We start from the raw sequence: 72,089 nt of genomic DNA, 5'->3' as shown, positions 1-72,089 counted from the left end.
CAAGAAAAGCTTTCACGCTATGTTCTTCGTGCCCGTTAAAGAACTGTTTTATTTTCCAAAAGTCTAGCTAGACAAAAGATTTATTTATAACATTTATTTCAACTTACAAGTCCGGGGTCCTAAACAAGGGTCGGTACGAGAAATTTATAAAATTGTATAAAATTATTTAGACGGGCGTACCTGCGAGTGCGAAGTAGTATTCGTTTGAGTACATGTGAAATATCAGAAAATGACGTGTTAGGTTTAGAAATAAACACAAAACGGGGCTTTATTCAAAATATTTGTTTGAGAGACATCCTGGAAATATTTAAAATCATTTTCGTACCTCGGGATTATTTGAAAGCGGGTAGAGGGTTCCAAAATTAGAAAAAATAATTTTGGATTTTAAAAAGTGGAACCAAAAATGCCCTAGGATCGGGGTTATAGGATTTGGGTTCAGTTTGAGCCTACCTAGGCTTGAAGTGCTCGGTCCAGGTCGAGGAGGATTCGGAGCACAAGGTTATGGGACGGAAGATCATTGTTTCTTTAGTGTGAGGACCGGTCATGGCTTTGGGAGGCTCGGTCCTAAGTCTTAGATGACCGGTATTAGGGTTTAAGATTATCGGTCATAGGCTAGAATCGTCGGTCCTAGTGTTTTAGAAAACGTGGTACTAAGTTTTAGAAAACTCGGTCCTAGGCTGAAGGACATTTGTCCTAGGTCTCGGACCTGACTCAAGAACATCGTTCCTCGGTCTTGGTCCTACGCAAAATTCTATCGGTCCTCGGTCTCGGTCAGGACTAGAGGTGCTCGGCCCTAGCTCTCGGTTTTTTCTTAAGAACACCGGTCCTATAGGACCGATGTGTTCTTGAATTGGTCAAAAATTACAGGAGCTATAACTTTTGATTCAGATCATTCATGATCTGTAAGATATAGTTAGTTCATATGATCACGAAGAATAAAACCCTAACATAAATTACGATTTATGAATCTCTATAGAGATCAGTTTTAAAAAACAAATTTTAGGTCAAATTTAGGATCATTTAAATTAGGCCATAACAAGGACTACTTTTTTTTCCCATTAGATTTGAAATGATGAATATAATTGAACACAACCAAACAAAAATTTCATTCAAGTATTAAAACAATTTTTGAATATTAATCAAAATCCAAAAAAAATCAAAAACACAATTTTATCAAACATGATCAAAACGATGTTATAGTTGCTTGGAATTCATCCTAACATATTAACAAACATGTATATCAACTAAATGAACAAAAAAACCCAGATTAAACTCAATAACACCAAATTTAAAAAAAAAAAATCAAATTTTTAAGTTTAATTTTTCGAAATTCTTGATTCAAGCTGATTTGATTTGAATTTTTTCAACAGAATGTTCATACATGATCTAGAGAATGATTCTTTACAAAGAAATCACATGAACAAGCCCTAAAACAAATAAAATCGATCAAACTTAAGAAATTTGAAAATATTCAAATTTTAAACTACAAATAGAATTACAACGATTCTGGATTCATACCAACAACATGAGAACACTCCTTGAATGTGTTGGAGACTATTCAGAAGCCTAGATCAAGGCTGGGATTGTCGAAGACAGTTTTGACAAAAACTATTCTTGGCCAGAATCTTCAAGCTTCGATTCTTGCTATAATATGGTGTATTTGTTTGATGTCTTGGTGTAGAAACCATAGGGGTATTTATAGTAGTTGTGGATCATTGAGGAAGTCCAATTCGACTTGATTTCGTCAATCTTTAGTCTTTTTCCTAGATCCTATTTTCTTCGTGGAAGCCTACTTCGAGGGCAAGGTGTACAACCTAGGCCTAGGGGTTTTGTAAGCGAGGATAAGAAAGAGACGTGGCCGAAATTTGGAGGGATAAGAACGAATATGGAGGAAGCTAAAGCTTCTAGAAGGATCGTACCGACGACGATCACAAATATAGCGACCCCTGCATCCTAGCCGAGAAGACAATCGAAACGATGTCGTTTTGACTAACGAGTGTCGCTCTGTTATTGTTAGAGCATTCCGTTGGCATTGAACGTTGAAGGCTAACATGCGTTAGCTAGCCCGTTAGTTGTTCTAGTGTGGGCGGGCGCGTGCGAGCTCTATTGTAGCAGGTGTGTGGCTATTGGATCAAGCATGAGCGCTCATTTGATGGTCCAGAATGCTGCTGCAAAAAATTAAACATAATTCTTGCTACACCAGATTATCAGTTTTTATTTTTATTTAAAAGGCTATTAAAAACTGATTTTTAATCCCTTTTTTACTAATTTCTTCACCAAAAATTCTACAAAAATATTTCTATCAACCTAATAACAATTATGTTCATATTTTATTTTTTTTGGTATTTTTTAGAATTTTGAGATATTTTATTTAATTATTATAAGTCATAAATTAAACATAATTTATGATTAAATCACAATTAAATATTTTTAACCTCTCTTTTTTGCTTAATTTGGGTAAAATAAATAGAATATTATAATCTCAAATTATTTTTAAATTTTCGAATAATTTTCCTAATTAAGGTTTAATTATTACAATAATTAACCGTTAATTAAGATTTAATTACTCCTTTAGGTTATTTTGAATTAACAAATTGATTATTTTGAATTAACAAATTTAAAATATTATTTTAAAATTATAATATTATGTTAAATTAGGGTATGTCAAAATTTATGTCTATAATTTGTTTTAGAGTTTTTATTTTTATTTTTAATAAATATTTTATTTATTTCTTTTATTTCAATTTTTTAATTAATAATATATTAAATATATTGATATTTTTCTTTTTAAATTTTTCGTCAATTCAAAATATTATTTTCAAGTATATAATTTCTTATTTTATTTTTTTATTAATAAATAAAAAAAAACTTCGATTACTTTAAAAAAATTAACATATTTAGTTAAATTTCTTTCCTAATTTATTTAATTTTAAAATATACATATATTTAGGAACATTATAAATTAAAATAACAAATAATTATTTTATTTTATTAATTTTGGTATATTTATATAATTAATAATTTTAATACTAAAAAGAAAAAAAATGTATTATTAAAATATCTTGCACCCATATATATCATCTAAATTATCTTTTAATGATGCATTATTAATCATAACAACTCTCATTTACCGTCATACTTAAGCATTCGACTATGCCTTTTGACTTTTACTCACCCTTCATGGAAGATTTTTGCGGTCTCCAAGGATGCATTATTAAACATTAGATTACACATTTCGGCTTGATCTTAAGCATTGAATCACCCCGTTGACAAACGATTTACTCAAGCTGAAATTCCCAGTTCTTAAGTATGAAATATTAACACTTAAACCGCTAGACCACTTATGATTGTTAAAATAATTTTATAATTTTGTGTATTTATATATATTTTGTAAGTTACATTTTATATAATAATTATATATATATATATATTATATATAAACATCTCATACTCATATCAAAAATATATTTTCGTTGATAATAATATATATAGCATTATGTAATAAAATTAATTAAATTTTTTAACCTAATTTTATTTTTTAAGTACATGACACATTGAGTACATTTTTAAAATTATTGCAATTTTTTGTTGTTAAATTTATTTTGTTTTATATGTTTTCCGTGTGCATTAAAATATCCCCAACATTCAACACATATTGCATTTTTAATTTTATTTTTAAATTTTTTAAGTTTATGGGCGGGTCAACTCACAATCCGACTCAAGTATCCTTTTACTCTCATATATATATATATATATATATACAAATTAACTACAACTCTAGACCTCGCAAATTCAAATTAAGCATTATATATATATATATATATATATATATATATATATATATATATATATTATATTGTGATGAATGTCGCGCGTTAGCAAATTTTGTGTAGAATTTCAAATATAAAATCTTAGTTAAATGGTTGTACTTGGTTGCAAATTCGATACATACACATATCATTTTTAATTTTATTTTTAAGCGTTGCAAATTTATGGACGGGTCAACCCACGATCCGTCCCAAATACCTATTTACTCTCAAATATATCCAACTTAACCACATCTCTCTACCTAATAAATTCAAATTAAGCATTATTTATATATAAAGAAATCAAACCAAGTAATCAGAGCCAGGGGGTAGTTATGCAAAATGATCAACACACCACACTAATCATGAATCTAATGAACATCATCTCAAGAAATAAAAACATAAAGAATATAAAGAAAGAGGAATATGATATTTCTAAGGATTTAGACCTCCTAAATAAGTGGACAATTCCAAAAGTTGAACCTAGATTGATATATCAACTAGGAACATTTGAAAAAATGAGTTTAAAACAAGTAGTAAAAACTACTGAAGAGTCAGTATCACTAGATAATAGTGATATGATAATAAAATTACTATCAGATATGGATATAGCATATTATAAACGATCCTATAAATTTCTACATATAGGACTAGTGCAGGTGGCATTTAAACCTTTAACTTTAGAAGGTTTACCAAAGAGCTTTATGGCAGCCCTAAGAGATGGAAGAAACCTAAATTGGAAACAATCCCTAATGGGAATAATACAATCCAGTTTAGCTCAAGGACCAGTTTACTTTAACGTTTTTCCAAACTTACAATTATTTTATCTGATGCAAATATAACTGACTCCCTAACATTAAATGTTAAAACACATGGATATAATTATGCTCCCAGATCGGAAGTAATGTGTGTTTGTTATAGAATATACTATAAACCATTATTCACCTTAAATACACTATGTAGAATAATGGACAAACCCAATAATGAAACAATTTTGATACAAACAAATTGTGATAAATCAAACATAACTAGTAGGAGACCAATTAAATGTGAAGAAATATCGTTTCCAGATAACTGGAAAATAGAACAAGCTGTACCTGTAAAACCACAGGTCCAGAATCATAATAATATATTAGATATTTGTCAAAGTGAGGAAGGAAGTGTCGAAGTAAGATTTGACACAAACCTAAAGTTATGTCCAATACAAAGACATAGCTCTATCAAATCATATATCTCGCCATTAGATTACAAGGTTGAATATCCTTTTAGGGCATCCACCTCTCAAATAAGGGAAACAACGTTTTCAGAAGATTCAACTCCAATTACAGAAAGATTATATATCAACAGACAAAACATTGTTAGGGAAAATAATACCCAAACCCTAAACGAACCAGAACCGACAATGTCGGAAATAAACTTTTCTATTTAAATGATTAGTACACCCAAAATAGATTTCAATACTGTTTCTCCAGCCAGAAAAATAATTTCAAATGAATTCAAAAATCCGGGTTATACCCAATTCAGAAAATGGTTTTTTAAAAGTTTTCACATTTCAGAAATAAAATAATTCGAAAAAGAATTTTATGAGTTCTGTACTGCTAAAAATGCTTTAATTCCTTTTACCTCCTGGTTCCTTGGAACTGTTGATAATTGCAATAGCATTATGCAAGACTTATCATACTATCAGGTAATAAGAAAAGCAATTCTTCTACTTGATTAATTCATGGGAAGAAGCTCAAACTCAAATGTTTATTTTTTTTGGTTTCTGCTGTACAGAGTGAAGAAGAAGGACATGGTGGTGGTGCCATGTTGACGGTGAAAATAAATGATATGGGAAACTACGGTTGCCAAGCATCATTTTGCCAAGTGAAAATATATCAGAGCCTCTTTTTGCCCATGCTGACATTCATCTCATCAGAAGTAGACCAATGAGTCCGTTTGCAGCTCATTGTAAGTTAAAATGTTAAATACATTTTTGTCTATTTATAGGCCTTTTCAGATAATAAGATAAGATCTAGAAGAATTTGGAAAGGCCAAAAACTTATGTATGGAGTTTGCAGCTCTAGGATCAGCAATTGTGATTGGATCAATAATGGTGCTTACACTTTGAGTAGTGCTGCTGTATTTTATATGCAAATGTTCATTCCTCCTACTCATTAACGGGAGAAAGAGACGAACAAATTTAGACATCCAGCCTATTGCTTCCTCGAATTCTCCACCACCATCACCACAGCAGGGACTATAACCAAGCTGCAGCCAACTCCCTTTCAACAGAGGTAAGTAACAACTAACTGCCTCTGAATTAATTACCATTATAGTTTTACTTTTACATGAAGCTGCTTGTGCATGCACAATCAATACTTTTTAATTTTTTCAGGTTACAAGGACAACTGAGAAATGGAGAAGCCAGTAGTAGTAGTAGTAAAGGAGGAAATCAATCATTCTTATGATCTTCTTCATGATCATCAATTCAAGTGTCTATACTTTCAAGTTCCAGCTACCACAAACATGCAGATTTTATTTATAAAACAGCCCGGAAGGGAGATTACAAAAGAAAAACATTATTCTGATCTTATTTTATTCATGCAAGTACTAAAGACTGACGAGTTTTTAACTTTGAGCATTATTAGTTCTTCTCATGATTTTTGAGGAAGTGATGAATGTGCTTGTTAACCTCATCGGGGCTTTCTTGCATTAGAAAATGTGCAACTCCTTCCATCACAACTATGTCCTCCAGCAATGGCACGTTTTTCTTCAGCTCCCCACTATGTATGCATTCCTTTGCACCTTTATTGTTATACACTAAATCAAGGTCGCCCACTATGTATTTCGCCGGCACTTTCACCTGAGCTCCGGTCCAAGCAGCCAATAGTTCCCAGTTTCTGCCCCAATAATTATATATGTATATGAATGATCCACCATTTATTTATTTATTTATTATGTAACAACAATAATAATAATAATATAACTTCTTCTTACTTACAGATTCAATGCCCGATAGTAATTGACCCCGCCGGTGAAGCCAGTCTTGGTAAAGTTGTCGGCGTAATAATCGAGGTCTTCCGGCGACAACCAGGAAGGCAATGAATCATCATCTTCACCGGAATCCCCAAATCCTTTGCCTTTTGGAATAAACAGAGGTGCAGGCTTACGGTATGTAAGGAATTTCTTCATCACTTCTTTAACGCCTATCTTTTCAAACTCACCTTCAATATCACCAACTTCCTGTTCTAAAATCTGTATTCGGATTAGTTCAATTCATAATTATAAATAATTAGCATGTCAAATCAATCTTGACCAACTTACAAATAAATTATTAAAAGAAGAGCTAAATAAAACATGATACATCCAAAACTAAATTTTGTTGGTTAAAATATGAGATTTATAATTAATAGATTGTAAGTTGTTTAAAACTTTATGAATGGATCCACTCTTGATGGATGAATTAAGAAGTTTAATCTCATAACATTGATAGTGGGTTGTGGTGAAAAATTTGGTGGTCTACCATTGTATATATAAATACTTTTATAAAATATTATTATTATTTTGTAGATATAATTTTTTAATAATGAAATTATAATATTAAAATAAAATATTATATAATAAAGTATAATAATTATATATTTAATTATATTATGATAATGAATTATATATAATAATAATATTATAAACTAAAAATGAAGAGTATAAGAAAAGTTTGTATTAATTAGAGATTAGTTATAATTTTATAAACCATTTATTTATAAATTTTATTAGATATCAACTTAAAATTAAAAATACTCTTTAGAATTTGCAAAGCTGGATTTATTTTTAAAAAAATATTGATTGAGAGGTGATTTTGAGAATATATATATTTTAGAGGAGTGATAGAGAGAGGGAATTTAGTGAGGGAATGACTTACACATCACCTTGGTTGGAAAATGTAAAAGTGGGAGGAAAGAGAGAAATTATTTGATTTTTTCAGCGAATAAGATTATGCCAAGTCATTCCCTCACCAAATTCTTTCACCAAATTCCCTCACCTAATCATTTCTCTATATTTTATTTTATAAAAAGACTTATATTAATATTTTTTAAAAGTAAGAATGATTATTTTTTTTAAATGTGAAAATGAAAAAAAAGTAATATGTAATTTATTTTTGGAATTTAATATTAAATTTTTTAAAGATTAAGGAGGTATGAATATTCGAGTCATTTAATAAGCCTCTTCTATCAAAATGATGTAATAGATTTGCAACGAAGCCGAATAGTTTTTGAGCATCGATTATCAAATGTAATTATGGTCATGATTGGTCTGGTTTTGTTCACCAAAATGTCTGATTATCCAGCGGGTTGTAGCATTTTGAGGGAAATTTATTCTATTTGAAAAAGTTTCGTGAGCAGTCTAGATTCATTGTGGGATGATTATTCGATCGGTTTTTAAGACGACATTTCGTGTAATGTCAAAAGTCTAGCTACGATGTATCATATGTTTGTTTTCGTTGTTACATGTAGAAATGTCATGTTTGATCATCGGTCTAGTGGTTTTGCTAAACAAATTAAATATATAAAAGGAGATTAAACGCTAAGGATTTTTACTTTTGGTATGACACAAGCAAATGTCCATGCGTTGGAAAGACATGAATAGTTTCCATGGGAGGCATTTCTAGAAGTTGTTTGTTAAGATGATTCAATATATTTTTTTAGAGTAAGAAATTCCATATAAAATCTCATATTTTGAATGGAGCGTTATTTACGGTGGAATTCTTACAGATGATATGTGAATGAAAAAATGTTGTATTATGGTTAGTCGTTGTCGTATGTGTCATGATAATGTTGAATCGGCAACTCACTTACTTTTACATTGTCGAGGAATGTCTAGTATATATATAGAGACTTTTGTGGAGTATTAATGAGATTCATTGGGTGATGGTCGAGTCATTGGGTAGTTGCTTAAAAGTTTGGATTAATGCGACTAATATATCAGACTTGCATATTTCGGTTATCATAATTTTTTTGGGTGGACTATTTGGTTGGAGAGAAATCGTCGAACTTTCAATGATCGTAGTTGTCCGATTCGTATTATTCATAATGTTATTATTATGACGCTCTCTAAGATTCATTTCAGAAAACCAACAGAGTCCGTCGGGGATTTAATCATTCTTATCGAGGACGTTTGAGCTCGATAACCTATCACCTATCGAGTAAGGTTTTTATTTATTTATTTTTTTATATCATGATTTATCGTTTTGCTTAAAGGGTATTTTAAAATACCTTTTATCACTTTTAATATACATGATTTTTTTTTTCTAAAATATATATTTTTTAAAAGGTATTTTAGTTAATTAATTAAGTAATATAGTTGATGAGATAATGAATAAAATTATTTTGATTAAGATTAAATTTGTTAAAATTAATATAACAAAACTTTTAAACAAAATAATGCACGGCTTAAACCCAGCCCTTAAAAACAAAAAAAAAAACTTAAAAATGTAAGTATTACTCTAATTCTTCCATGGTTTCACAACTTATTCATTTTTTTAGTTTCCTTTACAAGCAAAATAGTTTAAATTTTTTTCCCACTAATTCCTTATTTCTAATTATTTTCATCTAACATCTTGTTAGATATTTTACTAATTTAAAATTCTCATTTTTTCTAAGTTCTTTGTCAATTTTATTATTTATACGATATTTAAAACTGATTTTATATATGCTTGATTGAAGGTACAATCTTGAGAATTTATCATTTTTGAATAAAAAAAATGTGACAACGAATTAAGTATGTAATCCGCAAACACATTTAACCAGACGCAGAACTTGTCACTTGACAGACTCGAACCTTTGAGTGAGAATATCCACTTCTTGTTACCGCTAGGCTAGAAGAGGAGATCGAGAATTTAACATTTTAACATTATTTAATTTTTTTATTTTTTTTTTGTCATTGCATTTTTTGATACATCGCTTTCACTCTAATAGCTAATTTTATCTTAAAATTCAATATAAACATAGTTGGATTGTTTTGAACATTTAATTATTTATTCAAATAACATTATATATTAAATTATATATCTAAAAAATAAAACATGAGATTAATTATAAAAAAATATATATATATCATTATCTTGATTTTAGAAGAGAGAGAGTCAAACTAGTCAAAACTGTCACATTACTCTTTATAGTCCAAATAATGGGAAGAATGTCAATTTTGTTTACAAAGTTGGAGCGAGATGTCAATTTTGTTTATGAAGTTGCAAAATTCTATTTTTGTATATAAAGTTGTCAAAATATTTTTAAAATAAATAAAATAACGGCAACCATTTAACAGAGTTGATTTGTATCCATGTGACATCCACGTGTCATCCACGTATTTATTTTATATATTTGTTTTTTTTTTTAAAACAACCTCAATAAATAAATCAATAAAATTATCCTCTTTTTTTACCTGCCTCCATCATCAATCTCTTCATCAGCCCCCATCGCCGCCATCTTCACCAGTCGTGGCCGTCGCCGCCCTCTTCACAGCTTTAGACACTAACCCTACTCAAGTTCATCAATTGACATTGAATCACTTATGTTATAAGAAAGAACAATAGTTGAAATTATTGCAATTCTCTCGATAGTTCTTCAAAAGATCCTTCAAATAGAGTTTGAAAATCAGGAACTTTTCATTTTACGCTTTAGACACTAACCCAATTCAAGTTCAACAACTGGCATTGAATCACTTATGTTAGAATTAGGAACACTCATGAAGGATCAATAACCATACAGTTGAAATCATTGTAATTTTCTCAATAATTCTTCAAAAGACCCTTAAAATAAAGTTTGAAGAATCACTTTAACCCTATTCAAGTTCATCAACTGAATTTGAATTATTTATATTAGAAAAAGGAACCCTAATGAAGATAAAAACGAAGAGAGAGTACAAGAAATAAGAAACCCTAAAAACCCAAAATAAAACATAAGAGACAGGAGAGAAAGGAAGTTACTTGTGAGCTCGAGCTTCGACGTCGGAGTTCTTTTGAGAGAGAGGATCGCGAGGGCCGATTATCTTCTTGGCAATTGGCGACGACCACTGCTGGTGAAGAGGGCGGCGACGACCACGACCACGACGGGTGAAGAGGGCGGCGACGGCAGGCTGATGAAGAGATTGATGATGGCGGCTGCTGGTGAAATGATGGAGGTAATTAGGTTTGTAAAAAAAATAATAATAATAATTTTATTGATTTATTTACTAGGTTTGTTTTAAAAAAATAAAAATAAATAAAAATATAAAATAAATATGTGGATGCCACGTGTATGTCACATGGATACAAATTAACCCCGTTAAATGGTTGCCGTTATTTTATTTATTTTTGAAACATTTTGACAACTTTATATACAAAAATAGAATTTTGCGACTTCATAAATAAAATTGACACCTCGCTCCAACTTTGTAAACAAAATTGACATTCTTCCCTCCAAATAATATAGTGAAAGTATTTTAATTTTCTTTTACAATCTAGTGAAATTTTAGTGACCATTCTCCAAATGAAAGACTAATTAAGGTTGGAGTTAGGGATTACAATAAATTAAGCATATCTCTACTCTAATTTTTAGATACATTCTGACAAATGGGATTATAATCCTTTATTAAGGTAACAGGCCAAATGTATAATTTATTTCAAGACTGGTAATTATTATTTTGAGTTACAGGCACACCAACAAACCAGATAGATAGAGAAGACAAGATTATATAGTAGTAGTAAAAATAAACATAGGAATACAAATTATATTAATATTAATTATCGTGATGATCTTGGAAGAAATGATGAATGTGTTTGTTAACCTCATCGGGTCTTTCTAGATTTATAAAATGTGCAGCTCCTTCAATCACAACTATGTCCTCCAACAATGGCACGTTTTTCTTCAGTCCTCCATTCTGTATGTATTCCTTTGCGCCTTTATTGTTATACATTAAATCAAGGTCGCCCACTATGTATTTCGCCGGCACTTTCACCTGAGCTCCGGTCCAAGCAGCCAATAGTTCCCAGTTTCTGCACCAATAATTATATATGTATATGAATGATCCACCATTTATTTATTTATTTATTATGTAACAACAATAATAATAATAATAATATAACTTCTTCTTACTTACAGATTCAATGCCCGATAGTAATTGACCCCGCCGGTGAAGCCGGTCTTGGTAAAGTTGTCGGCGTAATAGTCGAGGTCTTCCGGCGACAACCAGGAAGACAATGAATCATCATCATCATCTTCACCGGAATCTCCAAATCCTTTGCCTTTTGGGAAAAAAAAAAGGTGCAGGCTTACGGTATGTAAGGAATTTCTTCATCACTTCTTTAACGCCTATTTTTTCAAATTCACCTTCAATATCACCAACTTCCTGTTCATACATATTTAACCAAGATTTTAATTTACTAAGTCAAAATTGTATTCAGATCTAGTTCAAATAGGTAAATTACTATCAAATCAAAATTAAATTATTAAAAGAGCTTGCTAGCTAACTAGGCCACATATAATAATTGAACTTATTTGAAAACATGCACCATTTGTATTAGAAGATGTTAAGTTATTTTAAGGTGGACAAACTTCCATTTTATTGACAAATAAAATTGTGATTACAGTTTTTAATTAGCTAGTGATGAATCACAATGATAAATTATTTTGAAATTTGTTAAATAAAATATATATAGTTAATTGAAATTGAAGTTTAATTTAGCAACTAAATTAATTGATGGTTGGAGGACAGTTCATTAATTACCATTTCTTAATTAAGTCTTTTTACCAAAAATAATCATCACCTCCTCAAAATTATCATTAATCATTACTTTTTTCTTTCTCTAAGTTTTTTCAAAAACCCAAATTCGAACGAGGCCCTAATCGGACTATAGATTTTGAATTTCTTCTATGAATCATTAATTATTAAGCATTTATTGGGAAATTACAGACAGATTTGGAAATAACTTTAAGAGCTTGTTTGATTTATTTTATTTTATTTTTGGATTTTGTCCAAAAATATTGTTTGATGAAAATATTGTTTATTATTTGAATTTTTAATTAGTGTATTATTAAAATATTTTTTATTTAAAATTAAAATTTAATAAAAATTAAGTAATTATATTTTATATTTTAATTAATAAAATGAATGATTTATTGAATAAAATAATAATATTATATATAATTTATAAATTTAACTTTTATATTATTATTAGAATTTAAACTTTTTTTATAAATATTAATATATATATATATATATGATCTGGTATATTTATTTAGTCTTATTAGTGTTCAAAAAGTAAAATTAGAATGAAGTCCAATAAAAACAAGATTTGATATCAGTAATTTAGACATTAAGACTTTATTCGATTTAAGTTATTAAAATAAATCAAAGAAAATCAAATATTATTTACAATCAAAATATTAAAATATTTTTTATTTTAAATTATTATTTTATTTATATTTATCAATATATTTTAATTTTTTTATCAAAAATAATATTCTCTTCTCAAAATCATAGACAATCATTATTTTTTTCGATGTTATTCAAATAACTTCAATCCGAACCAACTCTAAGATTAAGTTTTATTCAATTTATACTGCTAGAAGCTTATTTGCATGTAAATGTGATATGATTAATTTATTTAATTGTTAATATTGGGTAAGTTTGATTCAACTTATTTAATTTTAAATTATTTAATCGTTAATTTGGGTAATTTTGATTCGGGTAAATTTAATTAAGTTTATACACTCAATTTTTTTTTATATTTATAATATTATTTTATTTTTAAAAAGGTCCATATATAATAAAAATGAAAAAAAATTGTTAAGCACAAAGACAAAGCATGACATGAAAATAGCAAATAAAAATTAAGAAAAAATTATCGATCTCGTAAATTCTCGATAAGAACGATTAACTTCCCAACAGATTTTACTGATTTTCCTAAACGAATATCAGAAAGCATCATAATAATAATATTATGAATTATGCGCATCGAACGACTACGATCATTGAAAGTTCAATGATTTTTCTTTAACCAAATAGTCCATCAAAGAATAATTGGAATGATAACCCCAAATATGTAAGCCTACTATATAATCCGCATCAATCCAAACTTCTCATCAACTACCTAAAGACTCAGACATCACCCAATTAATCCCAGTAATACTCCATAAAAGACTCCAAATATTAGTCACCCTTAGACAATGCAAAAATAAGTGAGTTGTCGATTCAACATATATTCTTTTCACATACGACAACAACTAACTATAAACAATTTTTTTATGAACATATCATTTATTAAAATTCCACCATGAATAACTCTCCATCCAAAGAACGATTTATTGAATGGAATCTTTGACTTCCAAAGGAGGGATTGACATATAGCAATGGAAACAAGCTCATGATAACGCAAGTAGTTTTCTGGACATCTTCCTCCGCCACCCTTACTTGCCAGTACCCCGACCTTAGGTCGATCTTTATATATAATCGAGCTCCAGTCAGCTTGTCAAACAAATTCAAAACGTTGGGAATAAGATATTTGTTTTTAATTGTTACCTTGTTCAATGCCTTGTAGTCGACGCACATTCTTAGTGAGCCGTCGTGCTTCTTCTGAAATAGTATGGGGGATCTGTAAGGAGCTTTGGACGGTCGGATAAGGCCTCCATCCAATAGTTCATTTAGCTGTCTCCGTAGTTCCACCAGTTCTGAGGGTCCCATTCGATAGGGAGCCTTGGCAAGCACCAATGCACCCGGTTCCAACTCAATTTTGTGATCCGTGTGCCTCTTAGGGGGCAACACTTTAGGTAATTCCGGCGACATGATGTCATTATATCTCTCCATCAGTTCGGCCACCTTGTCTGGAATATCTTGGTATACTTCGGCCTTTAGTTCCACCAATGTTGCAACAAAGGTCTGTTCTCCTCTCTTGAGCCCTTTCTTTAGTTGTATGGCCGACAGGTTGCATGAATTTATTTCCTTTGGAGCTTCGTAGGTTCTTGTTACAAAGGAGGGATTGACATATATCAATGGAAACAAGCTCATGATACGTTGTAGCTAGACTTTTGACACAACGAATCTAGACTGTTCACGAAAACTTTTCTACATAGGATAAATTCCCTTCTAAATGCTACACCCCGTTGGATAATTGGACATTTTGGTGAACCAACTAAACCAATCATTACCATACTTACATCTAATTATCGATGCTCAAAGACTATTCGGCTCCATTGCAATTCTTTTACACCATTTTGATAAAAGAGCTTTATTAAAATAAATAAGATCTCGAATATCTAGACCTCATTGATCTTTAAAATATTTAATTTTATCCCAACTAACTAGATGACAAAATGATAAGTTAGAATATTCTCATAGAAATTTACTTGCTTAATCAATAATTAAGTTAAGGGAATTTATCATTCGAGGGTAAATAGACTACTCAAGAATTTCACATTTGATTTATGTCATAATTCTTTTATTTCAATAGAAGGAGAAGTGATGTGAATTGTTCAAGAATCGAAGTCGATTTGCTTCGTAAAAAGAAGATATCAATAAACTTCTATGAAATTGTTTCACGGGATTTAGCCAATTATCTTGATCATGGAATATCATTGAGAAATAGGAATGTGTGTTATCAAAGGACTTTTTGTGATTATTTCTAGTATGGAACGAGTCAATCATCCACTTTGGTATCTTATTGAACAAAACTGGTAATTTTGTTCCTACATTGATCAAGAATTTCGATTTTTGGGAGGTATCATGATCATCCAATATGAAGGGTTTCCAAGGTGGAAGGTAAGAATAAAAAAAAGAATTGACCCTTCAAGTATTCTAAATTCCATGAGGAAAATAATAAGATGAAAGACATATATGAGAAATATATCCATATAAATTTACACATTATTCTTTCTATTTTCACCGCCACGCGCTTAAGGAGAATGAATAACGACACCATATATGTAGACATAGATGACAACACACTCTTAATGAGAATTAGCCGACCCCCTTTCGAGATTATTTTACTTTTCCATCTAAACAATTTACATTTCATTTCAGAGATAATCGGGTTCTAGGAGACCTTGGATTGCAATTTAGCACCTAATGACATACCAAGATATGCTAACGGAAGATCACTAACTATAAACCCCAACACATTTGTCAACTTTATCCTTCTTCTATTCAAAACAGAATTTGAAAAAAAGTATGTCTGATTTATTAAGATTAACTCAAAGACCGAAACATGCATTGAATAATCATAAAATATCTCGAAGGTGTTTAAAATTTATATAAGTAGTCTGAACCATGCAGAGCGTGTCATCATCGAAAAACAAATGTGATATGGCCAAATGATATTTTCTTGACCCACATATCACTCCACGGATGAGTTACGAGTATTTTGCGAAGATTGTCATTTTTTAGAGAGCTTCCATAACAATGAAAAACAAAAAAGAGAAAATGGATCACCCTATTTGATCCCTCTAGAGCTCTTAAAAAATTCCTCAGAACTTCCATTAACAATAATAGAAAAAATAACCTTCAAAAGGCAAAATCAAATCCAACCAATCTATTTCGCACTCATTCCTATTTTGTCCATTATATCAAATAAAAACTCTCAATTGACACTATCATAAACTTTTTCGATGTCTAACTTGACAAAAACACATTTTCACCTCTTGAATTAGTTGAATCAATGCACTAATTGACTATTAAGACGACATCATAAATTTGACGACCTTTGATGAACCCCATCTAATTACTAGATAAGACTGTTTTTAACCCCCCACGACAATCCTATAAAACGACGAAACAAGCCTAACAAAAAATACTGACAGACCTAAAATATTTATAATATTAATTAATAATTAATATATATTTAAATATATATAACTTAATTTTAAATATTATTAATTTTTTTTAATTAAAAATATATATTTTAAAATATATAATATCAAGATATTAATTAGATATATTATGAATATGATATTAAATATATATATATATATATATAATTTTTATTATAATATATATAAATAAATAATTTTTATTATAATTTATATCCATTTTTAGAAAAAATTATTATATAAAAAATTATTTATATTTATTTTCAATAATTTAAAATTTAAAATTTTCAATTCTCATTCTCTTCTTTTACTTTTAATTATCCTTTCTCCTTACAAATTTTCAAATGACATTAAATCCTTCAATTGTCCATCCCTCCCCAAATAAATTTATATATATATATATATATATATATATATATATATATATATTATTGTTTATCTTTTATTCATTATTTAATTTATTCATTATAAAAATTTATAAAATTTAATTTATTATAATTTCTAACAATTATACAATTAAAAAAATAAATATTATAACAAGGTTGTTAATCTTTGCATACATTTTTTATGTGCGGATTATTATGTGTTATTTACAAAATATATTTTTTTAAATATATTTTTTTAAAATAAATAAAATTAAATTTGTTATATGACTTTGTATTTGTTTGTAAAAAATGAAAAAGGAGAGATATATTAAATTTATGTTTTATTATTATAATTTTATATAAATTTATTAAAAAATTATAAGGAGATAAAAATAGATTTAAAAAAAAATAGATGAAAAAAATCACAACCAATTCTAAATTATTATAAATTGACATTATTTGGAAACTCTAAAATGCCAGCAGCAAACATTTTGAATTTCTTGGGCCTTGTTCGGATGAATTTCCAAATAACCTAACCAAATCAATTATCACCTCACTCCTCCACTCATCCTTTAAATTAATCAAATTATTAACCAAAATACTAAAATACCCTCTATTTTAAATTATAATTATTTATTTTATTTATATATATCATTTCCTCAAAATTATTACCAATTATTACCAATAATCATTTTTCTATCTCTCCAGGTTATTTAAATAACCTAAAACGAACAAGCCCTTGTAGAACTTTGATTTAATCTTATTTTAATTATTTAAATATGTAAGACCCACTCAATTCTCTCTCATTCGATCTTTTTTTGATTTTTTTTTTTAGAATTTTGATTCAAAAATTTAATTGAATAAAAAAAATAAATTAATTTGAATTTTTAGTTATTTAAATTATTAAAATTAATTTTTTATTTAAAATTTAAATTTAATAAAAAATAAAACAAGAATATTTTAGTTGATAAAATTAATAATTTAATAGTTAAAATAATGGTATAATTTAAAAAATAACTTAAAAAATAAAAAATCATAAAAAACAACCTATCAAACCTACTAAATTGTAAATAATTTTTCTTCATTTATTTCACATTTAAATTTTATAAAAATAAAATAAAAATATTTTAATATTTTAATTAATAAAATAATTAATTTGATATGAAACCAATATATTAAAGATATAATATTTGTGATAACTTAAAAAATAATGAGTTTATATAAAAAAAATAACATTTATAATTGTGAGGAATATTAAACTATTATTAATTCCTATTAAAGTAGGATCAAGGAGAGATTATCTTAAAAATATAAATTATTTTTTTTTCTATTATAGTAAAATGAGGAACGATAAACTCAACGAAAACAAGTCTACGAATTCGATGTGGCCTGTCATGTTGTCTCCACGTCCCGAAAACGCTCATTTCGGGAAAAAAAAATTCTCTGAAATGACCGTTTCGGGACATTTTGAAAATTTTCTCTCTCCTGCCCACATGTAATGTCACGTTAATTCGTGGACTTATTTAGCTGATTTTTTCGTTGAATTTATCATTTTTTTAATAAAATATTATCGTTTTTAAATAAATAAATATAAAATTAATATATATATATAACAAAAATTAATAAATTAAAAATAAAATTTATAAATTAAAAATCAGTTGAAGAGATCCAAAAGTTTTTGATATAAGGATAAAGTAAAAAATATTTTAATTATTTTAGTTATATATATATATTAATTTTAATTATTAGTTATTCAAATACCAAATTGAAACCTAAGAACTTATTCTATAAAGCATTAATTAATAATCATTTTAATGGGAAACTAGACGTATAATTGTACATGCAGGCATGATTTAGAAATAATTTTAAGAATTTGTTTGATATTTTTTTTTAATTTTGTCTAAAAATATTTTTTTTTATAAATTTAAGTTATTTGAGTTTTTAATTGGTTTATTATTAAAATGTTATTTTGTATTTAAAATTTATATTTAATAAAAATATTTTAATTAATTATGAAATGACTGATTTGTTGAATATAATTTTAATGATATGATTGAAATTTTTTTTTTCCATCAAACTAGATCTAAGTCTAATATTTGAAAATGTGACTACCTTTAAACCTTGAACCAAATCTTTTGGTTCTTCCTAAATCTAATGTTTAAATTACTACTAGAGCTCAAGATCTAAGTCTATGTATATTTTTGACTCATAATTGATCATGAATGGAATTTGAGTTCCATTTTATTTATTTTTCAAATACTAATAAAATTAAATAAATACACAACATATATTTTTAATATATATAAAAAATTAAATGGAACGGAATAATACTAGTAGTACAAATAAATTTCTGAAATAGAAACGGCATGGTAAGTTTACTGTTGCATCGATGTGGTTAAAAAAATTGAAAAATTGAAAGATCAAATTAACAAGCTTTAAGAATGAAATGATCTTTCATCATATCATATATATCATATGATTAGTCTCCATTTTTCTTCATTAGATAGAGAAATTATGAGAAAGATTCGTGAACTAATTAATATATATAAGAGTTTGTTTGGGTTATTAGTATTATAGAAGAAAAAAATAATAATAATTAATGATTTTGAAGAGTTAATTAATAATTTTATTTTATTTTATTTTTTTTAAAAGACTTAAAATATATTAATTTATATAAATAAAATAAAATTTTAAAATAAAGACTATTTTAGTATTTTAATTAATGAATTAAGTGATACAATTGATTAAAAAGAGAGTGAAATAATTATATTTTAATAATTTGAGTTATTTTAAAATAATTCAAACTTAATCAAGTCTAAGAATATTATATTTTTAAGAATAAATGGAAGAAATAATAAGTACTTCACGTTTTAGGTTATTTTAGATTTTTATTTGAAATTTTAAAATAAAAAATATTTGAATCATTTCTCAAGTGTTGTTATTTAAAAGGTAGAAGAGTGTTAGTTTTGCAGACTACCAGTTCGCTTAATCATTTATACATAATTTTTTATATATCTTTACCGACAAAATTTGACTTATTTATTTATTTTAAAATCATATCTATATATACTAGTTAATAAAAACTGACCACATAAAAATAATTTAAATCATTTTTAAATCTCATAAATTAAAACGAGCCTATGTTTAAAAAAAAGGCTTTGATTAAAATTTAGAACTTAAATAATTTTTTTTAATATTAATATTTTTCTCCTTTTCAAAAAAATTATTAACGTTCTTCTCAATCATATTAAATTAAACATTATTTAGTTGACTTTCAACTTTTTGATTTTGTATTACCATCTGAAAAATTATAGAAGAAGACAATTATAAAAATGTCAATATGATATATATAAAAAAATTATAAAAGAAAACAATTATAAAAATGTCAATACGATATTATTAGGAATGATTTATAATTGAGGGTGGAAAGAAATGGTGTTTCTCTCTAACTAAATTATTTAAAAAAAAAAAAATAATAGAGATGAATCTGATATCCGTAAGTCTAGTTGTCTCAATCTCAATTCACATCTCATAACATCACCTTCAATAATAGTTCTCGTCAAAAAGACTTCAAATGTTGTACCTTTAGAATTTAAATCTTAAGTATTCATTTATCATTCTAAGTTAAAATGATTTCCACCCGAAAAAATGATTTTAATAAAAATTCTAGACCTCATAATGGATCCCAATAAAATAGTCGAACAAAATTGTCGGAACGAATAACATATGTATCCGCATTAAAAATAAATCAAAATAAGTAGCAAGTGTTAGGATCTAGGTCGCCGCTGGTGGACCGGGGGTTGGACCGGTTAGCGGTTCTCACTCGTAGGGTGGTGGTTAATCCGGTTAGAGATTAACACCGGGGTTTCAATACTTCACAACCTGTCACAAACCCTTGAACTAGGTTCAAGCGCGGAAGAGGTTTGCTTTCAGGTTGAAGCGGTACGCTTGTATGATAGGCACGGTCGGTTTCGGATGATGAAGATTTGGAGATGGTGGGTCGGTTTCGGTAATCTGGATATTCGGTATGGTTAGTATAGAGTCGGTTTGGAGCGGTATGGTTAAGTTAGTCGGTTATGTAATGAAGCCTGTAGAAAGTAAATAACACAACAGATTTTATGGATGTTCGGAGATAAAACTCCTACGTCACCCCTTCCTCTCGAAACCGCGAGAAGGATATTCACTAAGGAATACAAGTACAAGCCGATCGAGACTTATTTTCTGCTCGATAATACTCTTACAATTTACACCGAAATTGTAGAACACACTTTAAATTTCAACACTTAGGCTTTCTAGAATAGCACACTGTTATCACTTGTAGTAAATGCTCTTAGCTTTCGTTGTCCCAATGTTTGTCCCACATTTACTCTTCTGCAACTGCCTCCTTTTATAGATGAAATATGCCAACGGTCATATTTCACTGCCTTGAATCTGATTGGCTGATCAGAGGTGCAGTGATTCAGTGTCTCAGACCTGTGGTCGTTTCCTCAGACCTGATGGTCAATCTCAGACCTGGTATCCTTTCTCAGACCTGCCGGTCTGTAAGGCAAACCTGCCGGGTTTGTCTTTTACTTGATGTAGGCACTGTCTATTTGGACAGTTGTCTGTACTTTGAAGATTTCCTTTCTGGCTTATCCCGAAGTAGAAGGATCCGGTAGTACTGTTTTCTGCAGCCTACAGTCTTTCCTCAGACTTGCATGGATATGGAAGTATTCAGTCTGTTCCTTTGGTATCATTCTCAACAGATACCCAGAGTGTCTTCTTGTACTGGTCGGTCGCTTGACTTGGCCGAATGTCTTTTGATAGTGAAGTAACCGGACTTCTTCCGGTTATTCTTGTCTTGTGGATAATCGGCTGTTTGATGGTTCCGGTTTTGAGCTTTGGCCGATCCTTCCTTTGTGCGGTCACGTTCCGAATACTCTTGATCGGTTTGGTAGCTTGACAGGTTCGGTTTCTTCAGTTGGTTCTCTTGTTCATCCGGTCCGGTTCCTTGTTCCTGCATGGGAAGTTTGTTTAAGTTAGGTTTATTCGAACCGGTCTGAATTTATCTAACAATTTCTCCCTTTTTGATTATTTTATTTAAAATTATCAAAATCATGTAAGTTTGCAACCGTAGGCCGGTTGTTTTGTTTGGCCGGTTTTTGAAAAAGACTTAGAGAATTTTTCGAAAAATTTTGGGAGAGAAGTTTTGGAAGAGTCTTTATCTTTTATCTAACAATTTCTCCCTTTTTGATTATTTTATTTAAAATTATCAAAACTAAGTAGGAATGCAAAATAAGGCCGGATTCAAAAATAACTTTATATATATTTATAGATGACCAGAAAAGACAAAGCATATATAAATTCTAAGGCAAATGAGAAAGAGAAGAATAGTCCCTATTCAGAGTCTGTGAATTCATAGGCACTCTTCTTTTTCTTCGGTTGCGGTTGTCTGGTCTGCTCGGAGGATCATTGTCTTTTAGACCGGGACCGCAGCTGTTCTTCGACTTCGTCCTCAACTAGGTCGGCTTGCTGCGAAGTACCCGTAGTGACCGGTTCAGAGATTTCATTGAACATCTCGGCAATCCGAACTCTCTTAGGAGCCTGCCTCTGTCTCTTCTTCGGTGCGGAAACGGAGGCGGCCGCTTTCTTCTTCTTCTCGTTTTCTTTTGCGAATTCGGCCAACTTCCGTTTTTGCTCTTCCAATCGTGCGGCATCCTCCGCAGCCTGACTGGCCACTTTCTCGGCATACCCTGGGTATAAGGCCTCGGCTCTTCTTATTCTTGCGGTTTCCAATTCTGCTTCGGTCAGTTGAGACGATCGCGACGCCTCTTTATCTTTGCTAGCTTCGGCGTCCAGCGCATCCTGGACCCTTTTAGCCACTTGAGCATCCGCCTCTATAGCCGCGGCGTCCGCGTTCTCCTTAGCCTTTAGAATTTCGGCCATCTGTTCGGTAAGGGCCTTTACTTCGACCACGAGAGACTCGTTTGTCTTTTCCAGTACTGAGACCCGGTCGATTGTCATGTCGACCCGTTCGAAATCCTTCTTTAAGTTGGAGGTCACATCCTCTAGAGTTGCAGTTCGCTGAACACATTTTTCGCGCTCACCGGCCTCTTCCCACAGTCTGGCGCCGAGTTCTGAGAGACGTGCTTGATGTTGATCCAGCAGCTGCTTTGTCACGTCGGTGAACTGCATGGCCGAATCAATTATGTTGTCGCATCTATCCTTGAACGGTTGAAACTTGGACACGTCGTGTTCTTGTACGCGGTCATCAATCCGCTCTGATATGGACACTTCAAACTTCTGAAGTCGGTCTTCAATCCGCTCCGAAACTGATGCTTCAAACTTTTGAAGTCGGTCATCAATCCATTCTTTAGGAGGGACTAAAGCGGTGACTTCCGGTGGTGGAGGAGGAGTTGATTGCTCGGTGGGATCTGGATCGGCTCTCTCACTGGAGTCTATCGGTGCAGCATACTTATTTGGAAGTTCTAATGTTGCCGCATCCTCCGAGATTGTTACCGCAATTTCCAAAATCGGTACCTCGACATCTTCTAATATTGGTGCCTCAACATCCGAAATCGGTACCTCAACCTCCCTTGGTATCGGTGCCTCAACCTCCGAAATCGGTACCTCAACCTCCCTTGGAGGTGTTGGACAGTCAACTGGAAATTCTTCGATTATCGGAGCGGTATATACCGGAACTCGTTTTTGATTGCATATTGCTTCCAGCCGCTCTATTTCTTGACGTATTTCCAATTTTCCCTTTGCAAGCTTTGATAACACCTGCGGTGCTACGGTGTCCACCGATCCCCCTTCGTTATACTCCTCCTTAATTTTTCGGATGCGCTTTCTTAGTTTCCGAAGTTGGCTTCCCGGTATCAGGAGACAGGTCCGGCATTGTACCTCCTGAATTGTGTTGGACTTTGTGAGGCGCAACATCAGGTCCTCTACTTCCTCCAATCTGTTGATGCAATCTTTTTGTGAGAAGCTCGGTAGGATGTCTTTATATTTTGTGTTGAACCGGTACTCATGCCACTCCAAATATAGGTTTAGAACGTCCTCGTCTCGCTTGTTAATGCCCTGAAAGATTTTCTGGGCTAATCTTTCGGCCTCGGCCTCGTCGGCCTCTTCCTTGTTGTAGCCTTCATCATTTGCTCCTTCATCGACCCCTTCTTCACCCTCGGTGGTCTCAGGATTGGCGCTTTGTTCGGCATCGTTCGGACTCCGAGCCGAATGATCGTCGTCATTGACCGTTCTATCATCGGTCCTCTCCGTGTCGGTTTCCTCAGGGGCCCACTCCTCATCTTCTGTTTGTTGTGGTGGGTCTACGAAGGTTATCTTTTCTTTCCTCTTTCCTCCGGTCTTTGCTTTTCCGGGGCATCTTTCTTTGCGGCTTTCTTCTTTCGACCACCTGTGGAACTGGAGGCCGACTGCGTTCTTGTAAGGAATTGTCTCGATCTAATGAGGCAACGGTTTGCTACCGCAACACCGGGACCGACGTTGAGGTTTAAGTGAAGGAAGATCTTACCGAGGGGCACGGCATATCCCCACGACCGGGTTGAATCCGGTTTCACCATGTCCATGAGGTTGCCGAACACTGATCTTGCCCAGTTGACCTCTTTTCCTTCCAACAAACCGATTATCATCTTGATTTTGTCTTTGGTGAGGTTGCTGAAGTTTCCTCCCCTTGCCAGTATCGCCTTGGCGAAAACGTCACACGCCGGGATATATTCCGGTCTCAGCATTTGTTTACTTCCGGATGTAGTGATCGGCTCATTGGTTGCCGATAAGAAGTGGCAAGCCGTCTCAAAGGTGTCATTGTCTATTTCTGCCGTTGCATCCTGGCCGGTAGTTGGGAGATGCAAGCTCTCGGCCACCAATGCTTCGGTGATCTCGATTTGGGAACCGCAAACCGTCGCGATGATCCTGTCGTAGGAGATGATTGCGGTGTTGAAGAATTCTTCGACCGCATCTTTATAAATTACGTGAGGACCGCCTAGGAAATATCCCAGACCGGTTTTAATCAGCCGATCAATAACTTCCTTCGCTTCGGTCGTCCCATTCTGCCGGATTTCCTCGAAATCCACTTGAGAGTAGAGTTTGAACAACGCCGAATCACGACCCATGTTGAAAGAGTTTGAGAATAAGAGAAAACCGCTTCAAAGAGTTTAGAAAACTTAGAGAGATAAAGTGAATTCGCGTGAGAATGAAAGAAAATGACCGAAGGCCCCTTTTATAGTCACGGTTTGGAAGCCCAACCGTCCCATCATTAATGGGCGGGAGTTTTCCCTCCAAAATGAAAGGGCGCCAAGCTATGGGCGGTTAAGTGTGAAAAGGTGGGCGGCAACTTTGAGCGGGAGATTTCCCTCCAAAACCCTTAGCCTATGTCATGGATGACGCATTCTTTTCTTTGAGGCCGAATGATTGACCGGTTTCTAAGTCTAATCAGACATTTGATTGATCAGAGTGTTAACAATTTTTAATCAAATTTTATGATACCGGATAAGAACGAGATTATTTTAAGATGTGAACCGGTTACTTAGATAAATGCGCAAAGAATAAAGAGAAACGGTCATTGAAACTAAGACGATATTTTATTCAAGAGACAGTACAGTGAGAAAACCGAAAGGATGATACGAAAGATAGGCACTTAAGAAGTAAACACCATTCTGGAAAACTTCTCTTCCACCGCATTTGCATCAAGAATGTTTGAGGGGGATGCTGGTGTACCCGGTCCAAACTCTGGCCGGTACTTGAGAATCAACTTGCTGATGTGAGGTGCATAACCGAGACCTTTCTTGGTCAGCACCATGTTCTTCAAGTTTTGAAAGAGGACCGCTGACCAATTGATGGTCGTTTTGTGGAAGATGTGGGTCATGATGTTGTAGGTGTTCTTTGAATACCGCTGATTTGGGGATTGACACAGAATGGACCGAGTGACAATCTCAAGAAGGAGCTGAGCACTACGACCGAGGCGGGTTTTTAACCCATAGGTTTCCACCGGATCAAGGGTTGCAGAGCAGAGTAGTCCATAGTAGAATGCATCAAGTCCCTCCATAGTCGGGAAATCAGAGAACCCTTCTTTGGGCAGATTGAGAAGGATGGCAAATTCGGCTTCATCAAGCCAGAAGGTGTGGTCCCTTACCGTAGAGACAATGTAGTCGCCCCTGATGCAAGCACTTCTGAAGAATGCCTTGACATCCTCAATCAGTACAGGACCGGATTCTTCGAGGAAGGTTTGAAGGCCGGTATCAATAAGGCATTCAAACATGTTTTTCTTTGGATGGTTACCGTCCCATTCTGCCAGACATGAGTTGAAATCGATGCTTAGAAAGTTTCCCAAAGTTCGGCTCGGCATGATTATGGTATTGAGAGAGAGATTCAAGAAGAGTACAAGTGATTTTGTTCTTTTGGATGTGATAGAATGAGAGGAGGATGGCTCCTTATATAGGATCGGTTTTGGAGGGAAAATCTGAGCGTTGATGGTCAGTTTTGTTTTATTAAGGAAAAGATTCTTTCCCTTTTCAAGATGCATGGGGAAGCGGCAGATTGCAAGGCTCGAGGTAAGTGTTAGTTGGGAAGTGACCAGATTAGTTGGAAATTAAATGTGCGGGTGGTTGGGAGTTATCTCATTAATTGGGATTATCTCATTAAATGCATTTAACACATAACCGATATTGATTAGATAGAAACCGAAAATGATAGAGACAAAACCGAAAATGTCATACAGGAACGATGAGGAACATATGAAATCAAGAAACACTAATAAAGCCGAAATAGTCATGGATGAAGCCGATATGATCAAAGTTGAGTTGATTAAGAATACATCCGGTACATGCTGCAAAACGACCGGATGCAGGAAGGAGTGACTTAGCGGGCGCGGGGATTGAAATCTTGAGGGAGGTTGAAGTTCCTCCTCCTCCATTCTCTTTCAAACTGTTCATAGAATGAATCAGTTCCTTCCCTTGTAAGCACCTGAGCATGGTTTAGACCTTCGCCGGGACAGGTCGGGACGCCAAGCTCCTCAAGAAGTCAGCTTACTTGGGGGATGAGAGCCACTGATCGGGTGCCGATTATCCAAATAAGGACGTCAAACAGCACCCTAGACCAGTTCACCGGCGCACCGGTGACAATGGCCGCCATCATGTTGAAAGCCGCCACGCAGTAAGTATTAGTGACATCTTTTCCTAAGATGCCCCTTCCTATTACATCGTTGAGTAGCTGATATTCAGCTCTCAAGTTGGCCTTGCTGCCGTGGTCATCCACCGGCTCATCCGACCGGGCTAGGTTGTGTGAGACCTCGGCCTTTAAGTTGGCCGGGGGATTGAGGTCTGTTAGCCCTTGTTTGGGCAAGCTGAAGCATCGGGCGAAATCTTGCTCGGTGAAGTCAAAGAGAATACCCCCCACTTTAGATTGAATGTGGGTGTCAAAGTGTGGTGTACCTCTGAACACTCTGGCATTTTGGAAAAACTCTAGAACAGACCCAGGATAAATGGTGAGTTTATCATCAAGGAAGTATTGGAGGCCGGTATCCTCCAAGGATTTTATCATTTTATAGATGTCGTAATGATCAGTGTTGGAACACGATTCAAAATCAACCTGAAGAATGTTTGTGAACTGAGACATTTTTGCCTTAGTGATAGAGAGGGTGTTTTGTTTTTGTGAGTGTTTTTGGTGAGTGAGTGCTTCCTTTAAATACTGGTTTTGGGGCTAACCTATTATCCGGGCATTAAATGAGATGATATGTATTAACCGCAGGATAAGAAACTTTGCATGAAATAGGCAAGCTTGCAGTCTAGGTGTCGGTCATAGGCCTGAACCGTGAAAGATATCAAAAGATCTTCACGTCTTTTTAGGCGCGACCATGTTACTTGGAAAGGGTAATGATGCAGAGCAGATATCCTTAACCTCTGATAACTATTCCTCTTCTGTTTGAAGTTCAAATAATCTAGGGTAACCTGCTTCCGAACCGGTCAGGTATCAGTTGTTCATCCCGATGCGGTTATTTGGTGCATGCACCAAGTAGCCGGTCGGTTTACTCTATCTGATAGACTGGGCGGTTCTTCCACAGATACCCCGAAGATTCAAAGTTCAACAACTTAGGAAGAGTTACCGGTTTGTCTGCTTGAACCGGCTTCCCCTTAAGCATCCTTTGGAAGGATTTGGCTAATGTCGGTTAAGTCGAGAGTAAGTCTGAATTGAGAGAACTTAGCTTCCTGCAGCGGCTTTGTGAAGATATCGGCTACTTGTTTGTCAGTACGTATTCCAGCCGTATATGCTTCAGCGTGACATGCTCTCGGATGAAATGATGCCTTATGTCGATGTGCTTGGTTCTGGAGTGGAGAACCGGGTTGTAGGTAATCGCAATGGCACTTGTGTTGTCACAGAAGATCGGGGACTCTTCAGCTATGATACCGAAGTCCTTCAGCTGCTGTTGGATCCAGAGGAGTTGAGAGCAGCAGCTTCCGGCTGCCAAGTATTCAGCCTCTGCAGTTGATGTAGCCACCGATGTCTGTTTCTTGCTGTGCCATGACACTAGTTGGTCACCTAGGAACTGACATGTTCCACTGGTGCTTTTCCTGTCGATCTTGCATCCTGCATAATCTGCGTCTGAGTAGCTTGTTAGATTAAAGGATGAGTCTTTTGGGTACCACAGACCGACATCAGGAGTGCCTTTCAGATACTTCAGTATCCTCTTTGCGGCTGTGTAATGGGATTGCTTTGGATTTGCTTGGAATCTTCCACACACACCAACTGCAAACAGGATGTCCGGTCTACTCGCTGTCAGATACAATAGGGAACCGATCATGCCCCGGTATGCAATCTGATCTACTGATTGGCCTTCATCATCTCTGTCCAGTTTAATGGATGAGCTCATTGGAGTGGCCGCCGAGGAGCATGTGTCCATACCGAATTTCTTTAGCAGCTCCTTGATATATTTAGGTTGACTGATGAATGTTCCTTCCTTGAGCTGTTTAACCTGAAGACCTAGGAAGAAACTTAATTCTCCCATCATACTCATTTCAAATTTGTCAGTCATCATTTTTGAGAACTTGTCACAAAGCTTTGGATCGGTGGAACCGAAAATAATATCATCTACATAAATTTGAACAAGTAGGATATGTTCCTTCTTTTCAAACTTAAACAATGTCTTATCCACTGAACCGATGGTAAAATCATGTTCTAGTAGAAATGCGGTTAGCGTATCATACCAGGCTCTGGGTGCTTGCTTTAGACCGTATAAAGCTTTGTTCAGCCGGTATACATGGTTTGGGAATGCAGCATTTTTGAAGCTGGGTGGCTGTTCAACGTACACTTCTTCACGTAGATCACCGTTCAGAAATGCACTTTTAACATCCATTTGAAAGACTTTGAAGTTTTTGAAAGCAGCAAATGCAAGAAAAATCCTAATGGCTTCAATCCTGGCTACAGGAGCAAATGACTCTTCAAAGTCAATGCCCTCTTCCTGTTTGTATCCTTGAGCCACTAATCTGGCTTTGTTCCTCGTGACCAAACCGTCCTCATTGAGTTTGTTTCTGAATACCCATCTTGTTCCTATGACCGATTGATCTTTCGGTCTGGGAACTAAGTACCAGACTTTACTACTCTCGAACTGGTTTAGCTCTTCTTGCATTCCCAAGATCCAATCCGGATCTGACAATGCTTCATCTATCCTTTTCGGTTCAATCTGGGATATGAAAGCTGAATTAAAATATCCTTCCAGAAGTTGACTCCTAGTTCGAACAGGTTCTGAGGGGTCACCTATAATTTGCTCAGGAGGATGTTCACTGTTTCTTCTGAGATTCAGTTCAGGGATGTCTACCAAATTACCGGTAACTTGACCAAGGCTAGACATGTCGGTAGGTTGACCGAGATTGTCAGACCGACCGACTCCCTCGGATTGGACCGAAGTGTCAGCTTCCTATTGTGGAACAGCTTGATCCGGCTGGGTATCAATGTTACCCATTAGGTCATGGACAAACCGCCTGAAGACCGGAGTCTCATCTTCACTATCAGAATGAATATCGTTATTTTCCAATCTGTTGTGTAGATCAAAGCATGAAGTAGTATTGCTTTCAACCGATTCATCGAAAACAACGTGAATTGTTTCCTCCATGGTTGCAGTTCTATTATTATATACTCTATATGCTTTACTTACTGACGAGTATCCTAGCATAATGCCGGTATCGGTCTTTGCATCAAAAGCGGTGAGTTGGGTTTTACCATTTATGAGAATGTAACATTTGCAACCGAAAATCCTGAGATACTTGAGTTTGGGAACTCTGTTAAAATAAACCTCATATGGTGTTTTGTTGTGAAATTTGTTTATCAGAGACCGGTTTTGTGTATGGCATGCAGTGTTGATAGCCTCAGCCCAAAATTTCTGAGCAATGCCGGAGTCGGCTATCATGGACCGTGCGGCTTCCTTGAGAGTCCGGTTTCTTCTCTCGGCCAGGCCATTTTGTTGAGGAGTCCTAGCACTAGACAACTCGTGTCTAATGCCGGATTCATCAAGATATGCAGTCAATGTACTATTAGTAAATTCGGTACCTCGATCACTTCGAATGCTGTTGATGCGAGTTGATTTTTCATTTTGCAACCGCTTAAGAAGTGTGATCAGGTTTGATACAGTTTCACGTTTAGATGGTAGGAATATCACCCATGTATATCTAGAATAATCATCAATAACTACCATGGTGTAAAGCATACCTCCTAGGCTAATGACCTGAATTGGTCCAAATAAATCCATGTGAAGAAGATCTAGGCATCGGCTTGATTGAATATTTCCATTACTCTTAAAAGATGACCTAGTTTGTTTACCCATCTGGCATGCTGAACAGACCTTATCCTGGTTAAATACTATATCAGGAATACCTTCAACTAGCTTTTTACCGCGAATGTAGTTTAAAGTTTTCATGTTTAGATGGTTTAGTCTCTTGTGCCATAGCCAGGTTTGATCAGTCTTAGCTATCATACATATAGGGTATTCTATTCTTGTTTTCCAGTCTACCTTATAGATGTTACCTATTCTATTTCCGGTTAGTAGTACGATGCCTTGAGAGTCCTTAACTAAGCATGCATGTTTAAGGAATTCTACCGTGTATCCGGCGTCACACATCTGACTAATACTAAGTAGATTGAAACGTAGGTTTTCAACTAAGAGTACATTATCAATAGTTAGATTACCATGGACAATCTTACCCTTGCCCACAGTTTTACCTTTTGAGTTGTCACCGAAGGTAATTAGAGCACCGGTTACTGATCTGATGTCGATTAGCAAGTTGCTATTTCCGGTCATGTGCCTGGAGCAACCGCTGTCCAAGAACCATTCGGAGTTTCCTAGCCGTTTCTTTGGATCCTGCAAAATGTACATATTCACAACTATTTGGTACCCACATTTACTTGGGTCCACATGCGATTAGTCCCTTAGGTACCCAAACTTTAATAAATCGGACGGTTTTCTTTGCTAGAGTTTTAACTGCCCTTTTGGCACTCGATCTCGTGTATTTCGGTTTTCCTTCAGATGTCCTAAACGATGATGGTCTTTGGTTCGGTGATCTGTAGTTTGACATACGTGGTTCAGGAAAGTCTTTCTTATATTTAAGGATTTCGGCTTTTCTTTTCTCAAGGTCAAGCCATGAATCGGTTGGGCCAACATAATCGTATTTTAACTTTTCTTCCCTATAATATGCGGTTTCCTCTTCTTCAGCTGTCCAGGTGCTCTTAAGAAATTTTATAAAGGGGAGGTTTCCTTTTGTAAGCCTTGCTTTCTCTATGGGTTTTCGGTCTTTAGAGCTATTCCCTGTGTATCCAAGACCACGCTTACAACAAGGATGCCTATAGTGTTTATTCATATTCTTTACTATATCGCTAGATCTCTTATAGGCGGCCATCGTATATTGAAATCGGGCATTCTCTTCCTCGGTTAGTTCTCTAGTCGGTTCACTAGGTTGTTTGGTCTTAGGATCTAACTCGGTTTCTAGGGTGTGGGTATCATCAGGTTGTATGACTTCCGGTTCGGTTATGATGGGTACCTCTGGTTCTATTGGAATAGGTACTATGGGATCGGTTCTGATGTTGAGGTGCTTAGGTAACATGGTCAATAGGTTCTTATATTCTTCTACCATGTCATTTAATGCATTGTATAACTCATCTTTAGTAAATTCTTCACAGGGAGAGTCAAATACCTGTTCCTCATTGGCCATGAGGCAAGTGAGTTCATCGTCACTGTCACTGCGAGCCCATAGACTTCCTCCATCGTCGGCTATCAGTGCTTTCGGTACTTCACTTCCTTCACCGGCTTGTTGATAATTGTTTCTGTCATTTTGATAGTCCGGTTTCTGGGTATCCCTCCTTGGTTTCCTGCATTCTCACTTAAAGTGTCCCAAACAGTTACAGTTATAGCATCTTATATTGGATTTGTCACCATAGTAGTTGTTTGTCGGTTGGCTCCTTTTCATGAACCTCCCAAACTTCTGTGCGAGCATGGCCATGGCGTCCTCAGTAAACTGTTCGGCTGTTCTGATAGGTACAGGTGCAGGAGCCGGTATCGGTGCAGGGGTAGGTACAGGAGCAGGTACAGCCGGTTCTGTAGATGTGATTAGTGCTCTGGTTGATGTTGAGGCCGAGACTTCCTCTTCGGTTCTAGATTTCATTTCGAACTCATATGCCTTGAAATCTTCGAATACATCGTATAGTTTCATCTTTCGTAGGCTCTTTGACTCCCTCATTACCATTGTCTTTATATCCCAGGCACTTGGAAGAGATCTCAAAGCCTTCATAACTACCTCTTTGTTCTCATACTTCTTGCCCAGAGTTTCTAGTTCATCTAACACACCAGTGAACCGGTCACTGTATTCCTTCATAGTTTCTCCTGGTTTCATTTTGATGCTTTCGAACTTCTGTGTGGCCATCATTATTTTGTTCTCCCTTGTTCTTTCATTTCCTTCAAAGATCTGGATGACCGTGTTCCATGTCTCCTTCGCAGTTTTGCAATCTCTGATCTTGCAGTATGTGTTTCTGTCTACGCTGTTGGAGATCCGGTTTCTTGCATGGTTGTCCAGATTGTTCCTTCACCTGTCTTCAGCTGTCCATTCTTTTCTATCTTTATCAATGAATATCGGTCCTTCGGTTAGAATGGATTCCATTTCATCATCCAAGGTGACTAGGTGCAGGTGCATGCGTGCCTTCCAGTTGGCAAAGTCATCACCTTCTAGCATTGGAGGCCTATCCTGATACATGTTTGCTTGAGTATTGAAACTAACTGCTCTGATACCAATTGTTAGGATCTAGGTCGCCGCTGGTGGACCGGGGGTTGGACCGGTTAGCGGTTCTCACTCGTAGGGTGGTGGTTAATCCGGTTAGAGATTAACACCGGAGTTTCAATACTTCACAACCTGTCACAAACCCTTGAACTAGGTTCAAGCGCGGAAGAGGTTTGCTTTCAGGTTGAAGCGGTACGCTTGTATGATAGGCACGGTCGGTTTCGGATGATGAAGATTTGGAGATGGTGGGTCGGTTTCGGTAATCTGGATATTCGGTATGGTTAGTATAGAGTCGGTTTGGAGCGGTATGGTTAAGTTAGTCGGTTATGTAATGAAGCCTGCAGAAAGTAAATAACACAACAGATTTTATGGATGTTCGGAGATAAAACTCCTACGTCACCCCTTCCTCTCGAAACCGCGAGAAGGATATTCACTAAGGAATACAAGTACAAGCCGATCGAGACTTATTTTCTGCTCGATAATACTCTTACAATTTACACCGAAATTGTAGAACACACTTTAAATTTCAACACTTAGGCTTTCTAGAATAGCACACTGTTATCACTTGTAGTAAATGCTTTTAGCTTTCGTTGTCCCAATGTTTGTCCCACATTTACTCTTCTGCAACTGCCTCCTTTTATAGATGAAATATGCCAACGGTCATATTTCACTGCCTTGAATCTGATTGGCTGATCAGAGGTGCAGTGATTCAGTGTCTCAGACCTGCGGTCGTTTCCTCAGACCTGATGGTCAATCTCAGACCTGGTATCCTTTCTCAGACCTGCCGGTCTGTAAGGCAAACCTGCCGGGTTTGTCTTTTACTTGATGTAGGCACTGTCTGTTTGGACAGTTGTCTGTACTTTGAAGATTTCCTTTCTGGCTTATCCCGAAGTAGAAGGATCCGGTAGTACTGTTTTCTGCAGCCTACAGTCTTTCCTCAGACTTGCATGGATATGGAAGTATTCAGTCTGTTCCTTTGGTATCATTCTCAACAGATACCCAGAGTGTCTTCTTGTACTGGTCGGCCGCTTGACTTGGCCGAATGTCTTTTGATAGTGAAGTAACCAGACTTCTTCCGGTTATTCTTGTCTTGTGGATAATCGGCTGTTTGATGGTTCCGGTTTTGAGCTTTGGCCGATCCTTCCTTTGTGCGGTCACGTTCCGAATACTCTTGATCGGTTTGGTAGCTTGACCGGTTCGGTTTCTTCAGTTGGTTCTCTTGTTCATCCGGTCCGGTTCCTTGTTCCTGCATGGGAAGTTTGTTTAAGTTAGGTTTATTCGAACCGGTCTGAATTTATCTAACAGCAAGTTATTACCACAAAAAAATATCAAATTTAAAATAATTAAAAAAATAATAAATGTAATAATCAAATCTGAATACCAATAAGCTTCGTCTAGTCATTCAATTGTAATAACATGATTTAATAAAAATAAATGAAGATAATCTTGTCCACAAAGCATCCTTATAAAATTACAATTGAAAACATCATCTTCAACTAGTGTTTTTATTACAATAATAATAATAATAATAATAGACTATGTAAATAACCTGCCCAAACACAATACGAAGTCTACATGCATACATGAGGAGTAGACAAGCCTTATAAAGGCACGCCACTTCAAGCCAAGCTTCGTCAACTAGTCATTGTACGTAATAACATGATTAAATAAAATCAAGTGACAATAATCTTGTCTTTATTACAATAATAATAATAGACTCCCGAAACACGAGACGAAGTACTGTAACGTGCATAAACGAGGAGGAGACATTGCAGAAAGAAATGATTTGTCGTCGAGTCAATTATAGCTTTTAATGAAGTTGTGGATGTGGTAATTGACATCTTGAGGTTTCTCTTGGTTTATAAAATGGGCAACATCCTCCATCACCACAATCTCATCGTCCAACAATGGCACGTCTTTCTTGAACCCACCACCGTGTACATACTCCTTCACTAGTGGTATGTGATAGATCAGATCAAGGTCCCCAACCACAAATTTCACCGGCACATTCACTTTAGCACCTTCCCATGGCGCCAACAGTTCCCAATCTCTGAGACAATTACTTAATAATAAGGATGTGATACTTAACAAGTAAAAAAATGCATGCATGCATGGTTACTTACAACTTGAAAGCACGATAGTAGTTTATGCCTCCAGTGAATCCGGTTTTCTCGTAATTGGAAACATAATAGTCGAGATCTTCCTCGGACAACCAGTGGGGTAAGGCAATCGGGGTGTGGTACGAGTCAATGAAATTATCGGTGGTTTTAGGGAAGAAAAAGGGGGCTGGATCGCGAAATGTTAGGAACTTCTTCAGCACTTGTTTAAAACCAACCTTTGCAAACTCAGCTTCAATGTCACCAGGTTCCTTCACAACATGTAATAAATACAATTTTTAGCCAATTTATTTTCAAAAGCATATACGTTTTCATTTTACAGATCTATAATAAGTGGTAGTAGTTTTAGCTAATGTAAAAATGTAGTTTTTGCTCAAGCAGTCTAATTTGGTCCATGTATATTTGACTCAAACAGTCTAATGTGGTCCAAATCGTTCCCAATCAAACCTGTTGAATTGTGGTGTTTATTAAATAATTTTGCTCTGTTTATTGTCTATATACATTCTTATTTGAATTTATACATAAATTAATTATTATATTATTTATTTGGTAGGTTTAAATAATTTTTATTATTTTTGGATTTATTTATTATTTGTTAATGTTTTTGAAAAAGATACATGTGTATTAAAATAATAAAATTATTAATTTATAATTTAAAATATTTAATTTTATTTAAAATTAATATAAGACTACTCTCTCATTTTTTTTATTCTATTACTAAATAATAGTATAAGATAATAATAGAGTGGAAAAGGATCAATTTATCCTATTATTTAAATTATTATCCTTTTATTTGTTTATTTAATAAATGTGTATTTGAAAATGGTTATTATAAGCCCATACCAATTTCACATTTAAATATGCAGTCAGGGTCATCTCTTATTATCTCCCCCCACTTCCATACGTGGGCCCCCACTTTCATTCTGCAGAGTAAAATTGAAATAATTTTTATTTTATTTTTTAATTTATTTTTATATTTATTTACTTTTTTAAAAAAACTTTTTTTTTAATTATTCATAATATGAAATAAAATAATAATAGTTTAAAAAGAGTAATAAAGAATATATATATATATATATATATATATTTCAACTAAAAAAATAATTTTAAAGTATATATATATATGATAAATAATAATTATACTCAACCAATTTACTCCAATCTGGCCGGCGGCGAAGTGACAGATAACAAACAAACCGTATTTAAAAATAAAAATAAAAAAAATGAAATTAAGAAAGGAGAGAAAGAGAAGTACACCTGAAATCTCCAAATGTAGTGGTGATCGCCGTAGATGGCCCGGAAAAGATCCGTGAAGTTCATAGCAGGATCCGGGTTCCGTTTGAGATAATGGACACTGAGGGATACGAAGGCCTTGACTCTATCGGGTCTGAACAGACACAAGTACCACCCGATGGATGCTCCCCAGTCATGGCCCACGACGAACACCTTTTCCTCGTCCGGCGCGATGGCGTCGAGGAGCGAAACGATGTCGCCGACCAGATGCATGACGCTGAATTGGGATGGGTCCTGAGTTGGGGCTCCGGTTGTTTGACCAAAGCCGCGTAGGTCTGGGGCGACGGCGCGGTAACCATTGTCGGCGAAGTAGAGGATCTGATGGCGCCATGAGTACCATAGATCAGGGAAGCCGTGGAGGAATAGGATCGTCGGACCTTTTCCCTTTTCTGCTATGTGCATGTTTATTCCATTTATCTTCAAGTTTCTGTGTTCAATCTCCTCCATTTTCTCTCTCTCTCTCTCAAATTGCCCAGCTAAATATGATTGCTAAAAAAATCAATTTCACCTTTAATAACTTGTTTCACAGTTGTGTTATTTTGGTTTTTTATGATTTTTTAAATTATTAATATATTTTTCTATTTAAAATTTAAATTTATAAATAATTGAATAGTTAGAAAAAACTATATATATAGAATATGATGTCTCCTTTTGTTACGAATATAGCGTGGGTGTGTCTATCGGCGGGAAATTTGACGAAATAACCCTAATAAGAGGTTATTTTCAAAACCGTTAATTAAGATTTAATTACTCCTTTAGGTTATTTTGAATTAACAAATTGGTTATTTTGAATTTGAAGATGATAATAAATCAAACAAATCATATTCAACTATGGCATCCGATTATCTTCAAGACGCTCAAAGTGATGTCGCCATTGAAGACATTTTCGAAGCAATCAAAGATACCTTGGTTGAAAAAATTTCAAGAAAAGACGTTGGATCATCATCATCCAGCCAGTTCAAAATTTAAAGGGAAACAAGATCCGAAAGATGCGGAAAAAACTTATCCCGGGAATCCCGGGAGGTACTGTTTGCAGAAGAAGAAGACAAGATCCGTAATTTGCAGAAAAAACTTATCTCGGGAATCCCGGGAGTCACTATTCAAGTTTTTAACTTTTATTTAAATGTTTTACTATAAATAGTTGTTTATGTTGGGTTGGAAGGGGGAGGCGAAAACGACCCCTGAAGTCTGTATTGTACTCTCTCTCTCTATTGTACTCTCCATCACCATAACCCAGTTGTAATATATTTGAAGTATCATCAATAAAAGTTTGGAGGACAGTGTGTTTATCCTTCAAGTCCGGGTACGTTTCCAATCTTACTACGTATTTAATTATTTGCTTTAAATGTCAAGCCTAATAGGCTAATCAAATTAGGTGTTGATCATGACCGCTAACTACCCTACCTAAAAAAAAAAAGTAAAGCTTATCTTAGAAATTTGAATGGACATCTGGCATGGATTTGAAGTGTCGATCCATTTTATAAAATGGTACTTTAATTTTGTGTTCCTGTTTAGTCCTATTTAGCCACTGTTTAGGCATGTTGGACATTATGGAACTTTAAATTGAAGTTAAGTATTATAATTGGTTGATAGGCATTTCCTTTTATCCTAAACACATGAGTTGTCCCTCGTCAGACTTTCTTTGTAAGTTCTAATTTTTATATCCGATCCTATATATATATATATATATATATATATATATATATATATATATATATATATATATATATATATATATATATATATATATATATATATATATATATATATATATATATATTTTTGGAGGTCGTTTCATGTGAATTTTTTATTAAATTTTTATTCAGATCTCATATATCAAGTATTAATTTTTATAATCATTTAGTTTATTAATTAAAATATTTTTACTTAATTTATAAAATTTAAAATAAAATAAAATTTATAATAATTCAAACAACTTGCATTGAATTTATCAAACAAAAGTTTTACAAACAATTCACTAAAACTAGACCCAAGAGCTTGGTTTGATAAAAATATTTTTTTTTAGAATTATTGTGATGTTACCCAGTTTTTTTAAAATTCTCTCTATGACATCATTATCATTATAACCATCAAATTATTTATTTTATCAACTAAAATATTCTTACTTAAACTTTAAAAAAATATATATTTTAAATAAATAAAAATATATTGTAGACATCAAATTTTGACATACCCTAATTTAAGATTTTAAAATAATATTTTGAATTTTTTAATTCAAAATAACCCAAAGGAATAATTAAATCCTAATTAAAGGTTAATTATTGTTATAATTAAACCTTAAATAAGGAAATTATTCAAAAATCCAAAAGTAATTTGAGGTTAAAATATTGTATTTATTTTACTCAAATTAAGCCAAAAAGGTTAAAAATATTTAATTGTGATTTAATCATAAATTATGTTTAATTTATGACTTAAAACAATTAAATAAAATATCCCAAAATCTCCAAAAGTCCCCCAAAAAATAAAATATGAACACAATTGTTATTTTGTTGATAAAAATATTTTTCGTGGAATTTCCTTTGAAGAAAAACCGAGAGTTATTAGCTTACCTTCGGTTTTTCCCTTTAAAGAAAAACCGAAAGCTTCCATTTAACTTTCGGGGTTTCTCTTAAAAATTTACAAAATAGCCGTACTGATTTGTGCTCAACCGAAACCGCATACCGAAACCTAAACCTGTTCAGCCAGCCAAACCAATCAATTCATAAAATAAAATCATCATTCCAAAATTCTCCAATCAATCATCCCAACAACAAGTTTTACATTAAACCATTAAACATATTCAATCAATTCATATAGTCGAAACGTCTTAGAACTAGCTGGTGGGGGGAGGGGTGGTTGATATTGCCGCATAAACATTTCAAAATTCTCTAATCTTGCATTCAATTCTAACCTTTCCTTCTCCTGTTTTGCACTTTCCCTATCAATTCTTGAAATCAATTCTACCTTTTCCGCTTGGATTTGATTAATCTTTTGTGTTTTTTCTTCATCCTTTTTCTTCAATTCCACAAGTTCCATCGCCATTCTTTGATTCTCCTCAAACAATCGATCAGTGGCTCGTTGAGAATTGTTAGAACTCCGTCGATCTTGACGAAAGTGTGTGGGTCGGACGCCTGATCCCATACCGAATACTCCCCCATGTTTTTGGGGTCCGAATACTCTCTCCGTCAACTCAAAGTCTGATATTTCCGGTTCGTTACTTAGAACTTCCTCCATCTCAACCTGCAAATTTGAAATAATTTGTCAATTATATAATAATTTATAAACTAGTTATAAGTAATTTAATTAAATTCAATTCACTTACAATTTTCTCTTGAACGCGGTTGTCCGGGACGGGAGTTGGGTTTTCTTTTGTCGGTTTTGGGGTACGGGTCCTCTTGAACACTTCAACGACAGATGGAGCCCGTCCCATTTCAATCGCCTGTTGAAAAAAAAAATTATATAACTCGTAACAATCTTTATATTAAGTTATTATATAACTCATAACAATCTTACCAACTCTTCTTCAATTTGAGCAAACGGTCTACTTTCCGTATGATGCGGGAATTTCAGCTGCTTTCTGTTAGCTATATTTGTGTTACTATTTTTCTGAAATTCAAATAAAAAAATTGAAGTTAGAAATAACTAATATCATATTTTATTTGAATTATGAAACCGTACCTTAAATTTCTCCGTAAAGAAATGGTTGCGACACACAAACTCCCAATCATCTCGATCGTAGTCTGGTGGAGGATTGGCAAGTACCGCGGCCTCGTCTCCTTTATGGATGCGGATATATTCCTTGTGCAAATCCGAGCGCCATCTATCCCATATTTGTCTGACGTGTCCCATTGCGGTCTTTCGAAAAGAATCAATAGGACCATTAGTAGCCTCGAACGGATCCTGAAAATAAAAACATTCAAATGTTTTAAAATAATTATTGAATGATCAATGTATAATTAATTAATCTTTACCTTCGCAGCATTCCAAATGTAATCCAATTGGTCAGCACTTAATGCCTTCCACTTCAAAAGACGGTGCGAGACGGCTGAGGGATCCCGCACAACTGACCCCACATGTCTAGACCACCTTGTTCTTCCAACGTCAACACCTCCCGGCCTCCCATCTACCTCTCTAAAAGTGAGAGGAATCCTTGTCCCCGCTGGTCTCTTAGATAACGCAATATTCTTGTTTTTCCCTCGTCTCTTGCGGGCACAAGATTCTTCAAAATAGATTAAATTCATAATCAGATATGTGAATCAATTCAAACTATAACTAATAGTAAACAAATTACCTGTCGATGATGGGTCGGGAGTCGATCCATGCTCCTCCTCTTCATCCACGTCCTGAGGGTCCTCGTGACCCTCGTCGTCAGCCTCATCGTCCTCATCCCCCACATTAGCAAACGTACTCTCTACAAACTCTTCTGCCTCAGGAGCCTCAACATCCTCGTCTGCTGGGGGAGTAGTATCTATCGGGACTACAGCAATAGGTGGTGCATCTCTAGTAGACGATTCTCGGAGCCTCAAGTTTTCTGATTGTGCAATGAGGTTCTGGTACGGCTTTAAGAGTTTGCTGGGTGTTTTCCTCATACTCCACCAAGGTTCTTTACTACCTTTAGACATTCTTAATGCATACACCATTAATAAATGAGCGACTAATTGAAATAAAGTAGTAATAAGAAATAATATATAGTAAAAAACAGATAATCTACCTAATTAATCTGATCTTTATATTTGTAAACCGCGGTTTTATTTTTGTCACAATCTTCCAACCGGGTCGGGCTGACATATCAAGGGCGTAGAAGACTTGTTTTGCTTGACTCGCCAATATATACGGGTCTTGACTTTGGGTTTTTAAAAATCGGTTTACATTTATACTTACGAAGCCATATTTATCCACTTTCACTCCTAGTTCCCCCGAGTGTGTATCAAACCACTTACACTTGAATAAAACAACTCCTTTGTGAGAAAAGTATTGCACTTCGATTATATCTATTAAAACTCCGTAGTATGACATAGTTTCAGAACCATTGAACCCTTCAACAACCACCCCACTATTTTGAGTTGTCAAACCTTCGTCGTGATTTTCTGTACAGAATTTGTATCCGTTTACTTTACACCAAACATACATAGACGAGTACATACTTGGACCTTCTCCTAAGATCTTGAGGTCTCTTGATATGTCGTTAAATTCGGTTAATTGAGCAACCTATACATACATTTACCCGACATGTAGTTGTTAAAATAAATATAAAGAGTTAGAATATATGGTTTATAATGAACTCACTCTATGTTTGAAATATGCGGCAAACGTTTCTCCACGAGACTCGTTGTTATTGCAATACTGCATGTAATCTCTGCAAATAGATCAAATATTAAATAGCATACTTTTTAATGCTAATTAATAACAGCAACATAAAATCTTACATGTAAAAAGGTTCAGCTTCGGGGCAATTTTTCAAAATGTATGAATGAGCTGTCACTCGATCGATATAATCCAAGTTGTATATTTTTCCGTTAGAAAGGTCTTCCAACGATGAAAATATAGAAATGCCCGAGATTTTAGTTTGTGCATTTTCTTGCTCTTCTTCCTCCATATACCTTGCACATAAACTAATACTCTCATTTACAAGATAGCTCTCGCTTATAGAGGCTTCTGGGTGGTTATTATTCCGCAAATATATTTTCATTGTACCCATGTAATGTTCAAACGGATACATCCATCGATACTGAACAGGTCCCCCAAGCAAAGCCTCAAATGATAAGTGAACCGGGAGATGCATCATGATGTCGAAAATTGACGGCGGAAAAATCATTTCAAATTTGCAGAGTGTCAATGTAATATCCATGTACAATTGTTCGAGGTCCGCTTGAATCAACTCTTTGAAACACAACAACCGAAAGAACCGAGACAAATTTACTAACGCATCATACACATTATCTGGAAGTAATCCACGGGTTGCTAAAGGAATAAGATATTCCAACAAAATGTGACAATCATGACTCTTTAATCCCGAAATCTTTTTCTCTTCCAAATTTACACAACCACTGATATTTGAGCAAAAACCATCAGGCAACTTGAGATCTTTCAAGAATTTCCAAAAACGTTTTTTATTATCGAATGTCAAAGTGAAAGGAGCTTCTGGATAATGAACCACTCCTTCATCATTTATGGGATGTAACCATGACTTTATGCCTAATAGTTGTAAGTCTTTACGCGCTTTAGGACCATCCTTCGTCTTCTCTTTCACATTCATTATTGTTCCCAACACGCTATCACAAATATTTTTCTCAATATGCATCACATCCAAATTATGTCTCAATAATAATGATTTCCAATAAGGCAAGCGGAAGAAAATGCTCAATTTGTTCCAATTGTCTCCCCGCGTTTCATGATATATCGTGGTTTTCTTACTTAGATCCGTACTAAGAATTATGTCTTCTAGGTCTCGTGCTTGCTCGTAACTTTCTTGACCCGTTAACAATTTAGGGGGCTCTCCATAATCAGTTCGACCATCAAACGACTCTTTATCCCTTCTGTATTTGTGCTTCGGTGGAAGGAAGCGTCTATGACCCATGTAACATTGTTTGGAACCATGAACCAATCGAAGAGATACTGTGTCGTTGTTACAACAAGGACAAGCAAATTTACCTTTCGTACTCCAGCCCGATAAATTCGCGTATGCGGGAAAGTCGTTAATGGTCCACAACAATGCCGCTCGCATGTTAAAGTATTGCGAGGTGTGTGCATCAAACGTTCTCACACCAGTTTGCCACAGTTCAGTCAACTCGTCGATCAATGGCTGGAGAAATATGTCAATCGCATCTCCCGGACTCTTTGGACCCAGAATTAACATAGATAAAATAAAATTGCTAGAATCCATGCAAGTAGAGGGTGACACATTATAAGGAACGAGAATAACCGGCCAAACACTATATGACTTTTTTCCATTTGCAAATGGTTGAAACCCATCGCTTGATAAACCTAGTCTTACGTTTCGAGAATCAGACGCAAAATCTTTATAATTTTCATCGAACGTTTTCCAGGTTAAGGAATCAGCGGGATGTCTCAACGTATCACTATCAACTCTTCCTTCTTTATGCCATCTCATCATTGGAGCCGTTTTTGAGGACATGTATAGTCTTTGCAGTCTTGGTATTAGAGGGAAATATCTCAACACCTTCTTTGGAATGAATTTCCCATTTTGCTTCTCTCGAACCGTCCCACTTGTTTGGTCGACTTTCCATCTTGAAAGACCACAAACTCTACAAGAATCTTCATTTATGTCGTCTTTCCAAAATAGCATACAGTTGTTCCTACATGCGTCTATCTTGTCATACTTAAGCCCGATATCAGTAATGAATTTTTTACTTTCGTAGTAGGAGTTTGGCAATTGAGCGTCAATCGGTAATATGTAGTCTTTAAGTAGACGCAACAACATATCGAACGAAGAATTTGTCCATTGACACACATTCTTTATGTGAAGTAGTTTCAATAGTGCCGATGATTTCGTTATTCGAGCACCTTCATACAATGGCCGTTTGGAATCATCAAGCAATTTATAAAATCTCTGCGTATCTTCGACTGGTTCATGGTTGTTCGGGACATCATTAACGTTGGAGAACATATCGTTTATGAAATTGTGCATATAACGTTCTTCATTGACCTCTTCGTTAACTGTATTATTCGTCTCCGTTCTCGGATCGTTGAATTCTGGTACGACATCCTCTGACTGATCATCATCATCATCATCGTAGTCATCGCCATCTTCATCGACATCTTCATTAACCACTTGAGTAGTACGTCTTTTTTCTCCATGACAATACCAGTACTCGTAATGCACATTTATTCCATAAATGATGAGGTGAGTCTTCACTTCGTCTATTTCCATAAACGGCGTGTTCAAACATTTCACGCAAGGACATTTCACTTTTTGTCGGGATGTACTCCTAACAGCAAACTCGAGGAATTTGTCAACACCTTCCTCGTAATCTGGATGATCTCGACGTAAGGTCATCCAGCTTTTATCGGGTACTTCCATCTTTTTAATAAAATGGAAAACAACCCACATTATTATTTACTTAACTTTGTCTAAATTAATTAGGATTACATATTTCTAACATAATCTCTACATATCCAACCAAAATTCTACCGTAAATCTAGCATACATATAATCTAACATTATTTCATTCTTACACATTTCAAACCAATCAATTATAATCCAACATAACTTTATTCATACACAATTCATTCCATATATCAATTTCAACCTAAAATGAAATCTAATTGAAACTCAATCTAATTCAACATTTCAAACATAATCTAACATAATTAATCAACCCAAACATAAATCAAACTTAAGTCTCACATTAAAATCTAACATAAATCAACCCTAAACATAAATCAAACTTAAATCTAACATTAAAATCTAACATAATTCTAACATTAAATCTAACATAAATCTAACATTAAATCTAACATAAATCAAACATTAAATTACTAACCTAACCATATAATAAAACAACAATAACTAACCTTGCACAAAAAGAGCAACGAAGAAGAAGAGCGGGCAGTGTACGTAGATCGAACAATAATAAACCCTATTAATCAAACAATAAAGTATGAATCAAAAACCAAATCCAACAATTCATACAAAATTAACTCAAACCAAAATCAAAATAAAAATCAAACCAATCTAAACTAAATCAAACCAAAATCAAACTTCAATCCAACCAAAATCAAACCAACATCAAACCAATCTAACCTAAATCAAACCAAAATCAAATTTCAATCCAACCAAAATCAAACCAACGTGAAACCAATCCAACCTAAATCTAACAAACATCAAACCAATCTAACCTAAATGAACAATAACCTAAACATAAATCAAACTCAAATCTAACCTAAACAAACAATAATAATCAATTCATTATTCAATACATGACTGTAACCTAAAGTTAACCAAAATCATACCAAAAACAAATAAAAATCAAACCAAAACCTTAATTTAAACAAGATCTAATCTAAATCAAAATGCAATCAAACCAAAATCAGACTTCAATCAAACAAAAATCCAAATTCTAACCTAAAATTCATACCTAAAATTCATACATACAAATTCAAACCTAAAAATCTAACCTGAACTACAATCCTAATTCTAATAAACCAGCCTTTCAATTCAAATATATATATATTACAGATTACCTTTGGTCGGAGGAGAAGAGCGGCTGAAGGAGGAGAAGACCAGCGGCTGAAGGAGGAGAAGGGCGTCGGTCGGTGGCGGCGGCGTCATCGTCTGTCGCTCGTCGTCTTGGGTCGGCGGCGTCCTTGGTCGGCAGCGTCTTCAATCAGGCGGCGTCGATTGTGGGTGGCGGCGTCGATTTCGGCTAAGGGGGCGGAAGAGAGAAGCGGGGGCGAAAAGGGGGAAAGAAGAAATGGGAAGAAGAAAAGGCGAATCGGGTTTCTATTTTTTTTTAATTATTACCGAAAGTTTAAATAAAACTTTCGGTTTTTACATTGATCAAAACCGAAGGTTTTAATAAAACTTTCGGTTTTTGATCAATGTAAAAACCGAAGGTTTTATTTAAACTTTCGGTTTTTGATCAATGTAAAAACCGAAGGTTTTATTTAAACTTTCGGTTTTATCAATGTAAAACCCGAAGGTTAGACTAAAACCTTCGGTTTTCATTTTCATATTTCCGAGAGATGTCAAATAATCTCTCGTTTTTGATAACTAATTCCGAGAGTTCTATAATAAACTTTCGGTTTTACAATTTGACAAAATTTTAAATTCATTTGTTTATCACTTTCTAATAGCATTGAACATCATCAATTTAACTCATTTCATATCCTTAAAACATTTGCCAATACATATGATCAAACATTACACAAATACATAAGATAATCAAACACAAACATTCAAATACACTTCTCTATATAATCAAACACATTCATAAACATTTTAACATTAAACACAATATTAATTTTTAAAATACAACACACAATAGATTATATTAGTTAGTAGTTAATATTATTTGGTTAAAAACAAAATAATTTAGGAGTTAAGATATTTTTAATCTATGGGCAAAACCGAAGGTTTATTTGAAAACCTTCGGATTTTACCCTTCCCACACTTTTTAATCTAAGGGCAAAACCGAAGGTTTTCAAATAAACTTTGGTTTTTACCCTTCTCCACATTTTTATACATGGGTCAAAACCGAAGGTTTTCAAATAAACCTTCGGTTTTTGCCCTTCCCCACACTTAGAAAATTTTCAGATATTTTAATACATGGGTCAAAACCGAAGGTTTTCAAATAAACCTTCGGGTTTTACCCTTCCCCACACTTAGAAAATTTTCAGATATTTTTATACATGGGTCAAAACCGAAGGTTTTCAAATAAACCTTCGGTTTTTACCCTTCCCCACACTTAGAAAATTTTCAGATATTTTTATACATGGGTCAAAACCGAAGGTTTTCAAATAAACCTTCGGTTTTTGCCCTTCCCCACACTTAGAAAATTTTCAGATATTTTTATACATGGGGCAAAACCAAAGGTTTTCAAATAAACCTTCGGTTTTTACCCTTCCCCACACTTAGAAAATTTTCAGATATTTTTATACATGGGTCAAAACCGAAGGTTTTCAAATAAACCTTCGGTTTTTGCCCTTCCCCACACTTAGAAAATTTTCAGATATTTTTATACATGGGGCAAAACCGAAGGTTTTCAAATAAACCTTCGGTTTTTATCCTTTAGATTTTTTTAAAAGAGGGTTAAAACCGAAGGTTTTGAAACGAACCTTCGGTTTTGGCAAGGCTGTTTTTTTTTAAAAGATTAAAAGTAAACAAATAGAACATATAATTAATTAACAACATATTCAAACCAAACCAAAACATACCAACCAAACATAATACTAATAATTCATGAATATTAAAACAAAACACATACAAATATTGTCATCGTTCGTACGAAAAAACTAATAAAAACATAATAAATCTAGAAATTAATTAATTATTAGATGGGGTGGAAGGAGGGAGTGGTTGATTCAGTCGACTCCTCAACACCACAAGTTCCTGTTCGAGATTCTCTAATCTCTGGGCCATTTCGGCCCTGTCCGTTTTAATTTCACTAAGAAAACGACCTCTTTCTGCATCCCTTAATCGGATTTGTTCCATTTCCAGCGTCATTTGTCTTACCTCTTCCTCACGTGCCGCAATTTCTGATTGTGCTATCAGATTCTGGTAAAACGGATGCAGTTTCTCCGGTGTACGTCGAAGTCTCTTCCATGTCGAATCACCCATATCCTAAATGCATTTTCAGATATATGTATATATATATTAATAAAAAAAAATAGCGTAAACTAGCATAAATCTAGATCTATAATATATATATATATAAACTTAAGAAATATAAATCTTATAATAAACAAAACAAAAAAACCAAATGAAACAAATTACCTGAACGAGAGAGGAGAAGAAGAGGAGAAGAACCGCTTGGAGGAGGCAGGCGGCGGCGCGGAAGAGAGAGAAAGGAGAGACGAGTGAAATGAAAAAGAGAAGGGTTAGGGTTTGTATTTATAGAGGTTGATGCCGAAGGTTTTCATAAAACTTTCGGTTTTGATATTAGTCAAAACCGAGGGTTTATTAAAGACCCTTCGGAAAAAACCAATACCAAAATTAGAATTTTTTTTTAATGAGCAAAACCGAAGGTTCTTTGTAAAACTTTCGGAAATGAAATTTTCAAAAAAGGCAAAACCGAAGGTTCTTTTAATAACCTTCGTAATTAAAAAACCAAGGGAAATCAAAACCGAAGGTTTTTACAAAACCTTCGCAATTAGCCCACATCCAACACTTAGATTTTTTTTGGGTTTTTTGGGAATGTAAAAACCGAAAGTTCTTTATAGAACTTTCGGTAATGATTAATAAAACCGAAGGTTTTACACCCCTCTCGGAATCTATTTTTTATACCGAAAGATTTGTTCCTCTCGGGAGTATTTAGGAGAGTTTTACAAAACCTTCGGTAAAAACCGTCGGTAAAGGTCATTTTTTTTACCAGTGCCGATGTATCTAACCTATGATCGGTAACCCTAAAAACCCTATGACCGATGTTTCTAACCTAAGACCAGTAATCCTTACCCCTAAGACTGGTCATCTAAGACCTAGGATCGAGCTTCCCAAAGCTATGACCGGTTCTCACACCCAATGATCGATTATCCCCGGGCCCATGACCACGCACTCCAAGTCCTCCTCGACCTGGACCGAGCCATACGAGACAAGATCGGCTCAAACCGAACTCAGATCCTAGGACTTAAGTCCTAGGGCCTATTTGGTTCTCCTTTTAAAAACCCAAAATTATTTTTGTAATTTCAGAACCCTCTACCCGCTTTCAAATAATCCCGAGGTGCAAAAATGATTTTCAAATATTTCTGGGATGTCTCCCAAACAAATATTTCGAATAAAGCCCCATTTGATGTTTATTTCTAAACCCTAACATGTAATTTTTTTTATATTCTCGGGTACTCACTTAACATACATACTACTTCGCACTCGTAGGTACGTCCGTTTAATAATTTTGTACAATTATTTACGTTTCTCGTACCGACCCTTAAATAGGACCCCCAAACTCATAAATTGTAATAAATGTTATAAATAAACTTTTGTGTAGCCAGAATTTTTGAAAAATAAAATTATTTTTTAACGGGCACGGAGGACATAGCGCAAAAGTCCTTTTTCGAGTGTAACCATAAAACGAACCCCTTTATAGATACTCTGGTATTTTTACCTTTTTACACCACCGATTTATGTTTAAATCCTAAAACTCAAGCGCTAATACTTCATTTTTGTACAAATCCTTTTCTTAACTAATGTTTTATTTAAAAGAGATTTTTTGCATATAAACCGAGGCTATATATTTTTACATATATACCTTTGACAAGACTCAATCTAAACTTTGACTATTCCAAAAAACCCATTTCCCGAATCCCAATGAGAGAAATTCATGGATACGAGGATTTAAAAGGAAAAAACACCAAAGGGTCGTTTTCTAAAAAAATCTAAGGGAAGACCAATTTGGGCGGATATATATATATATATATATTAATTTAACAAATTAAAAACTCAAATAAGTTACATCCTTATTTAACAAAAAAAATACAAAATACTAAACTAACCAATATGAAACAAGCCTTAAGAGCTTTTTCCGTTTTTTTAATCTCACTGTTAGGATCTAGATCGCGGATGGGGGACCGGGGTCTGGCCGGTTAAAACTTTCTAACAACACTCAACGGTTGACGTTAATCCGGTTAAGAATTAACACCGGTTTCAATACTACACAAACTGTCACAAACCCTTGAACCGAGTTCAAGTACGAAAGTGGTTTGTTTCAGGTTGAAGCAATACACACACAGGATGAATAGAGATAGGATCTGGAGAATATCGGTTTGAGGATTGTCGGTTGGGAATTAGTGATACGGTAGGAATAGTATGAGTCGGTTGGAATGTGTAACCAGTTAAAGTATGAAGAATCGGCTAGATAATAGAACCGGCAGAAAGTAAGTACACAAGACACATGTTTTTATGGATGTTCGGAGATAAACTCCTACGTCACCCCTTCTTCTCAAACCACGAGAAGGATATTCACTAAGGAATACACAATCACAATACACGATCGAGTCTTATTTGACTGCTCGATAATCACTCTTACAATTCTCACAAAATTTGTAATACACTTCTTCAAACACACTCAAGCTTTGAATCTTAGAGAGATAAAGACTTTGATCACTTGTTCTTTCTTGACTTAGCACTTGTTCTCTCTGTAATTCTTGTATATTCTTGCTTCTTCAGTTTCTCCTTTTATAGGTGAAAATGTGTCAACGGTCACATTTCTTCAATAGATAGCTTCAGAGGTTTAGCGTAACATTAAATGCGGTTTAGGCTTCCAAGCCATGGAGCAGACCGGCTGACTTAGTCTTTACTTGATTATGACAACTATCGGTTGGGCAGTTCCTACACCTGGGAGATTGTTCATTTGACTTGTACCAAAATGGTAACTGTTTCTTCAGGCAATCATCTGCAACCTGCAACATATCATCAGACTTGTACCAAAATAGTAATGTCATAGTCTGATCCTTTGATGTCATGCATATACCCAAAGTGTCTGTTTGCACCAATTTGTAAATTGTTCTCTATTTGATATCTTTGACTTCTTTCTTTAAGTGGTCTTCTCGTTGGATTTGTTCTTTGGATTTGGATTGAGTACTTCATTCCAACATATCAGGTTAGCCGGTTGTTCAATTTAACCGGGCAGCTTCCGGTTTGAGATTTTGCCGTTCAGGTTGTTCTGTTCAACCGGATGGCTTCAGTTTTGTTCATCTGCTTCTTCTAGCCAGTTTGATATTTTGACCGGTTGAGATACATGACCGTTTCCTGCACAATAAATTTATTAAGTTAAGCTTTTTATTTAATGGGTCAATTTTATCTAACACTCACCATAATCAAATATAATTTATACCTTTGGGACACATTATTTTTAATTCATCAACTAAAATATTTTATATATAAAAATAAGTCATTATAAATCAATATTCTCCATATCTTTTACCGAAACTTCCATAGACTCAATCTTTTTTAAATAATTTTAGTTTAATCTAATTAAATCAAACTGAATAAACTCCATTAATTTAATTTAATTTAATTTTATGTCAATTAAGGAATATAAATAGTAATAATTTTTAAAATTTCCTTATTAATAAATATTTAAAAAAAACAATTTAAATATCTTTTCAATAACTATTTTAAAAAACATTAAAACCAAAACCAATCTATTAACAAATTACCATTGCTCTCTACATATATATATATATATTTATATATATATATATATATATTAATTAATGATTATTATATTTATTATTAAATATCCAAAATCAACCAAAAACTTAACCATCAAATATTATATTTAAATATACACATAGCCACGTCCATAAACTCTACACCTCAAATTCTCTCTCTAAATTAGAGTTGTACATCGTGTCTAAACGGTCGTATTCTACTCGGAAAAGTCGTGTTAGACTCTCAATCGTATCGTGTTGTATCGTGTCTTAGTCTTATACGTGTCGTATTGTATCTTGACCCACTCAAAATATTATGATTCACGTGTTCTTTCATGTCATGTTAATTTATATCCACAAGTTTATTTGTGTCGAGTTAAGTCGTGTTTTAATTCGTGTTTCGTGTTATTCTAACTAGAGTTTCGACTAATCGTATGGTGTCGATGTCTGTTTTCATGTATGTCATGTATTCTCATAAGATGATGTTAGTATTGAATGCAAAAAGTATTGAATGAAGCCGATGAAAATACTTTTTCTGTAAGTAGTCTTAATATCAACAATATTTACGCTCCACTCTAAAAATCTTCTCAAATCACTCTAGTTCCTAAGAAAGCCTCTGTAAGTCGAAGTTTTCATTTTCAATTCATTTATCGAGTAGGAATGACAATAATTCAAACACAACACGTGAAAACGGATATCGACACGATACAATTGAGTCGAAACTATAGTCGGAATAACACGAAACACGAATTTAAACACGACTTAACTCGACATGAATAAACTCGTGGATACGAATTAACACGACACGAAAGAGCCCATGGATCATAATATTTTGTGTGAGTCAAGACACGATATAACACGCATAAGATTAAGACACGACACAACATGATACGATTGAGAGTCTAACACGACTTGTCCGATTTGAATATGACTGTTTAGGCACGATGTCCAGCTCTAGTCCAGATTTCAAAAAAGCCCTCAATGCTAATGATACTAACCTCACTTATGATTGGAAACATGCAGGTTCATTTATTTACAATTTAAAAATATATTATTTTAATTATCAAATCATTTAATTTACCAACAAATAACGTTAATGTGTTGAGCTATAATAACCTTAATTCCTGAGTTTAGAGAGCTAATAGTAGACGGAATTTGCTTATGGATTTAAAAGTAATACTTTTAAGTCTGGTTAATTTGATATTGGTTTATTTGAAAATTTTATATTTTATAATACAGTGGTGATGTAGATGGAAGGGTACCCGTTACTTTAAGTGAATACTCTATTGCTTCAATGAAACTCCCATCAAGAATGAATGGCGTTCTTGGGTATTCAACCAAGAGGTATTATTATTATTATTATTATTATTATTATTATTATTATTATTATTATTATTATTATTATTATTTATAATTGGTCAAAATTAATTTAAATAAATATATATATATATATATATAATTGGTCAAAATTAATTTAAATATATATATATATATAGGTGGTGGGTATGTTCAAGTTTATAAAGGAGATCTGGCATTTGCAACGGTTTAAAGAGCAGGAGATGAGGTGCCAAGTTACGAGCCTGGAAGAGCTCTTACTCTTATTGCTTCCTTTCTTAAGGAAAACATCTTCCACCTTTCCAAGATTAAAATTAAATAAATATCATTACACCCTATTATTATTATTTATTATTATTATTATAGTTATATACAAGTTATTATTTATTATTATTATTATTATTATTATTATAGTTATATACAGGGACGGACCCAGGATTTCGAACTGGGGTGAGCTTGAAAAAAATTTAGGGTGGGCATAAAATAATAAAGAGAAAATTTTGAAAAAAATAATTATACAAAAATAAAGTTTTACCATTTTTAATAATTAGATAAATAAAACAATGAATTATATTAATTTTTTTTAATAAATTAAGAATAATTTCATATTTCTACCGTAAAAGAATTTTTTTCTTTTTTTCGGGGTGTGCTTTAGCCCACTCGAGCCCTGGTTATATATTGGGAGAGGTTGATGATGAAGTGTTTGTTATTCTATAAATTTTCTATATATAGATGTATCAATTAATTTTAGTTTCAATAAAACTTATTTATTTACTTATTATAAGGGTCACATATATTCATTTTATTTATACAAGTTATCAAGAGTGTGATCTTTCTTTTATAGAATAATTGAAATGAATTGGGAATATAACATTAATTGATTAAGTATAATAAATAAAACAACATTCTAAAAACTAAATCGGATGAATATTAAAGGATTACATTTCATCTTTTTTGTTTAAGCTATTTTAGCTGGTTATAAAATTTGAAAAAAATAGTATATTCTTTTAAATAGAAACTCTCATTTGTATGAAAATTTTCTTTTTTCAATCTGAATCCAACTTCTAATTCAAATGATTTCAAACCAATCTTGTTGGTTTTTTTTATAACTAAAACAGGGTCAAACATCATTTTATCTATTTTATTAATTATATCACATAATTCATTAATAAAATTATTTAAAATATATTTTATTTTATCAATATATATTAATAAAATTTAAATATTTTTATAGAAAAAAATCACATCTTCAAAATCATCCAACTCATTATTTTATAAATAAGTTGTAGTTAATTTTGATATATATGTGAGATTAAATAGATATTTGGGTCGAATTCTAGGTTAACCCGCCCATAGACTTAAAATGGTTAAAAATAAAATTAAAAATATTATATGTATGATTCGAATTCGCAACCTAACAAAACAAGTACAACTCTTTAACCAACTAGACTATTAAAATATATATTTTTAATTCAACACCAAATTTGATGAACGCGGGACGTTTTAACAATATAAGTTCAACATTTTAACTAACTAATATATATAATGATACTTAATTTTAAAAGTGTCTGTATTGTCGGGTCGAGAGCTGTGGTTAATTTGGATATATACGTGAGAGTAAATTGATACTTAGGTCGGATTCTAAGTTGACCCGCCCATAAATTTAAAATAGTTACAAATAAAATTAAAAATGTTATAGGTGTGTTTCGAACTCGCAACCTAACAAAACAAGTACAACTGTTTAACCTACTAAGCTAATAACACTTTATATTTTTAATTCAACACCAGATTTGATTAAAGCAGAACATTGTAACAATATAAGTTCAACTTTTTAACTAACTAATATATATATAATGATGCTTAATTTTGAAAGTGTCCGGATTGTCGGGTCGAGAGCTGTGGTTAATTTGGATATATATGTGAGAGTAAATGAATACTTGGGTTGGATTCTGGGTTGACCCGCCCATAAACTTAAAATTGTTAAAAATAAAATTAAAAATGCTATAGGTATGTTTCGAACTGTCAACCTAATAAAAACATTTACAACTCTTTAACAAACTAGGCTAATAACACTTTATATTTTTAATTGAACACCAAATTTGATGAACGCGGGACGTTGTAACAATATAAGTTCAATTTTTTTAACTAACTAATATATATATATAAAGATAATGATGCTTAATTTTGAAAGTGTCCGGATTGCTGGGTCGAGAACTGTGGTTAATTTGGATACTTAGGTCGGATCCTGGGTTGACCTGCCCATAAACTTAAAACGGTTAAAAATAAAATTAAAAATATTATAGGTATGTTTCGAATTCGCAACCTAACAAAACATATACAACTCTTTAACCAACTAGTCTAATAACACTTTATATTTTAATTCAACACCAAATTTGATGAACGCGGGACGTTGTAACAATATAAGTTCAAAATTTTAATTAACTAATCTATATATATATAATGATGCTTAATTTTGAAAGTGTCCGGATTATCGGGTCGAGAGCTTTGGTTAATTTTGATATATATGTGAGAGTAAATGGATATATTGGTCGGATTCTGGGTTGACCCGCCCATAAACTTAAAATGGTTAAAAATAAAATTAAAAATGCTATAGGTATGTTTCGAACTCGCAACCTAACAAAAACATTTACAACTCTTTAACTAACTAGGCTAATAACACTTTATATTTTTAATTCAACACCTAATTTATGAACGCGGGACGTTGTAACAATATAAGTTCAATTTTTTTAACTAACTAATATATATATATATAATGATGCTTAATTTTGAAAGTGTCCGAATTGCCGGGTCGAGAGCTGTGGTTAAATTGGATATATATGTGAGACTAAATGGATACTTGGGTCGGATTCTGGGTTGACCTGCCCATAAATTTAAAACGGTTAAAAATAAAATTAAAAATGTTATAGGTATGTTTCGAACTCGCAACCTAATAAAAATAAGTACAACTCTTTAACCAACTAAGCTAATAACACTTTATATTTTAATTCAATACCAAATTTGATGAACGTGGGACGTTGTAACAATATAAGTTCAACTTTTTAACTAACTAATATATATCTATATCTATATAATGATGCTTAATTTTGAAAGTGTCCGGATTGTCGGGTCGAGAGCTTTGGTTAATTTGGATATATATGTGAGAGTAAATGGATACTTGAGTCAGATTCTAGGTTGACCCGCCCATAAACTTAAACGGCTAAAAATAAAATAAAAAATGATATAGGTATGTTTCGAACTCGCAACCTAACAAAAACAAGACTCTTTCTCAAATTATTCTACCATTTAAGTATTTGGAATACATCATTTTTAAGATTTTGCGAAAAAACGTTGAAGTTATTTTTGGGAGAAAAGATAAGATAAAAAAAAAACAAGATCTTATAAAATTTTCAAACAATGTTTCAGGCTTGGCTTCATCATCTTAAATGTGGCTGCATCAGGACACGAACAGTCACCAGAGCTGGTCCTACTTAAAGTAAGTTTAGCACCTGCCTAGTGTCACGGCCCATTGGTGTGGGGTGCACATGTCAAGCCTACAAGGTGCATTTTCCAGAATATTCAAGTCTTTGGTCATTTCTGGAACTCTCTAGAATCCTCTAGGAGTTCCTGGTTTTTTTTTTTGGTCATGGAACTCTCTAGATTTATATAGGAGTTCTCCTTTTATGAGTGAGGTCATGGAACTCTCTAGATTTATCTAGGAGTTCCTCTTTTGTAAGTAGGGTCATGGAACTTTCTAGAATTCTCTAGGAAGTTCCTTTTGTATGTAAAGTGGAGAACTCTCTAGAATTCTCTAGGAGTTCTCATGTATAGGTGCTAGTAGAATTCTCTAGAAATATCTAGGAATTCTTGGGTCTAGGTTAGGTAATAGAAGTGTCTAGAAAATACTAAGTCTAGGAGGATCTAGAATGATCCATACACTTGTATATAAACAAGTCTTGGCCATAAACCAAGACACTCAACTCAACAATCAATGTTCAAAGCACTCAACACTTGTAATACCTCACTCTTGTAAGCAATAAACAAAATATTCTCCAAGCTCTTACTCTCTCAAATTGTTCCATCTTCTTGCATCTTTTAGAAGGCTGACTAGCTAGGATTGAGGCAATCTAGCCTAGTGCCGCGCGGGACGAGGGAATATTCAGTGACCGAGTTTCTGCCTGTGACAAGTGGTATCAGAGCGAAAGTGGTATCGCATCCACGTTTGTGCTTCCGCATTTGAAAGAAGAGATGGATTCAAGTTCCAAAGTCACAAAGGTTTCGACCGGCGAACAACAGGACAAGAGGTCCAGAAGGGACAAGTCCGTCGAGAGGAGTGTCGGCATGGAAGCGCGGGTGACCCAGCTTGAGGAAGGAATGTCCGAGCACCAAGAGGCTCTCGAAGTGTTTAGCGCGGTGGCCGAAAAGGCGACGGCGTTGGATGAGGCTGGTGAAAAGTTGGAGAACTAGGTGATGAAGATCATTAACAATATGAACCGGAGCATTCGTGACGAAGTGTTGGGATCGGTTCGAGGGGAGGTTAATGATATCCACCATGAAGTGCTCGAGACAATCCGGAGAGAAGTCCATGCGAGGATCGACGCTCTCCGAAGGGAGATAATGGGGAGGCTCGACGCTATGGAGGATCAGATTGAGTGGAATGGAGGGGAACTTCGAGGTGCGGTACCTCGTCGGATGGATGTTCCCAAGCCAACTCCGTTTAAAGGATCGAGGAGTGCAAGGGAAATGGAGGACTTCATTTGGAACATGGAGAGGTACTTTCGGGCATCAAACATACTAGATGATTGTGATAAGTTGGAGACAACACCTTTCTTCTTGCAAGAGATGGCACTACTGGGGTGGAGGAGGCGGGAAGTAGATATTGAACGAGGTACGTTGCGAATGGAGACGTGGGAGGACTTCAAAACCGAGTTCAAGCGCCAATTCTTCCCAGAGAACGCCGAGTTCGAGGCTAGGAAAAGGTTGAATCAACTTGTGCACAACAGGAGCATCAAGGAGTATGTGAAGGAGTTCCAGGAGTTGATGCTCCAGTTACCGAGTCTAACGGAACATGAAGCCCTGTTCAAGTTTGTGAATGGCCTTAAGACTTGGGCGTAGTTGGAGCTGCAAAGAGCCAAGGTGCGGGACGTCTCCGAGGCAATCGCAGTTTCAGAAAGGCTGTTAGAGCTCAAAGTGTCTGTGGATAGGCCGAAGATTCTCAGGGACGAGGAGGAAAATAGTGGGGGAGACATCCCACATGACCAGGAGAAAGGTGGGAGAGACCGCCCACCTAGGAAGGGGCATGCACATAACAACTCTATGGGGAAGACCGATGACTCGGGTAAGCCAAGAGTGTGTCAGATTTGTGGTGCCCATAATCACATAAAGTTTATGTGCCCGTTCAAGGGGGAAAAGGTTGCAGCAGTTAAAGGACACGAGTCTTCCAAGGAAGAGGAAGGGACTCGGGTGGGATCCTTGAGACTACTCAACGCTGCGAAGACTAGTGTTGCGAAGCCGGTCAAGGAAACAAGGAGTGGCTCTTTGTTCGTGGAAGCTTGGATCGGGGGAAGACGCATTAAGGCACTAGTGGATACAGGGGCTACGCAGAACTTCATGCGAGAAGGAGTAGCCATGGCGTTGGGTCTGCGGATCAGCCCAACAAGAGGGACGGTGAAGTCCTTCGATGTAGCCAAACCGGTGGCTGGGGAGGCTAGGAAAGTGCACACCAGGATCGAAGACTGGTATGGGACAATCTCGTTTACCTTGGTCCTAATGGAAGACTACGACGTAGTGTTGGGACTACAATGGTGCGATCAGTTACGCGCTTGCATAATGCCTTATTCCGATTCCTTAATCATTTTGGATCACGGGAAGTCTAGCGTGATTCCAACAAGGAGAGAATCAGAGGGAATAGGCATGTTCTCGGCAATGCGATTCAGCCGAGGTCGCAAATGTGGTAAAGGGGCTTTTACCACTTTTGTTAGAGTGGATGATGGGGACGGTTGCAAGGGGAAAGGACAAGTACCCAAGGAAGTCCAAAGGAGGTGTAAGGTCTTTGAGCGGCTCAAGACTAAAGGCACGAAACCATCAGATCCACAAGGTTTGGCCACATGCAACGTGGGCCAAAGTCAGTCTGTCTTCACTCGCGCCAAGTCCGTGGGAAAGGAAGCAGGTCATGCTCGGGCATCTTTGGAGGGAGACACCAAGAAGATGAAGAGAGGGGCAAATCTGAGAAGGCATGCAATAAAAGAAGGAGACGGTGGAAGGGGGAAGTTGCCCCCGCAATAGTTGAAGTCTCTGCGGTCTGTGCTCAAGGGGCTTGTGCGTAGATTCGAGGGACCGTTTTTGATCGAGAGACGTGTGGGAAATGTCTCATATCGGTTGGAGCTGGCGACCATAAGTTCACCCGATGTCGTGACGTGCAAAGGGGAGGAAGAGCACTTAGGGGACGCCAGGAAAAAGATCACAATGCATCGTTCTAAGGTCGTGCCGAGGTCGGCCACGACTTAGGTGGGGGAGAATGTCACTACCCATTGGTGTGGGGTGCACATGTCAAGCCTACAAGGTGCATTTTCCAGAATATTCAAGTCTTGGGTCATTTCTGGAACTCTCTAGAATCCTCTAGGAGTTCCTGGATTTTGTTGGTCATGGAACTCTCTAGATTTATCTAGGAGTTCCCCTTTTATGAGTGAGGTCATGGAACTCTCTAGATTTATCTAGGAGTTCCTCTTTTGTAAGTAGGGTCATGGAACTTTCTAGAATTCTCTAGGAAGTTCCTTTTGTATGTAAGGTGGAGAACTCTCTAGAATTTTCTAGGAGTTCTCATGTATAGGTGCTAGTAAAATTCTCTAGAAATATCTAGGAATTCTTGGGTCTAGGTTAGGTATTAGAAGTGTCTAGAAAACACTAAGTCTAGGAGGATCTAGAATGATCCATACACTTGTATATAAACAAGTCTTGGCCATAAACTAAGACACTCAACTCAACAACCAATGTTCAAAGCACTCAACACTTGTAATACCTCCAAGCTCTTTCTCTCTCAAATTGTTCCATCTTCTTGCATCTTTTAGAAGGCTGACTAGCTAGGATTGAGGCAATCTAGCCTAGTGCCGCGCGAGACGAGGGAATATTCGGTGACCGAGTTTCTGCCCGTGACACTAGGCTCTCCTTCCAATGGTCACCTCCAAAAAAAATTAGTATTTCTTAATACAAAATTATTAATATTTCCAACATAACTCCAATATTACCATCTAAATAAAAAAATAAGAATAATCCTACAAACAAATTATTCAATATATTGTATTTAAGAGGATTTTATTGTATTTGAAAATTATTTGAAGAAATTGAATGGCGGAATCCTGCTGCCCACCTCTTAAAGAAAGCTTTGCTTGTTAGGCTCTGCCTACTCACTCGGACAACTCTTTGAAATCTCGCGCGAGAGTGTGCAGCCTCTTTCTCCCATGTTGAGTCATAGGCAACACCTCAGACGAGTCACATGCACATAAACTTGTACATGTGGTTATGGCCAAAAACCTTGCATACAGTACTAATATGTGTAGATCCACATAATTCGAGTAAGATTGTCATGGCGCGAAACTAGATATGATTATGTATGACCTTGTTTTCTATATTGGTTATGTTCTTCATTTCTTGTCTAGCGGAAATTAATCGAGTATAAACTTAAACTAAATATGTTTGTGATGCAAGCTATAATGTTGAATGTATGGATCCTTAATAATTCATGGTGGGATGAAGATAATGTCTCATTCTGACTTAAACAAATGACTTTTAATATTCAATTTTTGGAATCTTTTTTCAATACTAAATACATATAATTGAGATATTTTTTTTATATTTTAATTCTTATTTGCTTTGACCCAATTTCATAATTATTTAATATATACAATAAAATCAACAAAATTATGGATAAGTAATTAATTATTTATTAATTAAATTTTCAAAATTATAATTTAATATTTTTCAAAATCAAGATTATATTTTACATAATATAATACATTTTTTTTTATAAAAAATAATAATTATTAATTCCATTTAAAATAAAAATAATAAAAAAATATGTTAAATTATGTTTTAGTTTTTTTAATATTATAAATAGATAAAAATATTTTTATAAGATTATTAAAAACAATATATTATAAAAACAATGATATATAAAAACATTTATAAATATATGTATTAATTATTTAATAAAAATTTTAAATTTATTTAATATTAAAAGAAGTTAATTAATTATTTATTAAAGTTTAGATTTTAATTAAAAAAATTTTTATTAATAAATAATATAAATATATAATTTTAGAAAAAGATAAATAAAAAATGATTTTAATAAAAAAACATATAATATTTATAATTATTTTGGGTTTATTATATATAGTGGTTATTTTATAATAAATTGGTAAAATATTTGATTATTTTTTATTACAACTAATTTTAAAAATAATTTCAGAAATTAATATTATTTTGGTTTTATGTTTTTAATCATTCTAATATAAGAATATAGAATAATTATTTTAAATATAATAAATCATTATTATTTTTTATAAAAATATTATAATATTTTAATTTTTGAATATATTAAATTATAATTTTTAAAATGGAATAAATAAATAATTATTAATAAATAGATATTAAATAAATAATAAATAAATAATTATTAAAATAAAACAAAATATTTTAATATAAAATAAATGATATGCATAAAAAGTAAAAACATATATATATATATATATATATATATATATATATATATATATATATATATATATATATATATATATTAATTATTTAAAAAAAATCAAATTTATTTAACAATTTAATAAAAAGTTAATTAATTCTTTATTTAAGTTTTAATTTTAATTTAAAATATTTATTTTATTATTAACAAATAATTTTAATATTTAATTTTATAAAAGCTTAATAAAAAATTATTAAAATAAAAAATTATTTTAATTAAAAAAACACATAATATTTATAATTATGTTTATAATAATTTTATGTTATTATTTCATGCGCCTGATCCCTTGATCCCTTGAAGCCGATGCTTCTTCAAAATCTTGTGTCGTTCTGATAATTCTTCATATCTTTGTTAAAATTGATTGAGTTTAGTTTATTAAATGTTAGTTGAGTTTGTAAGTTTTTATTTTTTTTATTTAAATATAAATATAATTATCTATTAATTAAAATTTCAAAATTATAATTTAATATTTATTAAAGTTAATATATTATAAGAATAATATTTATTTTTATCTAATATCATATATTTTTTATAAAAAAATATTAATTATTAAATAGATTTAAAATTAATGAAAAATATTTTAAATAATTTTTTAATGTTAATGAAAAATATTTTAAATAACTTTTTTTTATAATAAAATTATTAGATAAAAATATTTATTATTAAAAATTAATATTTAAAAAATATTATATATGTAAAAATTAATATATAAATATATATTAATTAATTATTTAAGAAAAGTTTCAAATTTATTTAATATTAAAAAAAAAAGGTTAATTAATTATATTTTAGATTTTAATTAAAAATAATTATTTAATATATAATATTTTAGGTTTATTATGGATAGTAATATTGATATTTATTAAAAATAAATATTTTATTATAATTTATTTAAAAATTACAAAATATATAATATGTTTAATATTATTATAATATTTTTTTATTAATTATTATTTTATTGAAAAAAATAATTTAAAAAATAAAATAAATATCAATTAAAAACTTACTTTTATTTATTTTATTTTATTTTATTTTATAAACATTATTTTTACAGTAAATATTTTATTTTGAAATTATTTTAATATTTTATATTTATTATGTATTATAAAATTAATAACTTTTAAAAAATATATTTTATGTTTTTTATTTACAAATATATTTTATTTTAATATTTTATGTTTATTATTTACAGAAATTAATATTTATTAAACATTAATTTAATTATAAAAAAATTAAAATTGTTATTTTTTTAAATTTAAATATTCTACTGTACTGAAAGAAAATTAGTGGTAAGATTATTCATTAATTCTTTTCTTAATATTAATTATTTATTAATTAAAATTTTCAAAATTAAAATTTTCAAAATTAAAATTTAATTTAATATTTTTATTGTGAGAATAAAATATATTCTTTATACAAAATAGTTATCATTAATTAAATTAAAAATATGTTAGATTTATTTTTTATTTTTGTGCATAATAATCTTGGGAGATTTGTGAAGTTTTTCCCACCTTAAACCAAAAGATTCTTGCCTCAAATAAAACTGCAAAAGTTGTCGTTTTAATATTTTTGAGGACCAAGAAATTAGTCTGGGTCAGCCGGTATAGTGTATTCTTCATGTCTAGCACCAAGAAAAGTTAGCTCATGGCTAACCCAAGACGGAGGAATATCGGTGCCCATGATTGAGAATCCTCATCATCTTGGATCGAGAATTCCCGAACCCAAGAACCAGGGTTCTTCACACTCAGGACCAGGATCGACAAAGTTTTGTCTTTTTTTAAAAAAAAATTGAAATTCATTTAGTTACTAAAGGAACAATCTATTACACAAAATTTAATTTTAACCACTGAAAACCAATGATTTGGCAACAAATAAATATATAGAAAAACAAATATTTATTTATTTTAATACATGTGAGTTGAAATAATTATTTAGATGTTAGGTATGAATCCAAGGCCGGCCATAATAGAACAACGAGAATATTAGTAGATTTCATTAATTAATTTTTTTTTTCATATTTAATAAAAAATATTTTGTTTCCCTCTATATAAGAACAAAATGAATATGAAAATAAAATTCTAATCAATCCCTATTCAATCTAAAATACAATAATTAATTAATTAATCTGGTTTAATCAATCATTTTGGACAATTATTGGTTATTGTAAATTATGAATTATGATTTTATTATATACAAAGCCTAATTCAAACCAGGTGGATCAGTTTCAACCCATCCATAATATAATAAATAATATAATTTTTTATTTCAAATTCACTATTTATTTTTTAAATAAAAAAGCTCACATTTTCCACTCATTTTATTAATGATTTTTTTCTTTATTTTCTCAAATTCAATTTATTTTTGTTTCAAACCCACATTATTTGATATGTGCTTATTAAAACTTAAACTAGTACTATAATCACGTTATTTCTTTTTAAAATTTCGATGGATTTATCCTCGGGATCAGCAGTAGGTCGAAATTTTTCGAAAAATAAGAAATGAATAAAAGTGTATAGAATAATTTGACACCAAAAATTAACATGAAAGATAATTACAAAATTTTCAATACATTGAATCAATTACTACACTTTTTTCTTGTCAATACGTTGAAAGCTTACTATTGTTTATCTTTAAATTCATCAATTATATAATAATAAATTCTTGTTTAAGTTTACATAAAGAAAAATAAAAATTGCAGGGCCTGGTTGTTCTTCTCTTGCATTTGGAGCCATGACAGAACTCGGAGCTTTCTGTGTTCACAGTGATGGAAAAACTCTGTTTTACAACAAATTCGCATGGAACAAAGTATATATATATATGATCAATCATCTCTTTCTTTCTTCAGATTTTCAGATCCATTACAGTCATGGGCGGATTATGTCGAAGGGGATGTATTTTGACAATACCGTCGGTATTGACAATTCCCGTCGCTAAAGGGTGATAGCGAAAATAAACTTGATTTATTTTGTTTGTTACATGATATTGGATAGATTTTATGAAAAAAGTTTAGTCCAAGTAGAGTTCAAATCCTGGCTCCGCCTTTATTATATAATACATTGTTTCTTCTACAGTCGCAAACGTCCTATTTTTTGAATCGCCAGCAGGAGTAGGTTTTTCATACTCAAACACAACATCAGATTACTCAGTAGTAGTAGGCGATACGAAAACCGCACACGATAATTACATATTCCTATTGAATTGGCTTGAAAGATTTCCCGAGTATAAATCCAGAGATTTCTACATCTCCGGCGAGAGTTACGCCGGACATTACGTTCCTCAACTTGCACACACCATTTTTCAACACAACAAATCTGCAAAGAAGAATCGCTTTATAAACTTCAAAGGATTAATGGTCAGTTTTATCAATTTCAATTCAATTCAATTCAATTCAATTCATCTGTAACTGAATCGAATTTGTGTTTTGAATGAAGATTGGAAATGCTGTGATTAATGAAGGGACAGATAGTGCTGGGATGTACGATTATTTCGCATCTCATGCCCTAATTTCTGATGAACATGGAAAGCAAATTCGGAAAACCTGCAATTTCTCAGCAGATGAAGTCAGTATTGAATGCAAAAAGCATATAGATGCATCCGATGCCAATACTTTTAATGTTGACGGTCTTAATATCTACAACATTTACGCTCCAATCTGCAAAAATTCTCAAGTCACTCTACTTCCTAAGAAAACCTCTGTAAGTCGTCCAAATTCTCGTTTCCAATTCAAAATCGAGGGATGACAATAAGTCGAATCGAAAATTTTGAAATAATATTTATAATTGTGGAGTGCAGATAAGGAATATTGATCCTTGCATTGACCAATATACATATACTTATCTGAATAGTCCAGATGTCCAAAAAGCCATCCATGCTAATGTCACTAACCTCACTTATGATTGGGAACCATGCAGGTAAATAATAAATTTTGTTATTTTTATTTTTAATATTCCCTTCAAACATTTTTATTTTAAAACTTTCTTATATATTGAAAATGAAAAAATTCGTTTAAAATTAATGTGGTAAACGACAACGATGTACTACACTATAATAACCCTAAGGATTACGTATCAACTGTAATTCCTGAGTTGAGAGAGCTAATGGCAGGCGGAATTCGCATATGGATCTTCAGGTAATACTTTTAAACCTAGATTGTTTGATATTGGTTTATTTGAAAATTTTATATTTTGTAATACAGTGGGGACGTAGATGGAAGGGTACCCGTTACTTCAAGGGAATACTCTATTGCTTCAATGAAACTCCCCATCAAGAATGAATGGCGTCCTTGGGTATTCAACCAAGAGGTATTATTAATACTATTATTATTATTATTAATTAATTAATTGTTAATAATTAATTTAAATATTTATATATATATATAGGTTGGTGGGTATGTTCAAGTTTATAAAGGAGATTTGACATTTGCAACGGTTAGAGGAGCCGGACATGAGGTGCCAAGTTATGAGCCTGCAAGAGCTCTTACTCTAATTGCTTCATTCCTCAAGGGAAAGCCTCTTCCAGCTTTCCAAGATCAAAATTAAATAAATTTTATGTTCTATATTGGGAGAGGTTGATCGATGATGATGAAGTGTTTGTTATTCTATCACTTTTCTATATAGATGTATCAATTAATTTTAGTTTCAATAAAACTTATTTATTTACTTATTAATAAGGGTCACATGTATTATTTTTATTTATACAAGTTATGAAGAGTGTGATATTTCTTTGATTGGTAGAATAATTTAAATGAGTTGGGAATATGACATTAAGTCATTAAGTATAGTAAATCAAACAACTTTGTACAAACTAAATCGGATGAATATTTTCTTTTTTGTTTTGATCTGTTTTAACTGGATATAAAATTGGAGAAAAAAATAGTATATTATTGTAAATAGAAACTCTCATTGTATGAAAATTTTCATTTTTAAATCGATCTGAATTCAACTCCTAATTTTAATGATTTCTAACCAATCTCATTGTTGGTTTTTTATAATTAAATCATAATCAAAACATTATTTTATTATTATATATTAATATTTTAAAAATATTTTTATAGAAAAAAACCACATATTCAAAAATCATTCAACTTAATATTTTTAATAATAAATTTAAGTTTATTTAAATAAACCCAATCCGACCCACTAACTAAGTTTAGTATTATTCTATCATATTCACATAAGAAAATAATGATGTTTATCAGTGATTTTTTTAAATAAACTTTGTTTTATTTAAAATAATATTGGATTGTGAGTTTTTTTGGGTAATTTTTGAAGAGCTTGTTTGATGTTTGGTTATTTAAGAATAATACGTTTTTCTTATAAAATTTTTGTTTGATGTAAAAATTAAAAGAATTAGTTTTTTAAAAAGACTATTTATTTAATTACTTTTTACAATAATTAATAAAATATTTAAATAATGAGATGTTTAGTATTTTATATATTTATAGAACAATTTGATTGATAAAAAGATGTTAGATTGAATGTTTGGATTTTTTTTGTTTTGTAAAATTCCATTAAAAACTAATATGAAATCTTGAGCTTATATCATTTAGAAAATTTAAGATTTTATAAAAAAAAAAAAAAAAAACTAACATCTAATTTGATTTCCTCTCAATAATCAAATTATACTTTTCAATATAAATAATACTACAAAGAAATATATAGAACAAGAAAAATTTTGACAAAAATATGTAGGAAATAATCTGTCATATTCTAATTGATTTAATTTTTTTTTTTAAATTCTCTCTCTTATTAAATTTTGAATGTCCTTAAAATATGCCACATCATTCTTTACAAATTCTTGTTAAAAAAAAATCGATCTTCATCATTATTCAATACCAAAATACCAACTCTTACATATTTATAATTTAATTATTAATTTATGAGTATGAGATACCAAATGTAAAGATAATAATGCAATTAGCCATTTAAAAATCAATTTTTACAACAAATCACTTTTTGTTATATAGAAAGCTTGTTTTATTCTCAAATAATTAATATAAAAAGGCTCAAACTTTAAAATCTATTAAAATATAATAATAAAATATTTAAAAAATAAAAATTATTTTAATTAATAAATTAAATAATTTGATTAATGAAAGTAAAAAAAAATAGTTAATTATTATTTAATTATATTTAACTTATAAATATTTTTTTTTATCTATATCTATATGTGGGGCAATAAAAAAGGGTAAAAAGAGAAAGTGGTATATAATTACCATGTAATAACAAGGCAAGGATATTATAAAATTGAGAAAATAAAATATGAAATTAAAAGTCAAGTTCATCAAAGGGTATAAGGGTTAATTCGATGCTATCAATATATATAGTCCTTGTATTTCACTCATGAAGTAACACCTATACAAAAGTGAAGCATCGTATTGATAGCATTGTTATCTCGATATTACCCATACAGGTAATGCATGAATTCCACTCATAAAATAACACATATACACAAAAGTGAAACATCACCCTCCTTAATTCGATGCTACCAATACATGTAGTGCATGTATCTCACTCATTAAGTAACACTTATATACAAAAGTGAAGCATCCCCTCCATCATTTGTTAATTTTTTTCTCTTTATACATGTGGCACTTTCTTAATGGATAAAGGCACTACATATATTGATAACATTGTTATTTCGATGCTACCCATACATGCAATGTTTGTATTCCACTCATAAAATGACACTTATACACAAAAGTGAAGGATCAATTTCTTTATTTATTGATTTGTTCTCTTTGTACAGATGAAGGTGGCAGTGCCTTAATGGATACAGTCATTACATGTATACGTAGCATGAAACTAACTTTAATTTTTATTTACATAATAAGACTAATTAAGATAATATATATATATATTTTAACAGATTTGAGACAACTCAATATATATTTTCTAAATTAAGATTCAATTTTATTTTCGAATAAAACTCTCACAAATTGATTGTGTATAATTTTTTTGTACTATTTTAGTTTCCAACAATTTTTTCGATTAAAGAAGATATATATTCGGTATGTACAGTATAATATAGATAATGATCACAGTGATCTATATATGCCGTAAATATTGATATGTTTGTTACTTATAATTAAACATGCTCTTTATAACAATTATTATATAAGATTTAATTTGTTTTCAATGTGAAAGACGTTATAGTACATATTTCCTTAGAGGAGTCCGACCTTGTTTCAACATATATATTTGTTTCTTAATCATCTCCATTTTCAATATTTTGGTGTATTATCAATTTCTATAGAAATGTCTATCCAGATGTATTAGATAAGTTATTTGTAATAAAAATTTCATTATATCAATCATCAAATCAAAACTCCATACTTTATGTCTTACTTAAAATACTATGTATCTTGTATTTCACATTAAAAGTATCAATAATATATATATATATATATATATATATATATATGAATAAATAAAACCTAGCATAAATCCATAATAATGGACATAAAATTGAATGTTGGATATTGATTTTATGTTAAATATTAAATTTTAAGTGTGAAAGTAATTAATTATTTCAAAATTATGTTTTACATAAATTAAATAAATAAATATATTTAAAATACTTAATATGAAAATTAATTTATTATATATATAATTAATATAAAAAATGTAACTATACAAATTATTTTGTTAGGAGTCATGTTGTATTTTGTTTGATTTTTTTATTAAAATTCTCTAATTTAAAGAGGTTATTATGAAATAAAATAATTTTAAATATAACTCCATAACAGAATAGGAATCATTCAACTTAAGTAATATGTAAGCAAAATCGAGTTTATTTAAAATAGTTGTTAAGGTATGAATTTATAAAATTTAAAGTTTATTTAAATTTGTTATATTAATATATTATTATTATATATATAATTAAATATAAAATTATTTTTAAAACAATAACAAACTAATAACACTAAGAAGTCATAATAATAAAATTAATTACATTAATTTAATTATTTGAATAAATAATATTTTTTTAATGTGTAAATATAAATTTACTTTATTTCTATAAAATAGTATAAAAACTTAAAATTTAAATGATTTATAAACTTATAAAATCATAAATTTTAAATAATAATAATTTATTTAGTTTACAATTTTATTTAAATTTACGACTTCTTTATAATTATAAAATTTTAATTTTGAATTAAAATTTTAATTATATTAATCCAACTCATAGGACTATAATTGTTAAATGTACATATAGAGAAAGTATACAAATTATTTTACGTTTATTTTGTTAGGATTCAAAATAGTATCTTGTTTGATTTTCATATATATATATATATATATATATATATATATATATATATATATATATATATATATATATTAAAAACATCAATAAGTTATCTAATTAAGTCAGATTTTTTACCTAAATAATATTTATCAAGTAAATACTTAATTGTTATATTAAATAATAAATTATATCATCAAACAAATTACTATATATTGGTATATTCCAATTATTAATGACGGTGACCCGAATTAACTAGTAATTTAAATTTTCAATTTAGGATAATATATAACACTTATTAAAATTTCTTAATTTGAAAGTAACAATCAATTTATACAGGTAAAAATATAAACAAATTTTTTTATTTATATATTAATATTTTAAATTAAAATAATGTTATTTTAAATTTTAAATTGTTTTTAATTTGTAAAATTAAATTCAATTCAAATCTAATGTTTATTTATATTTTTAAATTTATAAAATTTGAAAAACATTTAAAAAAAAATTATAATACAAGCCGATCAATTATATAAATTGACAACATTTATTAGGTAAGAACAAAAATAATTATGAAAAAAAATCATCAAACATTTAATTTTGGATTAAATTACCAATCAATTAAAGTTTTACTTGGGTCTAATATTCTTTATTATTATATATTTATTTAAAAAACCATTTAACTAATTTATTTAAGTTATTTATATTTATAATAATTTTAATTATTTAATAACTAAATTTAGTAAGAATTGACCTTTATCAAAATTAGAAAAATAAATTGAATATAATAAATTATTTAAAATAAATAAATTAATATAATAAATAATTGAATAAATATATAAATATTTAAAATTAATATATATATATATATATAAATAATTAAAACAAATACATACTAATAAAATTGTTGTATACAATGTCTTAATTTGTTTTTTATAATAATAAATTATTATAATAGATAATTGGACAAATATTAAAAAATAATTAAATATAAAAAAAAGTGTTCATACAATGTCTTAATTTTTTTTCCTTATAATAATAAATGATTTAAAATTAATATATATATATAAATAATTAAATAAAAAATATATATATGTTAATAAAAAATAATTCTTTGAAGTATTTTAATTTGTTATTTTATAATAATAAATAAGTCTTAAATACATTTCTCAATAAATTTAAAACTTAACCTATTTAACTAAATATATTTTTAATATTTTTATTAAAGTTTTTAATTAATTTTGTAGCCGCCCAAATCGGTCTCGTAGCGGCCCTTTGGTGTTTTTTCCTTTTAAATATTCGTGTCCATGAATCACTACCCTTGGGATTCGGGAGATGGGTTTACGGAAAAGTCAAAGTTTGGACTAAGCCTTGTCAAAATGTATATATGTAAGAATATATAGCCTCATTTTTTTACACACAAAAAATCTCTTTTAAATAAAACATTATTTATTAAAATGATTTCTACAAAAATGTAGCATTGCACTTGAGTTTTGGAATTTAAATATAAATCAGTGGTGTACGTGTAAAAACGTGAAACACTAGAGTTTCTATAAAGGGGGTTCGTTTTCTAGTTACACTCAAGAAAAGTTTTCACGCTATGTTCTTCGTGCCCGTTAAAGAACTGTTTTATTTTCCAAAAGTCTAGCTAGACAAAAGATTTATTTATAACATTTATTTCAACTTACAAGTCCGGGCTCCTAAACAAGGGTCGGTACGAGAAATTTATAAAATTGTATAAAATTATTTAGACAGGCGTACCTGCGAGTGCGAAGTAGTATTCGTTTGAGTACATGTGAAATATCAGAAAATGACGTGTTAGGTTTAGAAATAAACACAAAACGGGGTTTTATTCAAAATATTTGTTTGAGAGACATCCTGGAAATATTTAAAATCATTTTCGTACCTCGGGATTATTTGAAAGCGGGTAGAGGGTTCCAAAATTAGAAAAAATAATTTTGGATTTTAAAAAGTGGAACCAAAAATGCCCTAGGACCGGGGTTATAGGATTTAGGTTCAGTTTGAGCCTACCTAGGCTCGAAGTGCTCGGTCCAGGTCGAGGAGGATTCGGAGCACAAGGTTATGGGACGGAAGATCATTGTTACTTTAGTGTGAGGACCGGTCATGGCTTTGGGAGGCTCGGTCCTAAGTCTTAGATGACCGGTATTAGGGTTTAAGATTATCGGTCATAGGCTAGAAACGTCGGTCCTAGTGTTTTAGAAAACGTGGTACTAAGTTTTAGAAAACTCGGTCCTAGGCTGAAGGACATTTGTCCTAGGTCTCGGACCTGAC

The 72,089-nt window shown here is 32.4% G+C and overlaps 3 protein-coding genes and 1 long non-coding RNA gene across 4 annotated transcripts; 1 reads left to right on the top strand and 3 right to left on the bottom strand.

Moving 5' to 3' along the window:
- Positions 1–6,432: 6,432 nt before the first annotated feature.
- On the bottom strand, positions 6,433–12,182 carry LOC124938307 (bifunctional epoxide hydrolase 2-like). The gene is made up of 5 exons (XM_047478729.1): positions 12,152–12,182; positions 11,922–12,066; positions 11,610–11,817; positions 6,790–7,043; positions 6,433–6,688 (listed from the first exon to the last, which is right to left on the bottom strand). Exons 1-5 carry the CDS (start codon positions 12,180–12,182, stop codon positions 6,433–6,435), a joined length of 894 nt encoding a protein of 297 aa, XP_047334685.1.
- A 22,848-nt stretch (positions 12,183–35,030) lies between these two features.
- Positions 35,031–37,116, bottom strand: LOC124938296 (epoxide hydrolase A-like). The gene is made up of 3 exons (XM_047478719.1): positions 36,608–37,116; positions 35,357–35,601; positions 35,031–35,283 (listed from the first exon to the last, which is right to left on the bottom strand). The coding sequence occupies exons 1-3, from the start codon at positions 37,088–37,090 to the stop codon at positions 35,031–35,033; spliced, it is 981 nt and encodes a 326-aa protein (XP_047334675.1). The 5' UTR covers positions 37,091–37,116.
- A 3,084-nt stretch (positions 37,117–40,200) lies between these two features.
- Positions 40,201–40,707, bottom strand: LOC124919416. Its single transcript, XR_007097576.1, has 3 exons — positions 40,615–40,707; positions 40,322–40,543; positions 40,201–40,249 (listed from the first exon to the last, which is right to left on the bottom strand). It is a non-coding gene; the product is annotated as an uncharacterized LOC124919416 (long non-coding RNA).
- Positions 40,708–63,231: 22,524 nt separating this feature from the next.
- LOC124938287 (serine carboxypeptidase-like 40) lies at positions 63,232–66,091 on the top strand. The gene is made up of 7 exons (XM_047478708.1): positions 63,232–63,286; positions 64,252–64,314; positions 64,625–64,905; positions 64,985–65,248; positions 65,346–65,464; positions 65,749–65,839; positions 65,933–66,091. The coding sequence occupies exons 1-7, from the start codon at positions 63,232–63,234 to the stop codon at positions 66,089–66,091; spliced, it is 1,032 nt and encodes a 343-aa protein (XP_047334664.1).
- The last annotated feature ends 5,998 nt before the right edge of the window (positions 66,092–72,089 follow it).

This window comes from Impatiens glandulifera, chromosome 1 (genome assembly GCF_907164915.1).
Source record: "Impatiens glandulifera chromosome 1, dImpGla2.1, whole genome shotgun sequence".
NCBI classification, from domain to species: Eukaryota; Viridiplantae; Streptophyta; class Magnoliopsida; order Ericales; family Balsaminaceae; genus Impatiens; species Impatiens glandulifera.
This window is presented reverse-complemented; position numbering and strand designations above follow the sequence as displayed.

Excerpts from the sequence above, each read along its gene's own strand:
- LOC124938307 (XM_047478729.1), bottom strand. The coding sequence starts at position 12,182 with ATGTATGAACAGGAAGTTGGTGATATTGAAG. Across the intron at positions 11,818-11,921 it reads TACTATCGGGCATTGAATCT|AAACTGGGAACTATTGGCTG; the intron begins GTAAGTAAGAAG and ends TTATTGGTGCAG. Across the intron at positions 6,689-6,789 it reads TACTATCGGGCATTGAATCT|AAACTGGGAACTATTGGCTG; the intron begins GTAAGTAAGAAG and ends TTATTGGGGCAG.
- LOC124938296 (XM_047478719.1), bottom strand. The coding sequence starts at position 37,090 with ATGGAGGAGATTGAACACAGAAACTTGAAGATAAATGGAATAAACATG. Across the intron at positions 35,602-36,607 it reads ACTACATTTGGAGATTTCAG|GAACCTGGTGACATTGAAGC; the intron begins GTGTACTTCTCT and ends CATGTTGTGAAG. Across the intron at positions 35,284-35,356 it reads TACTATCGTGCTTTCAAGTT|AGATTGGGAACTGTTGGCGC; the intron begins GTAAGTAACCAT and ends TAATTGTCTCAG.
- LOC124938287 (XM_047478708.1), top strand. The coding sequence starts at position 63,232 with ATGATTGAGAATCCTCATCATCTTGGATCGAGAATTCCCGAACCCAAG. Across the intron at positions 65,249-65,345 it reads TACTTCCTAAGAAAACCTCT|ATAAGGAATATTGATCCTTG; the intron begins GTAAGTCGTCCA and ends TGTGGAGTGCAG. Across the intron at positions 65,840-65,932 it reads AGAATGAATGGCGTCCTTGG|GTTGGTGGGTATGTTCAAGT; the intron begins GTATTCAACCAA and ends ATATATATATAG.